General features: G+C 35.9%; 3 protein-coding genes and 1 pseudogene across 6 annotated transcripts; all 4 read left to right on the top strand.

Moving 5' to 3' along the window:
• Positions 1-9,224: 9,224 nt before the first annotated feature.
• On the top strand, positions 9,225-10,272 carry LOC115962586 (DEAD-box ATP-dependent RNA helicase 45-like). 2 transcript variants are annotated; one of them, XM_031081445.1, is made up of 2 exons: positions 9,225-9,318; positions 9,598-10,272. In XM_031081445.1, exon 2 carries the CDS (start codon positions 9,604-9,606, stop codon positions 10,186-10,188), a length of 585 nt encoding a protein of 194 aa, XP_030937305.1. In that variant the 5' UTR covers positions 9,225-9,318; positions 9,598-9,603; the 3' UTR covers positions 10,189-10,272. The 2 variants fall into 2 exon arrangements, with proteins under 2 accessions (XP_030937305.1, XP_030937306.1); XM_031081446.1 differs by having other exon boundaries at positions 9,229-9,318; positions 9,602-10,272.
• Positions 10,273-16,539: 6,267 nt separating this feature from the next.
• On the top strand, positions 16,540-21,026 carry LOC115964935 (annotated as a pseudogene).
• Positions 21,027-53,650: 32,624 nt separating this feature from the next.
• Positions 53,651-60,538, top strand: LOC115963898 (uncharacterized GPI-anchored protein At1g61900). 2 transcript variants are annotated; one of them, XM_031083132.1, is made up of 8 exons: positions 53,651-54,159; positions 55,133-55,270; positions 56,330-57,184; positions 57,781-58,026; positions 58,140-58,151; positions 58,595-58,735; positions 58,874-58,921; positions 60,345-60,538. In XM_031083132.1, the coding sequence occupies exons 2-8, from the start codon at positions 55,237-55,239 to the stop codon at positions 60,416-60,418; spliced, it is 1,410 nt and encodes a 469-aa protein (XP_030938992.1). In that variant the 5' UTR covers positions 53,651-54,159; positions 55,133-55,236; the 3' UTR covers positions 60,419-60,538. The 2 variants fall into 2 exon arrangements, with proteins under 2 accessions (XP_030938992.1, XP_030938991.1); XM_031083131.1 differs by having other exon boundaries at positions 58,592-58,735.
• Positions 60,539-64,125: 3,587 nt separating this feature from the next.
• On the top strand, positions 64,126-70,289 carry LOC115962832. 2 transcript variants are annotated; one of them, XM_031081706.1, is made up of 8 exons: positions 64,126-64,157; positions 64,188-64,326; positions 64,809-64,880; positions 64,982-65,015; positions 65,904-67,704; positions 69,074-69,167; positions 69,666-69,809; positions 69,960-70,289. In XM_031081706.1, exons 2-7 carry the CDS (start codon positions 64,238-64,240, stop codon positions 69,700-69,702), a joined length of 2,127 nt encoding a protein of 708 aa, XP_030937566.1. In that variant the 5' UTR covers positions 64,126-64,157; positions 64,188-64,237; the 3' UTR covers positions 69,703-69,809; positions 69,960-70,289. The 2 variants fall into 2 exon arrangements, with proteins under 2 accessions (XP_030937566.1, XP_030937565.1); XM_031081705.1 differs by lacking the exon at positions 64,126-64,157 and having other exon boundaries at positions 64,182-64,326.
• The last annotated feature ends 1,800 nt before the right edge of the window (positions 70,290-72,089 follow it).

The raw sequence follows: 72,089 nt of genomic DNA, 5'->3' as shown, positions 1-72,089 counted from the left end.
AAAAATTGATATTGGAAGAATGATGACTTTTTAAAGATTATGAAAATTCAGGAATTAAAGTTCCAAAATTTTGTAATTAAAAACCAAAAAAAAATTGATTAATGAAAATTTGTTGAGAATAAAAATTTATACTAATAATTAGAAAAAATATATTAATTAATGTTGCAAACCAATACACAATACTATGCATACTTTACATAAATAAGTATTAAGTGATAATATTCAAAATATAAATATAAAAAGAGAAAAGAAAAAGGGAACAACATGAATAAATCCAATTAAAAAAAAATTTCATTTTGTTTTAAAAAAATTATATAAAAAATCCTATTAACTTAATAGTGGTGTATTTAAATGATTCAAAAAAATAATAATAAAGCATATACTTTTGTGCCTAATCACATCTAGCAAATAATAAAGCATTCAAAATATTGAAAGGCAATTTAAATTCATGTGTGCTTGCATGAGATACGTACTTATCCACCGTTGCTGAAAAAAAACACAAAAATAAAGAATAGAAATACATACCTGTAATACTTTGGATGATAGGTTTGATAAAAACTTTTACTATAGATTTAATAGACATCAAATTACCTAAGTAATAAGGAAAAAAAAAAAAAGGAGAGTTAGATTTCTAAACAACATAGAAATTATAAAAAAAATGAGAATTATTAATAACAATGGGAGAGAGCAAAGAAGAAGAAATTGTTATGCCTAAGAATATATAAGAATACACGAAAAAACAGTAATAATAAAAAATACAAAAATATTTTGATAATATAATTAAATTTAATAACAAGTAAAGTGAAAAAAAAGAATTAATTCAAAATTTAAGATTAAAAAATAAATTGTACTTGTACACTTAAAAGAAATTTAATTTTTATTTCTTATTTTGATATTTAAATAATTTGTTTTAGTGTTGATTTTATTCAAATGATTATAAGTTATATCAACCCTAAACCAACATATGTATCCATATGTAACATTCTAAATGAATAATAAATAAAAACATAATACTCTAACTTAATGTAACATTCTAATTTACTTATAAATAAATATTGCACCCTAACTTAAAGTAATATTTGTAATTGTATTGTGTTTAGCCTTTAAAAGCACATATATTATTTATTTTTTTATCATAAAAAAAACACAGATATTAATATTACACATGAAAAAATAATGAATTCAATAATTGAAACGGTTGAAAACAAAATTAAGCGAAAACCTCAATTCATTTACAATTTTTTTTAAAAAAAAAATTCAAGCACCTAATCTGAATTTTTTTAAATAAAAAGTTGTCATCTATATCAATTAACATAGGCCTTCATATATAATTTGGCCAAATAAATACTCACATTCTCTAGTTTCAAACTCAATTCTTGAACTTTCTTCTCAGCTTCATTTACCCGAGATTAAGGCCTTCGTCCCTTTTCAGTTTGTCAGCCTGTATAAAATATGACAGATCATATAGCAGCCATGGTTTTCAACAGTGTAAATTGTTTGCTTGCCTATATCTTACCTGCTTCTTTAATTCACCTGCACGCGCATGAGCCTCTCCGATCCGCTCCTCAACATCTATCGTTCCTTTTTTTTGAAAATAAAAATATATATACAATAAGTAATAACATAGAAATCTTGTTGACACAGAGTTAAGTTATTGGTTTTGGGAAGTCCAATGCTAAATGCTAATGCCTCAGTTGGAGAGAAGCAACCTCACTCTGCAACGACGCGATGCTATCTAATTTTTCTTGAATGACTTTTTCCTTCGCCGCTATAATCTCTTCCTTTGATATCAATTCTTTGGATTTCTCATCAACTTACGTGAAGCAATATATATACATATATATATATATATATATATATATATTTTTTAGAGATAAAAATGAATTAGAGTCTTAATCTTTTGAATTAGAGATAAGAATAAATTAGAGTCCTGATTAATCTAATATTAATCTGCAGTTTTTTTTAAACATGAATTAGAGTCCTGATAGTATACTATTCATTTTTAGTTCTTTAAAAATCTAAAATTTTAATAAAATTTCTGCAATTCAGTGAAGCTATGTGGCACAACCACGGCGTCTAAGCCCAACTTTTATTATATATAATATGATATATATGAATAAAATTGTACTTTATCAATTTTAACCAAAAAAAAAATTGTAATTTATTCCCTCATCAATATTATTGATATTTTTAAAAATTAAAAAAAAATATATTAGGCCAAGCCCAAATAACACCCCCAAAACAAAAACAAACACAAACAAGAGTACAAGACGACAAAAAAAAAAAAAAAAAAAATTCCTTAGCCGATTCCAACTAGCCTAAGATGTAGGAGCAGCAGAACACTCACAAATCTCACAACACGCAACAAGACACATAATAAAAGTGAAAAAAAGAAAAGAAAACCTAACTTACTAAATACTAGGACCTGGGAGTGGGCGGGGTTGGGCAACGACAGCGGAACCAAACCAGACCAGAGTAGAAGCAGAGTAGCAGACCAGATCAGCACCACGCCGCCACCACTAGTCCACCACAGCACCACCCAAATTTGGTATTTATATCTAATCTCTCTTTTTTTAGATGATAATGGTTTATCCCTCTCATATATGAATCTCTAGAGACTAGTGCTTGGTTGATTTGATGATATGAGTTGTGAAAATAGAAAGAGAGGCAACGAGGTAGAGATGAGATTGAGAGCTCCACACTCTCCGAAAATAGAACAGAGAAACTGAGAAAGAGAGCTTCTGACTCCACCTTTCTCTTTCTCTTTCTCTTTTTTTTTTTTTTTTTTTTGGATAAGTCTTTCTTTCTCTTTTTAATATAGCTAAAAGTAATGATTTTTTTTTAATAGATAATAAATGTGAGTATCGAGTCTTGTTTACTCTTGTATTGTTTGATAGATAATAGCTTCTACCATGTCCTATGTGATGTTGTTTTTGTCCATTAGTGACTACTTTCTTTTAAAAAATTACAGAGATTTTATTTTGTTTGGTAAATAATTAATGAGATTATTTGTAATTCTAAAATGGATTGGTTAAAGCATTAGCATTGAGAAATGCTAATGCTATTCTATTTTACAATTCTAAAAACTCACTTTATCATTATACCATCCTATTTTACAATTACTCCACATCCCAAATTTCTATTTTCCTCTTTTACTAATTAAAATAATATATTTACAAAATGAAATAATATATATCAAAATTATATCTTTTCTCTCTCATCTCTCTCCTCTCTCTCATTTTCAGCTCTCTTCCATTTTCGGCTCTCTTCCAGATAAACCCCAGAAACCTCACAGCAACCCACACAACAACCCAGAAACCTCAGCCCCGAAACCCATGGCCACCACCATCACCACGACAACCCCCCCACCTTCACCACCACGAACCCACATATGACCCATAATAAAAACCCCACCCCCTTCCACCACCACCACCATCACGGCAACCCCCAACACCACCACCATGAACCCACAAAAAAAAATCCATCCCAAAATCAAATCAAACCAATAGCAAATTCCAAATCCACAAGATGACCCACCAAAAAAAAAATCAAGTCAAAATTTACACAAACCCAGCTACAAACCAATCTCGCCACTGCAAACCACACCGGAAATACCTAAAAATCGCCGCTGCAAACCAAACATACCCAGAAATTGCCACCATACCACGCCGATCTGACTTCCCAGTCTCACCTCCACGCCGGACCCACGACCCACGCCAGAAAAGCCCACCGTGAGAGAGAGACGTGATGAGAAGCCGTTGTGGTGAGAGAGCCGTTGGGGAGAGAGGAGTGAAAAGAGAAACAAACGGAGAGAGAGAGTCAGAAAATGTGGAATAGAAAAATAATTTAACTTTTAGAATTGTGCTACAGTACTATTCTACCTTTAGAATTGTACTGTAGCACAATTCTAAATATTTTTGCAATACTTCCTTATGGCATTCTCTAATGCAGTGGTTATTTGATGCATTTATGCTAAAATGTTCTTAGATATGGCATTAGCATCTTCTGATGCTAATGCTCTTAGTCGTTGAGTGCAAGATGCTAATGCTCTTAGTCGTTGAGTGCTTATGTTGTGTGCATAGTGCTTGTGTGTATTTGTTTGGAGTTTCATATAATCTTTTTTTGTTTGTATTTTTGCCCTCTCTAACTTCAAGTCCTAACTCCATTTCTAAATGACATGCATAATATTAATAGTTCATGAATGTTCATTTAATTATATTTTACCATGATTTAAGCTTGAGTTCAATATTCAACAAGATTATATATTCAAGTTTGGTTTTTTTTTCTTTTTCTTTTTTAAAACAAGTTTGTGTTTGTTCATGAACTACATAATTAATTTATTCATTTCACTCCCATATATAGTAAGCATTATAACCAAATTCTTTACCCCTTACAAATATATGCGAAAAATTAATAATTAAGTTTAGTTAATTAGCTAGATAGAATAATTTATGTTTATGAACATATAAAAATTATATGTTCCCTTTGTAAAAAAAAGTATTTTGAGGCTAACTATAACAAGGCAAGCTTAATTGTGAAAGTTGTTGTATGAGTTGTTGTGTGTGATGATTGAATAATGAGCAGAAAGAATACACACAAAAGTTTATGTGATGCGGCCTAACGGCCTACGTCCACAATTAGCAAGTCCTTAACGGTTATATATTATCTTAAGCATTTATGTTACAATAAATCCAACGTCCGTAAGGTTTATATACTAGAACATACTTGAATAACTATAGGTTAACCATATACTAACCTAAGGTTAATATGTTTGTTTTACAAATTCATGAGTCTACAATTGATTTGAGCCACTTGAGTCATAATATGTCTACCAATGATCAATGATTTGCGCATAGCGTTTCATGGGAAATAGGGCTAAAAATAACCCCGAAGAATTATTTGGTAAACGTAGAAATCATTGTCAGAGCCCGCACGAAAATTAGACCATACTAATAACTGTCAGCTCAGTCCCAGCCCAGGCCCTAATTTTTCATAATGCAATTAAGGGTGAGTTTGGTTCAGTTTTTTGTAAAAGTGCATAATAAAAAAGTGGAGTTTTCAAAAAGTGCATAATTGAAAAAGTGCATTTTCAAAAAGTTGAGTGTTTGGTAAAAACTGTTAAAAAGTGTTTTTTGAAAAAGTTGAGTGTTTGACTAGCATTTATAAAAGTGGCAGTTTGAGGGATAAATTACCAAAAAGGACAATGTATATATGAAAGCATCTCCAGTAGGTTAGACAAATTTTTGTGCTGTTTGGACAATCAACAGTGACATTTATCTTTTGCCTATTCACTTTTTTAATTTTTATTTTGTAATCAAATTTATTCTTTTTTAATATTTATTTTTCTTTTTCTATTCATTCTCAACAATTATATTTTTCAACAAAAAGTGTTACATGCACAATATTTTTTGCAATACTTTCACAAGAATCATAACAAAATCTTATATGAAAAGTTGTTACTAGTTCTAATTTGAACTCATTACTGAAATTATATTTTTACTCATCAATATTAGCTAATTACTTAAAATTTATTGTGAAAATATTGTAGTAATATTTTAAACTGTGATTTCTAATACTTTGCCTTTTTTTTCCTCCATACGTTTCCTTTTCCTTTTTTTTTTTCTCTTGTATTTTATCCACCACACACGTGTACATTATTTTGTCCACATCCTCTCCTTTTTCCCCCACACCTCCACTTTCCAGAAGGCTCTCATTCTTTCATTCTTTCCTCTTTCCTTTTTCCTTTTCCATTTGTTTCCAGAAGGCTCTCTCAATTCCAAAGCTCTCCGACTCTCTCAATTTCTTCTCTCTCTTTCTTTTTTTTTTTTTCTTTTTTTTCCACTTGATTTCCAAAAGCTCTCCACTTCCGCTTCTTGACTTATATGAAGCAAATTGCTCGTGGACCTGAACTGAAAATTGAGAAGCCTCACGACCTGAACTGAACACTGTGGGTTCGGTCTTTCTTCGTCTTCCTCTTCTTCTTCCTCTTCTTCTTCTTTCTTTCTGTCTTTCTATGTGTTTATGGTTGTTTGGCCGTGGGTTTGTGCTATTTGATTTCTGTATTTTTGGATTGTGGTTTGTGTTTTGGGTAATGATTTTTCTGTGTGTTCTTTGGGTTGATTTCTCATGGGTATGGGTTGGTTATGATTTCTCTGTTCTTTGGGTTGATTTCTCACGGAGAGGGCAGAGCAGAGAGACTTATGGAGAGGGCAGAGCAAAGCAGAGAGAAGAGATGGAGGTATCGTGCAAAGGGAGAGCAGAGATGAGAGATGAGGGGCGTGAGAGAACTGAATAATTGATGGGTATTTCCGTAATTCTAATATTGCAACGGTAACCCACCCAAAACGCGCATTGCGCGTTTTCATTTATGGACCCTTAGGAGTCCATAAAAATTTCCGCGTTTCTCCTTATTTTTGGTCTATGCCCAAAACGCAACTTTTATCAAAAAGTTGCGTTTTGGGCTTAACCAAACGCATATTTTGGTTTGGCATTTTTCAAAAGGCCCTTTTTGGGCTCAAAATGTGGAAACAAACAAGCACTAAGTCTCCTGTTTTGTTTGACAACAAAAAAACCATGTCATATACCTTGGTAAACTAGTAATGGAAGACATTAACTTTTAACCTACCCTTCAAAGAAATAAATGGGTGGCATGAATATATAAAAAACTCATCCCCTCCCATTAAATGCTCTCATTTTTAAGTGGAGTTAAGACGTATGGTATTTAAATATCAAATAAATATCACTTGTTTCAAATCTAGTTAAAAATATGAGAGAATTGGAGGATTCAATTAAAAAAGATTCTAATATCATTATGAATGGTGAAAAAAAAAAAGTGGTATATGAGTGATTTTGCACCACTCTTTTATTTTTTTGGGGAAAAAGTATTGCAACTCCTAGAGAGATAATCGTACTCCATACACATACAAGCATATTTTTTTTAGTCTTTAATAAACAAGAAAATTTTAAAATAAAATAAAAAAATCATTCAACAATTGTCCACCACTCATCAATTTTCATCAAATTATGGCAAATGGTGTAGTACTAAAAGAACTGCATGTGACCTTGGAAATCTGTTAATAGAAAACAATGCATCTTGATTAATGAATAATGCAACTAACACATTGTCAGGACGTTTTTGTGACAAGGGCAAAAAATGCAAGATTAGCCCAAATCTGCCCTTGGATTTTTTAGAAATTTTTATTTGTGGAAAATCAAGCCCAAAATTCTGAATGTATAATAAACAAAAGGTTAATGGTGCTTTAACAAGAGACAAATCAAAATGTCATAACTAAAATACAAGAAAATGTAGAAAAAATACACAAGTTCAAAACTTCAACCCACAATTAGCAAGAAGAGAAAATTGAGAGAGGTTGTGAGGAAGAGAGGGAAGGTTCACCTGCTTCCATATTTCCACTCCTAAACTTCAAAATTGTAAGAATGTTGGCTAGTTGAATGAGTTTTTACTTTAAAGTTTCAGCTATGTGGGTAAAACGTGATTAGTCCCTTTTGAATCTGATTGGGCCTTTTGTATTGAGTTTGGGATGCTCTAAATGACTACTTTTTTGTCAATAAAAGAGGCTTTGAACCCCAAAGTCTCAATCAAAGAGGTTATGGAGATTTGCCTTAACTAGGTAAAAGGTTGGCTTCCCTTTTGCATAATTTGGGAAATAAAGTGGCCTAAATTCATGGGTTGATATTTCCTAGACATGGCAAGCCCTTGGAGTCTGCATTTGATTGTTATAGCAAACAAGGCTAGTCACTTAGGTTCAGCTATGTGTTTTAGGCAAAAAAGTGTAAAGCAGAAAAGTTGGGCCTCAATCAATCAGAGCATAAAAGCTCTTTTGGGATGGAAATTTTGGGTAAAAGACCTCCTCCATGAGCTTGGGGTGCTACTAGTGTCCCTTGCCCACTTTGTAGTATGCATGCTGGGCTCATGCAAAAGGACTAAAAAAACCCGATCCATACTCTCCAAACCACACTTCCTCAATTTTCTCAATATGTAACATGAGCTTAGGCCATGTTTAAAAGAATAAAATATAATATACACATGAATTAAGCCCACAACGAGATCAAGCTCGATTGAATCAAAATGTGTCACGAAAATGGCTATCAACACACATTTGAAGTGTTTCACATGCAAAAATCCTTGGCCTTTGTAAAACTTCTTAAAAGGATTTTTTTTTTTTTTTTGAATATTTTGCGATTGCCAAAAATAACTAAAATCATGACTTTAATCACAATTTCAAACTTGATAACGTGACTACAATAACAATTTAACACTATCCATTGTAATTTTTTTTTTTTTGGCTAAAATGCAAATTTCACTCTTTAAATTTGACTAAAATTTATTTTAGTTTTTTAACTTCACTTTTATACAATTAAATTCTTTAAATTTAAATTTATTCAATTCAAACTTTTCGTCCAATTTCATTAAAAATTTGCAGTTAAGTATGCAATTAACTAAAGAAATAAAATTCCCACATAAAATTCTAAAAAATATTTTTCTTAATTTTATAATATTTTTTCATGCGAGAAAAATATTTTTTATGGGAAAATTTTAAGGAAATTGGACAAAAGACTTAAATTGAATAAATTTGAAACTTGGAGAACTTAATTGGACTTAGAATGTGCAATTTTCATTGCAGTTTTTTTTTTTTTTTTTTTCAACTCCACCCATTGTAATTTTGATCTATCTTATCTTTTTAAATGTAATAAACCCTTTTTTTAAGAAGAAAAACTACGTACATTTATTAAAAAGAAATCAGCCAAAGTCGGCTAAAAATACACCAACAAAGCGTGGAGAAATATCCTTCATCCACACCGAAAAACCACTAACATGCCTCACATATTTAACTAGATTATGAGTTACAAAATTACCTAATTTGTATGTATGAGAGAAGGAGATAGAACAAAAGGCATTCATAGAAACCCAAAAAAAAAAAAAAAAAAAAAAAAAAAAAAAAAAACATTTCACATAACTTTCACAAGAAATTATAAGTGGTAGGTTGTAATTAGTGATATAAGTGGGTAAAAAAGTAATTTAAGTTGTAAATTTAAATTAGAACTAATAACATTTTACAATCTATAATTTGTTGTAAAAATATTGTTAAAAAAAAAAAATCCAATATAAGAAAAAAGAATAAGCTCTTCCGAAACTCTTGGGCGGTTCCGTAACACAATTTTCGGCCCTAATAAGCCGCTTATATATTCGGGCAAAACAGAAGGTTAGGGTTTCGACTCTCGAAACGTGTATCTGGATCCAACATCCATCTTCGCCACGAATTTGTTTTCCGCTAATTCCTGCAAAACTTTTATCTGGTAATTCTATTTTTCCACTTTTGAAAGATTGTTAGCTTTCAGTTTTCGTCTTATTCATTGTTTGCGTTCACTTATTTTTCTCTTTTATTCAGGTCTCTTACAAACCCGATCGCTCATATTTGTATTGCATAAGGTTTTTTAAGAACTTGTAGTCACTCATAGTATGACCTTTTGATCACGCACGTAGTTTGTGAATGAATTCTTATCTGCTAGGGTTTCAAAGCTCTTTTTTTTATTGATTGTATTATATTTTTTTGTTTGTTTGTGAATTCATACTAGAAAGCAATGGATGAGAGCAAGCAAAAAGAAAGAGATAGGGAAAACAAGAAGAGGGAACGCGAGAGAGAAGAGAAGCAGCACGGCAGGAGAGACGACAATGATGAAAAGAACCCTAGAATGATTCCGATAAGAAAGGAAAATAACCTGACCCGTGAAGACGCCGAGTTAAAGGATGAGGAGGAGCAGCGGAGATTGGGCGAGGAGATACAAAAGCGGAGGAGGAGAGCGCAGGAGTTGCTGGAATACTTCATGAGAAAAAATGAAGAAGCTAAATTGGCCATGAATTGTGGTTATGGAGTTGAGGAGCTGGAGATAAATGATTTCCCCCAGAATGCTCGATGGAGGCTTACCCGGAAGGAAACTTTGGCCCCGATTTCGGAGTGGACTGGAGCTGCTATTAGTACCAGGGGCCAGTATTTCGCACCTGGTCGGATCCCAGGACCTGGAGAACGCAAGCTTTACTTGTTCATTGAAGGCCCTAATGAACAATCTGTTAAGAGAGCTAAGTCAGAATTAAAACGAGTTTTGGAAGACATCATGAAGCAGGCATTACAAAATGAATCCCATTCAGGTAGATACCAAGTCTTATAAGTGGAAGAATTTGATTTCAATTCATACCTGCAGCTATTATCGGCATAACATTATTACCTGCTAATTCTGTTGGATTTCAGTTGAGACCCCAACTTTGGTTATTATATGTTTCTTGGTTAATTTATTTGTTGGATAAATTTCTGTTAACTATAGTTTTTTACTTACACAAGGGGAAGAGTTGCCATTTTGAGCTAGCTCTTTTTTCTTTATAGGTAAAAATAATTTTATTGAAACGAGACTACCTAGTGAAAATGGTCATGAAGTAGCCTAAAGAATTACATATGGAAAACTATCTACACATGGATTGAGTCTATGAAAGAATGAATAGAGTTATTATCTCTAAGATCGGACACAAAGGACCTCTCATAAAGAGAACTAATGAAGGATGCTTGCAATTGTGTTGATCTATGCTCCACGTCTTCAAAGGTATGTTGATTTCTTTCCTTTACTCTGCCACTCACACACTAAATCAAAAACCTTCTCCGGTAGTATCCACTAAACCCCAAACATCGTGAATATCAAACTCCACAACTTAGAGGCCACACTACAATGAATCAAGAGGTTATTTATGGTCTCCCCACTACAACGGCACATGCAACACCAACTTACTATTGAGTAACCTCTCTTAATGAGGTTCTCTTAGATAAGAATTTCCCCCTCGCTGCTGTCCCCACACACACCCAAAAAAAAAAAAAAAAACCCTTCCTAGGCGCCTTGGTTCTCCCAATGGCTTTCCAAGGGAAGGAAATAGATTGTGAGCCCCATAAAAACTCATAAAATGATCAAACAGTGAAATCTTCACTACTCTTTAATTTCCATCTCATCCTATCACTCCCCTCCCTAGTGAGATATGAGAATATAGTAGATGGAGAAATGAAGCCACAATCAATCTCCCAATCATTAAAATTTCTTATTGGCTTGGAAGTTATGGCATTTAGAAATAAATAAATAAACCTTTACTACTGGCTTGGGGATGGTTTATATTCTTTTGGTGTACTTTTGTTTTGTGAGTAGTGCAAGAATAAGCTCTTACAAATTATTACTTCCCATGGCAAAACACAGTAAATAAAAAGCACAAAAGTTCGAAGTAGAGTAGTTTGCTCTAGCCATAAGCTTAATGAGCACACCCACAACGTAACAGATTCTCAACATAAAACATCGTTATGTGTATCTGCTATATCAGTTAACTTTGTTAAGGTGCATTTGGATTAACGTTTTGCTAATCCCCTAAAAGGGGCAAAAATATAGCTGTATGTAGAAAAAAAGTATGGCTTTAAAAAATTGTGTACAAACAAATAAGCTAATAATCTAAAAGAAAAAAAGCCAATCCAAACAATTGTTAATATGATTCCAACCCAAAACTGACGCCACATGAGTGGTTGACAATTTTATCTGCAACTGATTGAGTGCTATTTCCATGGGAGACTTCTATGTTATTAAACAAAAAACATGGTCCTTTAGGTTCTTCAGGTTTCTTGTATTAAAAAGAAGAAGGCTCTGATTTCAGAGATCATATTCATTTTCTTTCCTACTGCTATCCAACTATCAAGAAATTTGAAATTTATACTATAGTTGTTATCTGCTTGGGAACTCATTCATCTATTATCGACCATTTATGGGATTGGTCCATGCATGTCCACATAATACTTTACTCTTTGTCATGTGGTTGCAGTTGTTTTCTGGCTTGACTTACATGCATCAATTTTCAACAAGATAATTATAAAATTATGGATGTCGTCATGTTATCTACACTTTTATTATCCTTATAATATATGTATCCAGTCACATAGAATGAAATATAGCTGCATATTTTCATAGAGGATGATTACATCCATCTAATATTCTTTATTTACTCATTCATTTGTTGCCCATTAGATTAGATCATGAATCTAAAGAAGAAGAAAAATTGGAAATCAGAGAAGGAATAAAATATTCAAATTTCAATCAGATGTAGTCTTCAACATGTAGTATATAGAGGATAATGAAGAGACCTTACTTAATTTCTTTAGGTGGAAAAGTATTTTATTTCTATTGCTATGGCATTGTATTGCTGTCTATAATGTCAATGTATAAGCAACTATGGTATATGTATGAGAAACTGGAACCAACTGATACATGGATAACCAAGCAACTCAGACTGAGAATGTACAAGTAGTAATTTGGCAATAGTAAAATGTTGATGTTTCAGTAATTTAAGAACTAAGGCAAGAAAACAAATTCTTCACCAGGATTCATTGGTATATTTTGTTTTTCTCATGTTACTTTTCTCCTCTGCAAAAATCACTTAGTCTTACATTTTCCTTTGCCTGTCATGCACTTAATTAAGGCTCCCTTCTGTAGCAAAAGGTCATTTTTAATTTTTTGCTACAAACTTGTAATTTGAAGATCTTATTGCTAGAATAGTTCATCTTTTGGCTGTAATACAAAAACAATACAATGGCTTTCTTGATTTTTATTTCTTGACATTGACATCTTGGGTAAGTTTGTAAGATCTGACTCCTATAGAGTTGAGAGGACTAGAAATTACGTGGAGTGTTACTTACAACCCAAAATGGAGGATAATCGTGGGGTGAAACTAAGGAACCACAGTAAGGGTTCCGATCAAGTAGTAATTTTAGTGGATTGAGCTCTTTGAATACAATTTCGCAAGATTAAAATGACATAGTTCCTGGGGTTCTGATCAACTAGGAGGGTTGATCAAAGGCATTCCAAAGATTAAATTAATTTTTGTGTTTCTAAGCCTGGAATAATAATATAGGAAGAATTTGCTGCTTCTATGAGGATACATCTCTGTTTTTGAATTGTGATCAGTCCTATGGAATTTATCCAATACTCCAGGGCTATAGTTGGGGATCTGCCACTTTGCATTAAAATTAAAAGGAGTAGAATTTGGTCAAGGTATTAAATGCCCATTTGACGGGTTAAAAATGTTTTTCCATGCTTATATTGAATTCTAAAGGAGCTCAGTAACCGAGCTATGGGAGCTTTCAATTGGTCCGAGGATGGGTACTCCCCCAAGTCTAGAGACTGGTTTCTCTTGTTTGAAGAACGCCTCTGAGTATGTGGCAGGAATAGGCTTTAAAAGGTCCTAGGCTTACCCCTTTAATAATTTACATTGATTAAGTTAAATATTACTATAAATCTAAAGCTATTTCTAATGTCACAACATTTAAAATTTAAATGATAATGAAACTACGTACATTGTTAAATGGTACTTAAATACAAGAAATAAAATCATATTCCTGAAATTAAAAAGCTTCACCCTCATAAGTTACTTACATCATATGCATGATACCTAAAAGGGGTTTGCTCTGTGCTCTCCCATCTGGGAGGACAGGAGATCATCAAGGGCTTGGTTCCTTTATAGGGGTAATCATACAGACCAACCCAAAGGGTTGTAAACGGTTTCAATTGGTTGGGTCGATCAAAATCAAGTGCAGAGGATATAGTTTATTCAAATGGTCAGTCAGGTTTATGTGCATAATAAAATTTTGCTCGAAAACCTGATCATCCAACCGATATTATACCCACATATCTCCTTATATTTTAGAGGTGTTGCATTTTGATTTGGTGCTTGGAAATTTATCTTGATCCATATGTAACTTTCCCATCTTCCCTTATCAAATAAGGCTTATCTTTTCTTTTTTCTTTTTTACTTGTCTCTTAATTCTTTCTTTCCCTAGACCATCAAATAAATAAATGGGTATCATGAATAATTTGGGAAACATGAACAAACCAAATTGGGTAATGTGTCCATGTTGAACACAGATACCACGCCAACATAGTCTCCCACTCTCTCATTTTTTTTTTTTTTTTTTTTTTTTTTTTTTTTTTTTTTGTGGCTAGGGACTAGGGAGTGACTAGTGAGTCATGATTAGTGATTTTTGCTTCTATATTTGTTTGTTTGTTGTTTTATTTATGGTAAGTTGTAATATACAAATATAACTATATATATCGGGCAGGATCATTTACTTGTATTATTTCAATTTATTAAATTGAATTATTTGAACTCTTATTTTTTACTTTAAACATCATTTAATGGGTATAAATATACTACTTTTGCAATCTATTATTTGCTTGTTGATACTTATCTTCAAATTTTAAGATATATTAGACCGACAAATATATAATATGTGCTTAAAAATAAATATTTGATTAATATATTAATTGCTGTATCGCCGTGTGTCCTGTTAATATCAGTGCTTTATAGCTAATAATACACCCAACATACTCGGAAAAATGAAAAGGCATTATACCACTCACAAAAATGCATGTTTTGTCAAGATTGATTAGGCTTCCAAGCACAAGGTTTATTTTCCACAACATAAGAAATATTTATGGGGTTGACCAGACATGATTAGAAGGATATAAGCAAGAACAAATGGAAAAGAAAATTTCCATAGCTGTTATTAACATGTTGAATAACTCTATTCCTTGATAATGTTTGAATTAGTTGATTAACCATCAATTGAAATGATGAGTTCCTATTAAAAAAAAAAAATTTGAGCAAAGCTATATCAGTTAATTTTTTTTTTTTTTTTATATAATATATATATATATGTATACTATTTGAATTTCAGATTGTCCAATGGATTTTAGTTAGCTCAACTGGTAAAGTCTCCGATAGTTGAATAAGAAATCTTAGATCCAATTTCCGTTTACATCAAAAATTAATTGATATCTTGGTCTGATGATAAAGAACTACTATTAGGAGCGGAAATCATAGATTGAAACTCTTTTTAAAAAAAATAAAAAAATAAAATAAAAGTTTCAAATTGCCCAAATATACATCACTATTCAATTTGGTTAAATTGTGAAACTTAATAATTTTTCGTGCATGACATGGTTAACGTCCAATTCACTATTAAAAGCAGCCAATCTTGTAAAAATATTAGTATATATTTGACCACTTGCTCTGAAATGCAAACAGAGTGATTTGCCAGATGAACAACATCAGACATCCTATGAGACATTGAAAAAATAACGGTTTTTTGGCATCCGACTTCACTTCAAAGTTAAACTCAAATAGGTAGAATGATAATTTTTAAACCATAAATAGGCAAAGTGAAATTGAACCAAACTGCTAATGAGTAATTTGTAATTATTCCTATATTATCATTTTTTTTTTTTCCTGATGAATCCTTATATATTATTTTACTATAAAATGGATTATTTATAGAGTAAACTATGTATTTGATCCTTAACGTTTACATCGTTTGTCAATTTGGTTCATGACCTTTCAAACGTGTCAATTTGGTCCATAACCTTTTGGTATTATGTAAAAAGGGGTCCCAATACCATTAAGTGATGGGTGGAAAATGATGATGTGACTAACGGTTAAAATAAAATAATATTTTTTATGCCACATATATTGCCACGTTAGTATAATTTTTTTTATAAATATAAAAAGTTAAGGTTAATTTTCTAAATTGAAATTATATTTTTCATTCATTTCATTTTTTTTTTCTTAGGAACCAAATAGGGGTTAAAACCCAAAATTGAAAGCTCAACTTCCTTTTCTTCCCTTATTTTCCTCGAAACCAAACAAGAAAAAACCAACTTTGAAGGTTAGGAAGCTTTTATTTTTTAGAACCAGAGTTTTCAATGTTTAAACATTGAAAATTATTGTTTGGAATTACATACCAAATAGGCCTTGAGCCTCTCTTACATCCCTGCTCTAGTGATAACTAAACCCTTAAAAAAATATTACTATTAAAACTAATTAAGGTGACATTTTGGAAGAAGTAAAACCCTGACAATCTAACAAAGCAGGTCTAGATCTTCACAAAGAAGCAAATCTAGTTTTATCAAAACTACGACTAATATCATCACAAAGAATCAATCTAAACAGATTATCAAAAAAAATAAATAAATAATCAATCCGAACTAAAGCATATTTACACTATTACTCCAAACTATTCTCTCTATACTTTTTTTTTTTTTTTTTTACCATTGCCAAATTTTGTTCTTGATGAAATCATGTTTATCCTTATTTATCCTTTTCTTTTTTTTGATAGAGATTTTTTGTTTAATTTTTCTATAAAAGTTCAATTTTGAGCCTCAAACAGGATGGATCGGAGTATATTCTGGTTGAAACAAGGTTTTTGTTGATTTTTATATATGTTAAGAGAGGCTTCCTGTGCTTTAAAGTTGTTTTTTATTTTTGGTTACTAGGAAAATAAGGGCAGAAGAAGAAGCTAAGCTTTCAATTTTGGGTATTTAACCCTTATTTGATTTCCAAAAAAGCAAAGCAAAATGAAATGAATGAAAAAGATACTTTCAATTCTAAAAATTAACCTTAACTTTTTTCTTCTTTTTTTTGGGGGGGGGGGGGGTTAACATTATGTTAACATGGCAATACACGTGGTATAAAAATATTATTTTATTTTGACCGCTAGTCACATTATTATTTTCCATTCATCACTTAACGGTAAAGACCTTTTTGACACAAAACTAAAATTTAGAGATCAAATTACCACATTTAAAAGTTTAGTGATCAAATTGAGAAATGATGTAAAGATTAGGGACCGTATATATAGTTTATCTTTATTTATATTATTAATAAATTAAAAATAATAATTTGTTATCTAATAAACTCATTTACAAACATATATATATATTCCAATCTTAATTCTTTAAGTATATACAAATACATTTTAAACAAAGACACACACACCCCAAATCAAGTCCCTCAATTTTATTCACCATTGCACTAAAACTGACTGAATGTATAAGGCCATTGAATCGCACCGATGGGGTGGTCAATTTGGGTGTGAGCTTAAATTTTTGGGCAAAAACAAAACAGTTTTTTTTTTTTTTTTTTTTTTTTCAGGAATTCTATTTTATTAGAATTATATTTTAAACTTAAAATAAAATGGAAAAAATAAAATAAAACAAAGTAGAAAATTCCTCACATTATCATCACTAAGAAAAGTATAAGAACAAGGCGTCACTAATTAAGAAGGCTATTTAGGCCCTAAATTTTATTATGCAATGAATTTTACCTATTAAGTTTGATTATGCCAAATTATTTAGTTAGGTTTTAATCACTAAGAAAATATAAGCATAAGTAGTCACCAATTGCAAATCAACCAATCACAATAAATATAAGACACTTCTTCTATGAAAATAAAATAATAAAAATACAAGACACACGATATGGTGACAAAGTGAAAAACTGATAAATATTTGTCTGAGGGAAAACCACTACATAGGAAACCTTCTCCAAATAAGCAATTTACTATAGTAAGAGAAGTCTTACAACCACTTTAGAACCTTTGAATTCTTCAACAAGGGACGGAACCAAGATTCGAACCTGGGGAGGCCAAAGCTTAAAACCAAAAAAATAAAAATTAATCAGAGAGCATGCACACAACATTTGCCGTATACAGTTTGTTTATTCCATGTTTTACCCTCTCTCATCCTTTAATTTGTGTTGGCCTTACTACACTACAAAAAAGGGGGTCTATAGCCGCGTTTCAAAAACACGGCTATAGACCCCAAAAACGCGGCTAGCAATAGCCCCTCGCGAGTCTATAGCCGCATTTTTATAACTGCGGCTATAAGCTGTGGACATATAGCTACGTTTTTAGAAACGCAGCTACAGACCCGCTTTGCACTTGTGTGTTAAGTACAATTAATTAAAGGCTTTGGACCTATTGGTGAAATCCTTGATTGACGATGGGGATTTTCTCAATTTCAAAACCTCTAATGATGGCAACACTATCTTGCATTTAGCTGTGATACAAAAACAAATTGAGGTAGCTTTTTATTTATTTCTTGAATATAAATGCAAAAATAAATTAAGTAAAAATAATTTTACCCCCACTCATGAGCACCCATAGGTCCATAACTAAATCACGTAAATTTGCATATTGTGTATTTATTTGATTTTTTTTTTTTGTATTTTAAATATTTATAGTATCTACAAAATTAATTATTTACTATTGGATAAGCCAATTTGTGCCAATTGTGATTAACTATCTTTGTTTGAATTTGTCAAATGTTTTGAGTATGTAAGATATTAATTAAAATTATGAAAAATATTTATAATCTACTCTAATGATTTTTCAGTGAAAAATATATCCAAGAGTTGCAAGGATTTCAACTTTAAATTAGCTATAGTTAATTAATTTATGGTCTAATTATAGTGATATTAGCTTCCAATAACTATATATAGTTAATTAGAGAAGAACTTTTTTTATGAATTTATAATTCTATTAATATTAGTCTTATAATTGAGATTTGGTTTCTATTTTTTTTTTTTTTTTTTTAAGGAATTGACCTCCTAGTTTTTTCTTTGGTTTTTCAGACGATATTCCTCTTATATTTGATTCCAAAGGATATATTGTATCAAGTTTAGAATACCGCCGTTTTTGGTGCAAGCAGGATTTTAAAATCCCACATTGACTTGCTTCTGGTTAATAACCATTTTCTGCATTTGTTGTATATATCACAATTTCTTTTTTGCTAATAGAGAAATTCTCTATCTAAGTAGCATTGATCTTTACGTTATGGTTCTTAAAAACAAATATTTTCAAAATTATAACACTTTAAGCTTTAATTTGCAGATAGTAAAATACTTACTTTCGGTGACTAAAGTGAAAAAAGAAGTAGATTCCCAGAACAACAAGGATTTTATAACCTTAAAAATGTTTCAGAATTGTCCAAAAGATTTCAATAGCTTTACCATTCGCAACATGTTATTGGATGCCGGTGCTAGGGTTGAAAGAGTGAATAATCCAAGTGAATCAGCAAAAACAACACAATCAAGGAAGAAATGGTGGAAGAATTTGTTGAAACACTTGAAATACCGAGGTAATTGGGTAGAAGAGAATCGTGGCTATATAATGGTAGTGGCTACTGTGATTACAACTCTCACTTTCCAACAGGCAGCTAGCCCCCCAAGCGGTGTTTGGTCACAAAGTGGAAATGTTACTTTTTATACTGGTCATAACATCAAAGTTGATGCTGGAATGTCAGTTATAGGTTCTATCAATCCATTGTACTACTTCTATTTCATAATATTCAACGCTATCTCTTTTATTGCATCGGTCATTGTCACCTTCTTACTAATTACACTACAACAAAAAATGTTTATTATAACAAAAAAAATTGTTGCAATAACATCAAAGTCATTGCAATAGTTTATGCGAAGTGTTGTAATAAAATTTGAGGTAATAAGTTTGTGCTACAAAAAAAATTTGTTGCAATAAACCTTAAATATTTTAATGAAAATTTTGATGTAATTATGTATTTGCTATTGCAATAAACAATTTATTACTTTGAATATCTTGTAGCAATAGACTATTATTTCATGAATTTTATTACAATAGATTGTAAAGAATTGACAAAAATAATTGGGGTTCAAATTATTGCAACGGTATATTTATTGTAATAGTAAAATTTTTCATATTTTTTCTTACAATAGATTGTAAAATAATTGGAATTAGATCATTGTAATAATATATTCATTGCAGCTTCATATTTGTCATTGCAATAGATTGTAAAATAATTGTTATTTTAGTTATTGCAATTTTAAATTTGTTGCAATAAGCCATCTCTTTGAAATTTCAATCTATTATAATATATCGCAAAATATATAATTGGTATCAAGTTATTACAATGGTTTCTTCAATTTAAGTTATTGCAAAAAATTTTCTAAATTCAATTTAGTATTAAAATCTCTATTGCAACTGAAAATTATAAATTATTACAACTAATTATTATTAATGTAATAATTTACTGTTTTTAAGTTACTATTGCAATGACTTTTAATTTTTAGATGTGATATTATGTCTAATACCACTATACTAATTTTGTTGTATTAACACTTGATATAATAGACTTATTTTGGTATAGTGTTAATGGATTCCCAGTCAAGAATAAGATTTGTATGGGCCTCTTGACAATAGCTCTATGTATCACTCTCGCATTCCTGGTAATTACCTATATAACTGCAATCTACATGGTGACCCCGTTCTCACTATACTATTTGAAATATAAGGAGGTCTTTAGTATACAAATATGGGTTCTGGGTAGTTTGGTTGTGGTGATTTCTTTGGTTTTTTTGCTTCACTTAATCCGTTTTCTTGTTTGGTTGGGAAGGAGGATAAAAAAATCCATCCCTGCATGGGTAGAGGCCATTCACAAACTCAATTGTTGAGAGTCTTGAGACTGTCACATTGTTGTTTCTAATAATGGTTGAAAAGAAAGTGGCATAGCAGGTTGTGTGGTCTTATGGAGCATCAATGTAGATAAGTACAACAATATATTGGCTTCTCCTCAAGTTTTTATTTTCTTCTTTTTGCTTGTATTTTTTTTTTTTTTTTTGGTATGCGCTTCATCGAATAAAAAATCAAATATCATTATCTGTATTTGGTTATAATTTACGACGGGTATTCGTAATGAAGTTAAGATATTAATTTGTCTAAATGGCTTATGCTTGATAGCATTCCGCCTCCTTTGTGGATGGGTTAACTGAAATTTCTTGGGGAAACTACAACTAATATTATCACAAAGAATCAATCTAAACAGATTATCAAAAAAAAAAAAATTTGAATCAATCCGAACTAAAGCATATTTACACTATTACTCCAAATTATTCTCTCTATACTTTTTTTTTTTTACCATTGCCAAATTTTGTTCTTGATGAAATCACGTTTGTCCTTATTTATCATTTTCTTTGTTTTGATAGAGATTTTTTGTTTTATGTTTTCTGTAAAAGTTCAATTTTGAGCCTCAAACAGGATGGATCAGACTATATTTTGGTTGAAAAAAGGTTTTTGTTCATTTTTGTTGATTTTTATATCTGTTAAAAGAGGCTTCCCATGCTTTAAAGTTGTTTTTTATTTTTGGTTGCTGGGAAAATAAAGGCAAAAGAAGAAGTTGAGCTTTCAATTCTGGGTTTTTAACCCCTATTTGATTCCCAAGAAAGCAAAGCAAAATGAAATGAATGAAAAAGATACTTTCAATTCTGAAAATTAACATTAACTTCTTTTTTCTTTTTCTTTTTGTAAGTTTATGTTAACATGGCAATACACTTGGCATAAAAATATTATTTTATTTTGACCGTTAGCCACATTATTATTTTCCATTCATCACTTAACGACAAAGTCCTTTTGATACAAAACTAAAAAATTAGGGACCAAATTAACACATTTAAAAGGTCAGGGATCGGATTGATAAATGATGTAAAGGTCAGGGACCAAATATATAGTTTATCTTTATTTATATTATTAATAAATTAAAAATAATAATTAATAAACTTGTTTACAAACTTACATATTCCAATCTTAATTTTTAAGTATATACAAATACATTTTAAACAAATACACACACACCAATCAAGTCCCTCAATTTTATTCACCTTTGCACCAAAACTAATTGAATGTATAAGGCCATTGAAAAGCACCGATGGGGGTGGTCAATTTGGGTGTGAGCTTAAATTTTTTTTTTTTTTGGTCATTTGGATACAATAGAAGGAAAAGCTAAGGAATTGCAAAATTTCCAGGACACTACCTGGCAATACTTGCCCCATTAATATCAACCTCCATAATCACACCTAAGTCCCCAGGCAGATCTTCATACAAAATAAAATCAAGAATCTGATTGGCACCCATTCTAGCAAGATTGTCCGCACACCTATTGGCCTCGCGATAACAGTGTTTGATTCTAACATGAGGAATTCGGGAAATAAGAAACCTGCAGTCCTCTATCAGAGGGAAAATGGCATTGTTTGAGTACAGGGGATTAGCTAACATGTCCACTACTGCCTTAGCATCCAACTCCACTTCAACCATAGCCAAATTACGATCAACACAAAGCATCAAACTGTCACGAATGGCCCATAGTTCAGCCAATAAGCTCGTCGAAATGCCAATCTTCCTAGAAAATCCAGCCACCCATCTCCCAGACCAGTCACGAATAACACCACCTCCACCAGCACTTCCTGGGTTCCCCAAAGACGACCCATCAGTAGTTTAATGGTAATCCCGAGATATTTGCCTAAATTTGGAGTTGAGGCAAAGCCCAGCACACCAAAAAGCACCTCCCTACTATCTCTGTCCACATTTGGAGAAAAAAAGACCCGAGACTTTGCTTCACTAATTGTTTGGCCAGTTCTACTACAAAATGTATCAAGAGCATCTCTTATAGCCACACAATTGCCATGATCAACCTTGGCAAATAACACCACATCACCTGCAAACATAAGGTGGGAGAAGAACAAATCTCCCTGTGAGATTTCACTGGGTTCCAAAGCTTCTGGCTGCACTTCTCCTCTATCAGATGACCAAGATACTCCATGCATAAAATGAAAAGATATGGAGACAATGGGTCCCCCTGTCTAATTCCTCTCGATGGGAAGAAGGGGTCCAAACTTCCACCATTAAAAAGAACAGAGGATGAAAACGAGCACACACAACTCATAATAAGCTCAATTAATTCTTAGGGCAGATTAATCTCCAAAAGCCTCTCTCGGATAAAACTCCATTCTAGCTTATCATAGGCTTTTTCAAGATCTAATTTAATTGCCATGTACCCCATTGCACCCTTTTTTCTGCTAATTGAGTGGATTAATTCTTGGACAATGATAGCATTATCTATTCCTTTCCTGCCAGGAACAAACGCCGATTGGAGAGGGGAGACAAGCTTCTCTAAATAAGGTCTTAGGCGGCCTACAATAATCTTCATGACAATTTTATAAACTGTGTTACCTAGTGAAAATGGTCACGAAGTAGCCTAAAGAATTACAAATGGAAAACTATCTACACATGGATTGAATCTATGAAAGAATGAATAGAGTTACTATCTATGAGATCCAACACAAAGGACCTCTCATAAGGAGAACTAACGAAGGATGCTTGCAATTATGTTGATTTGCGCTCCACATCTTCAAAGGTACGTTGATTTCTTTCCCTTACTCTGCCACTCACACACTAAATCAAGAACCTTCTCTGCCCTAGTAGTACCCACTAAACCCCAAACATCGTGAATATCAAACTCCACAACTCAAGAGGCCACACTACAATGAATCAAGAGGTTATTTATTGTCTCCCCACTACAACGGCACATACAACACCAACTCACTATTGAGTAAATCCTCTTGATGAGGTTCTCGCAGATGAGAATTTTCTCCTAACTGTTGTCCACACACACACACACACACACACACACACACACACACACACAAAAAAAAAAAAAAAAAAAAAAAAAAAAAAAAAAAACCTTCCTAGGAGCCTTTGTTCTCCCAAATCCCAATGGCTTTCCAAGGGAAGGAAATAGATTGTGAGCCCCATAAAAACTCATAAAATGATCGAATAGTGAAATCTTCACTACTCTTTAACTTCCATCTCATCCTATCACTCCCCTCCCTAGTGAGATATAAGAATCTAGTAGATGGAAAAATGAAGCCGCTGTCAATCTCCCAATCATTAAAATTTCTTATTGGCTAGGAAGTTATGGCATTAAAAATTAAAATTAAAATTAAAAAAATAATTAAATAAAAAAAAATAATTAAAAAAAAAAACTTTAGTACTGGCTTGGGGATGGTTTATATTCTTTTGGTGTGCTTTTGTTTTGAGTAGTGCTAGAATAAGCTCTTACAAATTATCACTTCCCATGGCAAATCAAAGTAAATAAAAAGCACAAAAGTTCGAAGTAGAGTAGTTTGCTCTAGCCATGAGCTGAATGAGCACACCCACAACGTAACAGATTCTCAACAAAAACAACGTTATGTGTATCTGCTATATCAGTTGACTTTTTTTAGGTCCGTTTGGATTAACGTGATGCTAATCCCCTAAAAGGGGCAAAAGTATAGCCGTATGTAGAAAAAAAAAGTAAGGCTTTAAAACATTGTGTACAAACAAATAAGCTAATAATCTAAAAGAAAAAAAGCCTATCCAAACAATATATGGTTAATATGATTCCAACCCAAAACTGACGCCACATGAGTGGTTGACAATTTTATCTGCAACTGATTGAGTGCTATTTCCATGGAAGACTTCTATGTTATTAAACAAAAAACATGGTCCTTTAGATTCTTCAAGTTTCTTGTATTGAAAAGAAGAAGGCTCTGGTTTCAGAGATTGATGATGCCGAAAATAGTACCACCAGTGAGTCACACATTCCTCGTACGATCGCAAATGGCACCTGCACAACGAAAAGGAATAACCTAGCAGAGAGTACCGGTGTGGTACCGGCCAAACACCCTCCGAAGGTCAAGTTAGAACTATTCTCACTGCTCTAGAGTGCTAGAGAGGGTAAATTATGCGTACCTTAGTTTGTGAGGGTGCTTGGGTTTTTATACTAGTAGAAGGTTGACCTCTTTACCTTGGAGTAGAAGTCCTTTCCTTATAGGAGTCCTTTGAGCGTATTTTACGGGATCTTTTCCTTATGGGGATCCTTTGAATATTATCTAGCGTGGGAAGCAAGTAAACTTGTGCCCGGTCCGTCAGCTTCAATTTACCTCCCTTACCTTTGTTATGCCGTCAGCCTTGGAGCCGTCAACCATGGAGTCAGCCGACCCTATGACCGTCAGCATGAGCACCGTCTGTTACGCCTAAAGGAAATGTATTAAACCGTCGGTTTTATGTCCGTGTGGTTAGGCTCTCCTTTTATCCTCATCAGTTGCCCCCTACTCTACATGTTCGACGCCTAAGACCGTCAGCATGTGGAGTTAGAATGAGAAGATGATTAGAGAAAAACCAAATATGAATGACTCCTCGATCTTCGAGCTATTAAATGCAAGGTCACGTGGCACTCAGTCGTTGGCCTCGTTTCTGGGCACGGGCGTCGCCTCGTCTTCCGTGCGTTTTCTCTCTTGTATAAATACCACGCCCCTTGCCTCATTTCACCATTTCAACCTTGCTGATTTTTCAAGAGAGAATCCGTCACCCTTACTTCCAATTTGATCCGTCAGCTGTCATCAATACCGTCACTCTCAAGGTCGTTCCATCCATTCAAGATCTGCTTCACCTGTAAGTTCTTCTTTCCTTCTCTTTGCTTTTTTCTTTCTTTTTTATTTTTGCCTGAAAAAACAAAGTCAGTCTAGGAACTTAGAGTATATCCGTCACTTGTAGGTAGTCAGATGTCAAGTGACGCGTCGAGTGATCAGTCGTCAGTCCGCGATGGAGCGGGCTACGACGAATTCTTTGGCTCAGGTCAAGAGTCCGACGGCTTTTCTGAATCGTCAGGAAAGGAAACGTCAGCCCAGTCCCCTAGTATTGATGTAGAAGACCATGTTGAGGAAGTTAGGGATAAAGTGTTAAGTAAGGTTGAGGTCGAGGGGAGAGACGAGGAAATTGTTGTTGACGGGAACGGGGATGAAGGCGACGAGGAGTCGGATAGTGACGGGAGTAGGGATGAAGGTGACGAGGTTAGTAGTGACGGAAATGGGGATGAAGGTGATGAAGAGTCCTGTGATGGAACTTCAGGGAGTTCTGGAGGTAACCGTCCCTTCATCCTCCCGGAGGAGTGGGCCGTCAATAAATTCCTTCCAAAGATGAGCAACAGAGTTTTTAACGAGTTGCGTACCCGTTTCCAAATCCCAGACCACATTCCTATCCGTCTCCCTAGAAAAAACGAGAGGTGTTATACAGGGAGGACTGCTGATGTGGGGATGTACGATGCCATGTTTGCTGCAGGCCTTAGATTACCACTGACGGCTTTACACCGTTGGCTGGCGGATTTCTTGGGATTGTCCGTCAGCCAAATTGCTCCGAATGCCTGGAGGATTTTTATTGGTGCTGAGATCCTTTGGGGTCGCTTCAGTGGGGGGAACCGTCACTTTTTGCTAGACGAGTTCTTTTATTGCTACAGACCCCAGCATAAAGTATCTGCCAAGGGGACCTACCATTTTGCTCCACGTGAGAAGAGCTTAAGATTAGTGTCTGATATGCCAGACTCCAATAGAAATTGGAAGAATAGATTTTTCTTTGTTAAAGGGACGGACTGGGTGTGCCGGCCAGATGAGTGGGATACACTGCCCGGCGGTTATTTTGATAACACTTGGGCCTATATTAGGGAGTCAGGTTGCCCCCTTGTCTTTCTTCCTACCGTCTCTTTTCATTTATCAGGGAGTTTTCTTAAGACCGTCTCCTTTAACACCGTCTATTCCCTTTTATTTCAGCTAGCGCTCGCCCAGAGATATCTGACGAACAAAGGGAATTCATCCGTCGGATACTTGGCATACCGCTTGAGCAACGGAAGTGTAGGGACTTGATCACCCTAGACACTCTCCATTTGTATTGTGGGGGTCCAGAGCCGACGGTTGAAGCTCGGAGGTTGGAAGAATTTTCTCGTAAACGTAAGTCGATGCCTTACATGACTCGTCGGTTTATTTCTTTCGTCGGCTATCACTGATCCGTCAGTTTATTTTATGTAGAGATGGAAACTGCGAAGCAAAGAGTGAGGGCCGCTGCTGCCCGTAAGAAGGAGGAGGAGAAAGCCAAGGGAAAAGAAGGAGCGTCAACCCCTCATTCCTCTTTGAAGACTTCAGTTAAGAGGAAGGCTGACGGAAAGGACGATCCTCCTTCTAAGAAGGTAGCCGTCAGTGCAGGGGATGTGCCTTCCACGAAGTCGCCTCCCAAGTCTAGTCATGGTGCTGGGAAAGGAATGATGACCTCTTCCGGTCCCGTCATTGGGGGACCCCGTTGCTTGCTGACCCACAAGGATTATGCTGTTGAGGGGGTAGAATCTCTCATAAAACAGACGGATCTGGATCCTTGTGCTCAGCTAGGGACGGAAGACCTGGGGGCGTCAGCTTTCTTTGACATAGCACGGGTATGCTTTTACTTCGATCAATTTAATGTTTGCCTTGCTTTGTGGCTGACGGTTGTACTTCATTCAGGCCTTGGTTCGTGTAAAAGCACTTCAAGACCGGTGCGTGGCCAAAGAAGGCGTCGTTTCTCGGGTTATGAGGCATAACGCCAATCTGATGGATCAGCAAACGCAATATAAGGAGGCCGTCCGTCTCTTAAACTCAGATCTGAAGGATGTAAAGGAGAAGTTGGGAGAGGCTGAGGGTCAGCAGAAGAAGCTTGAGGAGGAGGTTTCATCCTTACGTGCACAAGTAGAGACGGCTGGGACTAACGCGGTCCAAAAATTCAAGACAACCCAGTCATTTATTGATTCCTGCGCTAATTATTATGGCACAGGTTTCGACGATTGTCTGAAGCAAGTAGCGTCAGCTTATCCAGAGTTGGATCTATCCGGAATTACCATGGATGCCTCCGTGCCGATGACTCCTGCTCGTGAAACTGTTGCTGACAAAGGTGACGGACCCCTTAATTTGGACTCTTTGCTTAATGATGCCGGAGTTATTTTGGCCCAGCCAGCCGTCACTATCCCTGCCGAGTCTTCAGATGCGGCACAAATTGCCAAGGATAAAGCTGACGGGGTCTCCAAGGATGTTCCTGCCACTTAACCCTGACTTTTCTATTGTAATTTTTGAACAATGTTTTTAAATGCCCTTTCGTTTATTGGGCTTTTTACTTGTAACTCTATCTGCCCCTTTTTATGGCACTTGGAATCCGTTGCTTTGAACATGTATACTGATTCTAATTTCTTATGGCCCCATTTATTTGACGAGATCATTACCTTTTGATTTTTTAGCCCCTTTTTTTGTCATTTCTACGGGCTTGTTGGTTTGAGAACCACGTTTGTAAGTAGGGTCTTACTTTTTTGTTAGACCGTCATCTATTGGACCATCTACCTTATAGGTCCGTTAGTTCTAGGACCTGATCCATATGATGATATTTTCATCTATTGGATCGTCAGCTTTTTAGCCTTCATTAGTCCCTTAGCCTTGATGTCTTTGACATCCTTTTTGGCCCGTCAACTTTTTAAGCCTTGGTGTATTTAACACCTTCATTAGTCCTTAGTTTTTTAGGACCTCGTCCATATGATGACTGTTTCGTCTTTTGGACCGTCGGGTTTTTAGATTTCCCGGACCGTCGGCCTTAGCCTTGATGTCTTTGACATCTTTTTGGCCCGTCAGCTTTTTAAGCCTTGGTGTATTTAACACCTTCATTAGTCCTTAGTTTTTTAGGACCTCGTCTATATGATGATTGTTTCATCTTTTGGGCCGTCGGCTTTTTAGATTTCCCGGACCGTCGGCCTTAGTCTTGATGTCTTTGACATCTTTTTAGTCCGTATGTTATGGACTTGGCGGTTTTGGCCGCGAACTTAGTAGACCGTAGAAAAAATACACTCCAGTAATTTCCGAAAAACTCTTCTTATTGCCATGCATTCAAATAAAAGTAATTAAAATCAAATCCTGCCCCTTGGGCTAAAAAGAAGAATTGTTGCAAAAGATTAAAGTAAATGATAGTTCTGAGGAGTGAGACTAAAGTCTTGCTGGAATGTAAAATAAAATAAGAAAAAATTGAACTTCGTGCTGTCGCTCCTACTGGTAGTATTTTCGTAGGTGCTCGGTGTTCCACGGGTGCGGCAGTTTCTTTCCTTCCAACGTCTCTAGATGGTATGTGCCTTTCCTTTGCCACGACGTGACTCTGTAGGGTCCTTCCCAATTGGGGCCGAGTTTCCCTTGGGTAGGGTCCCTAGCGGCGCCCATGACCTTTCTAAGAACAAGGTCTCCAACCTGGAAGTCCCTGTGTCGAACCCGGGAGTTGTAATGTTTAGCCATACGGTCCTGGTACCGAGCTAGCCTTTGTTCTGCTATTGCCCAGATTTCGTCTATTAGGTCCAGCTGTAGTCGCATAGCCTCGTCATTTTTGTTTTCGTCGTGGTTGTGCACCCTGTAGCTTGTGAGCCCAACTTCTACTGGAATGACCGCTTCGCCTCCATACGTCAGTCGGAATGGTGTTTCTCCTGTGGGTGTCCTTGTTGTCGTCCTGTAAGCCCATAATATGCTTGGCAATTCATCGGGTCATATACCCTTTGCCCCCTCGAGCCGAGTCTTGATAATCTTGAGCAAGGATCGGTTCGTTACTTTGACTTGGCCATTAGCCTGAGGGTGGGCGGGGGAGGAATAGTGGTTCTTTATTCCTAGTTGTGAGCAGAAATCTCGAAAAGGGTCGTTGTCGAATTGCCGTCCGTTGTCCGAGACGAAGACTCTAGGAATGCCAAACCTGCATATGATGCATCTCCAAACAAAGCTTCGTACGTTTTTCTCCATGATTGTGGCCAAAGCTTCAGCTTCCACCCATTTTGTGAAATAGTCGATGCCCACCACCAGGAACTTTAGCTGCCGTGCTGCTGCAGGGAAGGACCCCATAATATCTAAGCCCCACTGTGCGAACGGCCATGGGGCCGTCATTGGGGTCAGCTCTTCGGTTGGTTGCCTAATAATGTTGCTGAACATTTGGCACTTGTCGCAGGCCCTGACATAGGCTTCGGCGTCCTTCTGCATGGTGGGCCAATAGTACCCTGCTCGCACAAGCTTGTGTACCAACGATCTGGACCCTGAGTGGTTTCCGCAGATTCCTTCATGCACCTCTCTCATGACGTAGTCTGCCTCTTCCATACCCAAGCATCTTAAATATGGTCGGGAGAAACCTCTTTTGTAAAGGACGAACCTCGCTGCCTGGACCTTAAGTCTCCTTGCGGCTTCCTTCTCGTCTGGTAAGACCCCGTTTTTCAAGTATGAAACTAACGACATCGTCCAGCTTCTGTCAGAGCATATTTCCTGCATGTTGCTGAGGTTTATTAGCGGAGAAAGTTGTATGAAGGAGAGTACATTACCAGGGATGACCATTTGTTCTGCTGAGGCGGCTTTCGCGAGGCGGTCGGCTCGCTCGTTTTCTTCTCTAGGAATTTGGACAACTTTAGCTTCTAGGTCATCCACTCTCACCTTTACTTCACCAAGGTACTTCTTCATCTTTTCGCCCTTGCACTCATAGTCTCCATTTATTTGGTTAGTGACGACCTGTGAATCGCAGTAGATGACTACCTTCGCGGCTCCTGCCGCTTTGGCGAGGTCGAGCCCTGCTATTAGAGCCTCATACTCTGATTCATTGTTGGTGGCAGGGAAGTCGAGACGGACCATACATTCAATGGTGTCTCCTTCGGGCGATAATAGCACAATGCCGGCCCCTGCGGCTTGTCTGTTAGATGACCCGTCCGTATATATACTCCATTGAGGGGACTCTGCTGCCCCCTTGTCTTCATCATGAGTGAACTCAGCTATAAAGTCGGCGACGACCTGTCCCTTGATGGCAGTCCGTGGGCGGTATTGAATATCAAATTCGCTCAGTTCTATAGCCCATAATGCCAATCGTCCCGCGGCTTCGGGACTGCTCATTGCTCGCCTTAAAGGCTTGTCAGTCAGGACGTTCACCGTATGGGCTTGGAAGTACGGTTTGAGTTTGCGGGCTGCCGTAACCAATGCAAAGGCAAGTTTTTCCATGGGCGGGTATCTTTCTTCGGCCCCATGAAGCGCTCGGCTTGTGTAGTACACGGGCTTTTGCACTTTCTCTTCTTCTCTGATCAAGGCTGCGCTAACTGCCGCGGGGGAGACGGCTAGATAGAGAAAAAGCTCCTCTCCCGGCTGCGACGGGCTTAGTAATGGTAGGGAGGAAAGGTAAGCCTTCAATTCTTCGAACGCTTGCTGGCATTCGTCAGTCCACTCGAAGGATTTCTTCAATGTTCGGAAGAAGGGTAAACACTTGTCCGTGGCCCTTGACACGAACCTGTTTAGTGCCGCTATCTTTCCATTGAGGCTTTGCACCTCCTTCACATTTCTTGGTGGTGCCATATCCAGGATGGCCTGGATCTTGTCCGGATTTGCTTCGATGCCCCTCTGAGACACCATGAATCCTAAGAATTTTCCTGCCGTTACCCCAAAGGCACACTTTCCTGGATTGAGCTTCATATTGTAGGAGCGAAGTGTGTCGAATGTTTCTTTGAGATGTTTCTTTGAGATCTCCCTAGATGATCTTCCTCCCTTCGGCTCTTCACCAACATGTCGTCCACATAGACTTGGACATTCCTCCCAATCTGCTGCGCGAACATTTTGTTCATGAGTCTCTGGTACGTTGCGCCTGCGTTCTTCAGGCCGAAGGGCATCACCTTGTAACAGAAGAGGCCTTGGCTGGTTACGAACGACGTTTTCTCTTGGTCGGCTTCATGCATTCGGATTTGGTTGTACCCCGAGAAGGCGTCCATGAAGCTCAGCAGCTGGTGTCGAGCCGTAGAGTCTACTAGGATATCGACCCTCGGGAGGGGGTAGCTATCCTTGGGGCAGGCCTTATTGAGATCGGTGAAGTCCACGCACATCCGCCATTTCCCGCACGCCTTCCTGACCATCACCACATTTGCTAGCCAGTCGGGATAGTATACTTCTCTAATAAAACTTGCTTCCCGTAACTTTCTGACTTCTTCTGCTATGGCTCGGTCTCGCTCGGGGGCAAACACTCTCTTCTTCTGTCTGATAGGTGGGAAGGCGGGCGATACGTTCAACCTATGCACCATGACTGAAGGATCTATTCCCGGCATATCTTCATGATCCCACGCGAATACGTCTCGATTGCGTCTGAGGAAGGCTATGAGCTCCTGACGGATCATGGTGTTAGCGAGCGTTCCAATTTTGGTCGTTCGACTAGGATCGGAACTGTCAAGGGGTATCTCTTCCAACTTCTCGACCGGCTCTGTTACCGTCCGGCGCTCTTCTATGCTTAAAGCCTGAACCTGATCCTCCATTTCCATCATGGCTATGTAGCATTCGCGTGCGGCCATCTGACTCCCGCGCAGTTCGCCTACTCCGTAATCAGTCGGGAACTTGATCATTAGGTGATAGGTGGAAGTTACTGCCTTCCATGAGTTGAGCGTGGGTCGCCCGAGGATAGCGTTGTAGGCTGATGAGCAATCGACCACCAAGAATGTCACGTCCCTGGCTATTTGTTGAGGGTAATCGCCTACAATGACGGATAATGTGACTGTGCCCAATGGGAATACCCGGCTCCCGCCGAAGCCAACAAGCGGGGCGTTGGTTGGGATCAACCGCTCTCTCTCGATCCTCATCTGCTGGAACGCTGTATAGTATAAAATATCCGCTGAACTGCCATTGTCGACCAGCACCCGGTGCATGTTGTAGTCCCCCACACGCAGGCTGACGACGAGCGCATCATCATGTGGATGGTGAAGGCGTCGCACGTCTTCCTCTGAGAATCCGATTATGGGACCTTCTCTCCGTGCTATCTTTGGCACGATTCCCGTCAGCTGAACATTTTGTACCATCCGAAGATAGGTCTTGCGGGCTTTCTTGGATGACCCGGCGGCAGCCGTTCCTCCTACGATCATCCTGATATCCCCGATCGGAGGCCTCGGTCGCTCATTGTCTCGCCGGGGGTGTTGGTCTTGTGCGGGGGGATCCGCTTTCTCTTTGCTAACGAATCTCTGCAGCTTTCCTTGTCTGATAAGGGCCTCAATTTGCTGCTTGAGGTCATAGCAATCAGCCGTGTCGTGGCCGTGGTCGCGGTGGAAACGGCAATACTTATCCCTGGAACGTTTGTTGGGGTCGCTTTTCAGTTTTCCTGGGAACGTCAGAGCCTCTTTGTCCTTGATTTGCATAAGGACTTGATCTACCGGGGCTGTTAGCGGAGTGAAGCTCGTGAACCTTCCCCCCATGGGTCTAGGGCGCCTTTCTTCCCTCCGGTCTCCTGTTCTTGTCTTCTTTCGGCCTTGGTCCTGCCGATTGTCTTCCTGCCGTTCTCTTTTCCTTGGCTTCTCTTCCCGAGCCAACAGCGCATCTTCAGCGTTCATATACTTTGTGGCGCGGTAAAGCACTTCCGACATGGTCTTAGGGTCGTTTTTGTATAGGGAAAACAAAAACTTTCCCTTCTTCAAGCCATTCGTGAATGCCGCAACAAGGATCTTATCGTCGGCTTCGTCGACTGAGAGTGCCTCTTTGTTGAAGCGGGAGATGTAAGCCCTTAAAGTTTCATCTTCTCGCTGTTTCATGCTCATCAAGCACGCTGTAGACTTCTTGTATCGATGGCCTCCAATGAAGTGTGCGGTAAACTGAGCGCTGAGCTCTTTGAAGGTGCTGATGGAGTTTGATGTCAGTCGGCTAAACCAAATTCTCGCTGCGCCCTTCAGTGTTGTAGGGAAGGCCCTACACATGATGGCGTCCGCTACTCCTTAAAGGTGCATTAGGGTCTTGAAGGTCTCCAGGTGGTCCAGCGGGTCCTTGACCCCGTCATAACTGTCTATCTGTGGCATGCGGAACTTACTTGGTAAAGGGTAGGAGTTGACGGTGGCGGTGAATGGCGAGTCAGTTCGGTTGACAAGGTCGTCCAGGTCGCTTGATACTCGTCCCTTGAGAGCATTCATCATAACCTCCATTTGTTCCTTCATGGCCTGCATCTCCGCGATAACAAGTGGCGGAGCAGTTTCTGCGAGGGAGGGGATGCTCGTGTTCTGCCGTTCTGGTTTGCTCGGGGCGTTGCTGGCCTGGGGCCCTTCCTGATTTCTCCTGTCGGCGCTGGTTCCTTCTTGATCTGCTCCTTGGTTGTTGGGGGCTGCATTCTTCTGTTTCAGTTGCTCTTCTAGGTCGTGGTTTTGTTTGGTGAGGCGCTCTACGGCAGCGGCGAGTGTCCTCACCTGTCTTTCAAGAGCAGTCGTAGGGGCTTCTTCTTCTTGAACTTCGTTGGTAGTCGCCATTGAGCGAGTGAGTACCATGTAACTCTTTTGTCTAGGAAGCGAGAATGTGCTACGTTTCCCACAGACGGCGCCAACTGATGATGCCGAAAATAGTACCACCAGTGAGTCACACGTTCCTTGTACGATCGCAAATGGCACCTGCACAACGAAAAGGAATAACCTAGCAGAGAGTACCGGTGTGGTACCGGCCAAACACCCTCCGAAGGTCAAGTTAGAACTATTCTCACTGCTCTAGAATGCTAGAGAGGGTAAATTATGCGTACCTTAGTTTGTGAGGGTGCTTGGGTTTTTATACTAGTAGAAGGTTGACCTCTTTACCTTGGAGTAGAAGTCCTTTCCTTATAGGAGTCCTTTCCTTATAGGAGTCCTTTTGAGCGTATTTTACGAGATCTTTTCCTTATGGGGATCCTTTGAATATTATCTAGCGTGGGAAGCAAGTAAACTTGTGCCCGGTCCATCAGCTTCAATTTACCTCCCTTACCTTTGTTATGCCGTCAGCCTTGGAGCCGTCAACCATGGAGTCAGCCGACCCTATGACCGTCAGCATAAGCACCGTCTGTTACGCCCAAAGGAAATGTATTAAACCGTCGGTTTTATGTCCGTGTGGTTAGGCTCTCCTTTTATCCTCATCAGAGATCATATTCATGTTCTTTCCTGCTACTATCCAACTATCAAGAAATTTGATATATATACTATAGTTGTTATCTGCTTGGGAACTCATTCATCTATTATCGACCATTTATGGGATTGGTCCATGCATGTCCACATAATACTTTACTGTTAGTTATGTGATTGCAGTTGTTTTAGGCTTGATTTACATGCATCAATTTTCAACAAGATAATTATAAAATTATGGATGTTGTCATGTTATCTTCACTTTTATTATCCGTATAATATATGTATCCAGTCACATAGAATGAAATATAGCTGCATATTTTCATAGAGGATGATTACATCCATCTAATTTTGTTTATTTACTCATTCAATTATTGCCCATTAGATTAGATCATGAATCTAAAGAAGAAGAAAAATTGGAAATCAGAGAAGGAATAAAATATTCAAATTTCAATCAGATGTAGTCTTCAATATGTAGTATTCAGAGGATAATGAAGAGACCTTACTTAACCACTTTAGGTGGCAAAGTATTTTTTTTCTATTGCTATGGCATTGTATTGCTGTCTATAATGTCAATGCATAAGCAATTATGATATACTTTTGGATGGTTTATGTATGAGAAGCTGGAACCAACTGATACATGGATAACCAAGCAACTCAGACTGAGAATGTACAAGTAGTAATTTGGCAATAGTAAAATGTTGATGTTTCAGTAATTTAAGAACTAAAGCAAGAAAACAAATTCTTCACCAGTAGGATTCATTAGTATATTTTGTTTTTCTCATGTTACTTTTCTCCTCTGTAAAAATTACTCAGTCTTAACATCTTCCTTTGCCTGTCATGCACTTAAGGCTCCCTTCTGTAGCAAAAGTTCATTTTTTAATTTTTTGCTACAAAATTGTAATTTGAAGATCTTATTGCTAGAATAGTTCAACTTTTGGCGGTAATACAAAAACAATACAATGGCTTTCTTGATTTTTATTTCTTGACATTAACATCTTGGGTAAGTTTGTAAGATCTGACTCCATAGAGTTGAGAGGACTAGAAATTACGTGGAGTATTACTTACAACCCAAAATGGAGGATAATCGTGGGATGAAACTTAGGAACCACAGTAAGTGTTCCGATCGAGTAGTAATTTTAGTGGATTGAGCTCTTTGAATCCAATTTCGCAAGATTAAAATGACATACTTCCTAGGGTACTTCTGATCAACTAGGAGGGTTGATCAAAGGCATTCCAAAGATTAAATTAATTTTTGTGTTTCTAAGCTTGGAATAATAATATAGGAAGAATTTGCTGCTTCTATGAGGATACATCTCTCTTTTTGAATTGTGGTGATTAATCCTAAGGAATTTGTCCAAGACTCCAAGGCTATAGTTGGGGATCTGCCACTTTGCATTAAAATTAGAAGGAGCAGAATTTGGTCAAGGTATTAAATGCCCATTTGACGGGTTAAAAATGTTTTTCCATGCTTATATTGAAGTCTAAAGGAGCTCAGTAACCGATCGAGCTATGGGAGCTTTCAATTGGTCCGAGGATGGGTACTCCCCCAAGTCTAGAGACTGGTTTCTCTTGTTTGAAGACCGCCTGTGAGTATGTGGCAGGAATAGGCTTTAAAAGGTCCTAGGCTTACCCCTTTAATAATTTACATTGATTAAGTTACTTATCAAAAAAAAAAATACATTGCTTAAGTTAAATATTACTATAAATCTAAAGTTATTTCGAATGTCACAACATTTAAAATTTAAATGATAATGAAACTATGTACATTGTTAAATAGTACTTAAATACAAGAAATAAAATCATATTCCTGAAATTAAAAAGCTTCACCCTCATAAATTACTTACACCATATGCATGATACCTAAAAGGGATTTGCTCTGTGCTCTCCCATTTGGGAGGGCAGGAGATCCTCAAGGGCTTTGTCCCTTTATAGGGGTAATCATACAGACCAACCCAAAGGGTTGTAAACGGTTTCAATTGGTTGGGTTGATCAAAATCAAGTGCAGAGGTTATATTTATTCAAATGGTCAGTCACGTTTGTGTATAATAAAATTTTGCTCGAAAACCTGATCATCCAACCGATATTATACCCACATATCTCCTTATATTTTAGAGGTGTTGCATTTTGATTTGGTGCTTGGAATTTTTTCTTGATCCATCCATCTGTACCTTTCCCATCTTCCCTTATCAAATAAGGCTTATCTTTTCTTTTTCTTTTTTTTACTTGTCTCTTAATCCTTTATTTCCCTAGACTATCAAATAAATAAATGGGTATCATGAATAATTTGGGAAACATGAACACGCCAAATTGGGTAATAGGGCCATTTAGTTAGGTGTTTTGGGAGCTTAAAAATGTGTTTTTAAAACTTAAAACTCTGTTTCGCAGTAATAACTCTTCGTATAGTTTATTAGTATTATTATTATTATTATAAATGTATCCATGTTGAACGCAAATACCACGCCAACACGTTTGCATGCTTGTTCCGTACGTGTCTGGAAAAAAAATTTAATGGGGACACAACCCCTGAGCACGGTTACAACACAACTATATGTCCCAAAAAATTAGCATAAAAATGCTTGAACTTGGTGCGATCTCCCTCTCTCGTGTTCTCTTTAGCACTGAGATAGTCTCACTCTCTCTCATTGTTTCCCTTCTTCTTCTTTTTTTTTTCTTGGCTAGGGAGTGATTAGTGATTTTTGCTTCTATATTTGTTTGTTTGTTGTTTTATTTCAATTCATTAAATTGAATTATTTGAACTCTTTTTTTTATTTACTTTAAACATCATTTAATGGGTATAAATATTAAATATTTAAATATACTATTTTTGCAATCTATTATTTGCTTGTTGATACTTTTCTTTAAATTTTAAGATAAAGTCCTCCCCCCCCCAATTTTTAAGATAAAGTAGGCCAACAAATATATGATATATGCTTTGTAAGGACGCGTTTCGTGGCGGACCGTAACAGTGTCGGGTTCGCGCGTGAAAAGGCCCCTAACAATATCATTTGTAGAGCGTGGGTTTGGAAGGCTAGGCCTTGGTTGACAGACGGTGGGCTTTTCGTGGTATTCATACAAGTTTCGGTTTTCCTTCACCCCTGGAGTCTTTCTCCTGGAGGTGGGCTGGGAGGCTCTGGTTTCTGGCCATTTTTCCCAACCCCCCTTCTTAGGTTACTTCTTTTTCCTTTTATATTCGCCTGCGTTCATTGTCCTTCGTCCACGTATAGGGTCAATCTTTCCAAAATTGATACTTGTCCCATCAGCCCATATTCAAAGTTGTTGGGGGTGGTTGTAAAAGCTAAAGACTGCGGCTCTGTCAGGTTCAGAGCATTAAATGATAATAACAGCAGCTTTCCCCGGATATTTTAGATCTTTTTTCCGAGTTTCAGTTTTATACCATTTTTACCCTTCTTTACGAGGGGGAACTTTGGGTCTGCCGAGGACTGAACTACCCTCGGCGGTACCCAAAGTCTATTTTGTTGAACTTGGGCCATAATCCTCCTCGGCTTGGCCCATAAATCATTTACGCCCTACATTAGCCCCTCAAAACCCGGCTGTCCAACCTCTGGGCTGGACAGGGGGGTTTTGGTGACGCCAAACCTCTTCCTGTGGCCCAATCCATTCGGCCTTTTAAACACGCTGGCGGTTCCTCATATGCCCAAGAGGTTCACCGGTCTACGAGATAGTTTTTAATTTCGCGCTTGAGGCGTTCTTATCGCTTGGGGTATCCAAAACGAGCTTTGAATAATCGCTATTTACGAGACTACTTTAATTCGACGGTTTACTTTGATGGGGTGGAGAAGTGGAACCGGCGTGTTTGGGTTTGCTGATTCCTTTGGAGATCTGAACCTATTAAATGCCCCCCGCTCCGCCCTCTGTATAAGTAGGACAGGAGGAGGTTATTGTTTTTACCAAAAATCCCTTTTCATCCCCCTGCGACTCTGGAATACTTAGCCTCCCTTAGGATTCGGTTTACTCGCTGGTTTATACACTTAATCGTAAAATACTTTACCATAACAACAAGGGATGCAAAAGCCCCACCCCTCCCAAAAACGCCACGTTCCGATAAAGCTTATCATGGCTCGATCGGGACAAGGATGGCGAAGACTCAAAATCAACCTCATCCTTCTTTCAGTCAAAATCCGAAGCAGGGACTCGTCACGTCAAACTTTCGACGTGACTGAGTCGAGAACACCCAAGATCGTTACCATCCGGCTCCTCACGAGCGTACCTAATATGGCACCGGCGTGTTAGGAGTCAGGGCTGAGGCAGGGGCTAAGTGCTTCTGTTTCTCCCTCTTTTGCTCCTATAGTCTTCCCAGCACCAGTTCCGCCCTGATGCTGTTTCTTTTCTATCTTTTGTTCCTCTTTTGTCTCTTCATTTCTCTCTCCTCTTCTCCTCCTTCTTTACTCATGTCTTCCATCTTCTTTATTCATCCCCTCCATCTTCGTCATTGATTTCTTCCTTACTATTTCCTTCTTCTTCATTCATTTTCTTTTTTAAAGTGAGTCCCTCTCTTAGTATGAGCAGCAATGAGGCAGAGATTGGAGAAACTTTGAAGACGAGTTTAAAAGACGCTTGACAGTTTACTTTTCTGTACTACAGATGTAATGGTTGCTTAGGCAGTTCACATTTTGTATAGGCTCGTTTGAGCCCCTTTTTGTATGTTGTAGCAATTTTTCATATTAATAAAGGTTGTTGTCTACCTTATTTCGCATATTTTGTTCCTATGTCTTTTTTTTTTTAGATCTACAAATGCTGCTTGACGATTATATAGCATCTAAATCAATGACGTCTAAGACCAAAAGACTTGATAATAAAAAGACGCCCATAACTTTAATAGAAATGCTTGGCCTAATAAGAAGAAGAGTAATACTTACCCCATGCTAGCCGAGGTGAAAAACGAAGGCTTGATGCCGTGTGAGAATAACCGTCCGAGGACATATCCCCACCAAATGAATAGCCCTTCTTATACGACTAAATGCTGAGGCGTCCCACCCCTTCCTTACCCCTTTATTGGCCTTAACCTTTTATGGTGTTTAAGCCGTAGACGAAGTGACTTGACGTTTTTATCAAGTAGCCCTCTTACGAAATTCAAACCTTTACTTACCCAAGTATTTGGTTTCCTCATTGGCTTGGGTCCGAGGACCATACAAGACCTTGGTTCTGTCCAAAACCTGTAATTTTTATAATTCTTCGTACTTGGTTTCCCCATAGGCTTGAGTCCGAGGACCATGCAAGGCCTTGGTTCTGTCCAAAAACTTGTAATTTTTATAATTCTTCGTACTTGGTTTCCCCATAGGCTTGAGTCCGAGGACCATGCAAGGCCTTGGTTCTGTCCAAAAACTTGTAATTTTTATAATTCTTCGTACTTGGTTTCCCCATAGGCTTGAGTCCGAGGACCATGCAAGGCCTTGGTTCTGTCCCTGGGCCCATATGCTGGATGGGCCTGGGCCGCTGATTTACTGGGCCCACAAATTAAGAGGTGTTACCATAACCTTTGATCACGCGGTACCTTTTGGCGTCCCAATGTTCGAGGTGCACCTTCTCGAGACTCCTTTAATCTCAGGGTTGCAGACGACGTTGGAAATCGAGCCAGAGACGTTTTGTCTGTAGCGTTCCTTGGGACGCTGCGCGAATTAAATGCCACCGGTTTACTTCTGGGTATAAATGGGATAGGGGATCACCTCACTTGCACATGAACTCTCCCTTTCCCTTCAGAACTATATTTCTTCGATATCCGCGATCCCTCTCCCTAGTGCCACTGCCCCAAAGCAAGATGTTTGAGGCTTGGATAGGGATGAAAGGTCTCCGCGCGCTTCAGAGGCACCGAATCCTCAAGGTGATATGGTATGGACAAGGATGGCACAGATTCAAGCCAGTCCTCCGTCTTGATAGAGGGAAGATGGTATTCCTCCCTCTTTTAGTCAAAATCCGAAGCAGGTTCTGGTCATGCCAGATTTTTGGTATGTCAGAAAAAGGAATTTCCACCATCAGCACTGTCTACTTTGTGGCAGGCAGATTTTTGCGGGGGCTTCCCAACTTCCGGCTCCCTGCACCTTTTCTGTAGATGGTGTTAGCCTGAGGTCAGGTTCTTTTGCTGCCTGAGTTACGGGCGTGCAAAAGCATGGAGGAATGGTTTCCTTAGACAATAACTCGGCGCAGTAGCCAACCTCTCCTCTGAGCTGTCCCCACGGCCTTATCTCCACTCGCTTGTATTTTCCTTTACTTATGTAGTCAGCTTTAGTGTAAGCTTGTTTCAGCTTTTCATTGTACACTGTACTGTTCCTTTGTCTTAATAAAATATGTGTCTATTTCTCCATACATATCTTTCTTCTCCGTAACAACTACTTTATGCATGAATATTAAATGCAAGCTTGCCCTTAAGGATATTCCAGGCAGAAAAAATGCTTTAACACAGGTTCCTACTAATTTAAACTCACAAATATTATCAAGTATAACAATGGTAACTTTCAATAAATTAAATTCTTGGAACCAACCGGGATAAGCGCTGAGTGCTACGCGATGCATGCTAGACCGATGTCCGAGAACGATAATCTCTAAATAATTCGTCTGAAAGGGTAGCTAAGCAGCGAGGGACTTTGGTTGTGCTTTTGGGGTAATATGTTGCGCCGTATCGCATCAACCCCTTTGATACTGGGGATCCGAGGGTAGACCGAGGAATCCGCGCAATCAAGGTATTAACCCGTCTGCTAACGCGGAGTTCTCTTCGGAGGGATTTCGAGGTTTGCGGGCCATAGTTTTTTTTTTTTTCTTTAAATAGTTGGTTCCTCATCCAAGTAGTTGGTTTCCCCTGAGGCTTGAGTCCGAGGACCATGCAATGCCTTGGTTCTGTCCAAAACCTAGTTTTCCATCATCCAGGTAGTTGGTTTCCCCTGAGGCTTGGGTCCGTGGACCATGCAATGCCTTGGTTCTGTCCAAAACCTAGTTTTCCATCATCCAGGTAGTTGGTTTCCCCTGAGGCTTGGGTCCGAGGACCATGCAATGCCTTGGTTCTGTCCAAAACCTAGTTTTCCACATCCAGGTAGTTGGTTTCCCCAGAGGCTTGGGTCCGGTGGACCATGCAATGCCTTGGTTCTGTCCAAAACCTAGTTTTCCATCATCCAGGTAGTTGGTTTCCCCTGAGGCTTGGGTCTGTGGACCATGCAATGCCTTGGTTCTGTCCAAAACCTAGTTTTCCACATCCAGGTAGTTGGTTTCCCCAGAGGCTTGGGTCCGTGGACCATACAATGCCTTGGTTCTATCCAAAACCTAGTTTTCCATCATCCAGGTAGTTGGTTTCCCCTGAGGCTTGGGTCCGTGGACCATACAATGCCTTGGTTCTGTCCAAAACCTAGTTTTCCACATCCAGGTAGTTGGTTTCCCCAGAGGCTTGGTCGTGGACCATGCAATGCCTTGGTTCTGTCCAAAACCTAGTTTTCCACATCCAGGTAGTTGGTTTCCCCAGAGGCTTGGGTCCGTGGACCATCCAATGCCTTGGTTCTGTCCAAAACCTAGTTTTCCACATCCAGGTAGTTGGTTTCCCCTGAGGCTTGGGTCCGAGGACCATGCAATGCCTTGGTTCTGTCCAAAACCTAGTTTTCCACATCCAGTAGTTGGTTTCCCCAGAGGCTTGGGTCCGTGGACCATGCAATGCCTTGGTTCTGTCCAAAACCTAGTTTTCATCATCCAGGTAGTTGGTTTCCCCTGAGGCTTGGGTCCGAGGACCATGCAATGCCTTGGTTCTGTCCAAAACCTAGTTTTCCATCCAGGTAGTTGGTTTCCCCTGAGGCTTGGGTCTGAGGACCATACAATGCCTTGGTTCTGTCCAAAACCTAGTTTTCTCTTTGTGCGGGATCTTGGCCTTAGGGGAGTTAGCTCCTCAGCCAAGCCCCTAGAGTTTATCCATACAGTTAACGTTACAAAGTGCCTAGTTTGCTCTTTATGGGGGACCTTGGCCTTAAGGGAGTTAGCTTCTCAACCAAGCCCCTAATCAAGAAACGTAGTTCCTAACGGAACTTTATACTAGAATTTTATAACTAACGGTTAGATATAACGAAGAAACTCTACCGACCCACTTCCTATACCAACACACAAGCCTTTCCCACAGACGGCGCCAATTGTAAGGACGCGTTTCGTGGCGGACCGTAACAGTGTCGGGTTCGCGCGTGAAAAGGCCCCTAACAATATCATTTGTAGAGCGTGGGTTTGGAAGGCTAGGCCTTGGTTGACAGGCGGTGGGCTTTTCGTGGTATTCATACAAGTTTCGGTTTTCCTTCACCCCTGGAGTCTTTCTCCTGGAGGTGGGCTGGGAGGCTCTGGTTTCTGGCCATTTTTCCCAACCCCCCTTCTTAGGTTACTTCTTTTTCCTTTTATATTCGCCTGCGTTCATTGTCCTTCGTCCACGTATAGGGTCAATCTTTCCAAAATTGATACTTGTCCCATCAGCCCATATTCAAAGTTGTTGGGGTTGGTTGTAAAAGCTAAAGACTGCGGCTCTGTCAGGTTCAGAGCATTAAATGATAATAACAGCAGCTTTCCCCGGATATTTTAGATCTTTTTTCCGAGTTTCAGTTTTATACCATTTTTACCCTTCTTTACGAGGGGGAACTTTGGGTCTGCCGAGGACTGAACTACCCTCGGCGGTACCCAAAGTCTATTTTGTTGAACTTGGGCCATAATCCTCCTCGGCTTGGCCCATAATCCTCCTCGGCTTGGCCCATAAATCATTTACGCCCTACATTGCTTAAAAATAAATATTGATTGATATAGTAATTGTTGTATTGCCATGTTCTGTTAATATCAATGCTTCATAGGCATAGCGGCCAAAATTGGATTTTACCCCTTTCAGCCAAACTTTCCAGCAAAATGCTCCCTATCTGAAATTATTTGGGGATATATCCTTATTTTGAAACTCGATTTTTAGAAAATCGAGTTTCAATGAAAAACTTGATTTGGCAAAAAGCGAGTTGTTGGAAAAAACTTGCATGGAACTCAGTTTGTTTGTTTGTTTGTTTGTTTTTTATTTTTTATTTTTTTTTATTTTTTTTTTTGATTGCCTATAACTCAATTTTTGCCAAATTGATTTTTTCATTGAAACTCGATTGTTAGAAAATTGAGTTTAAAACAAGGCCATATTCCTAAATAGTTTCAGACATATGGCGTTTTACTGGAAAGTTTGGCTAAAAAGAGTATATCTCCATTTTGGCCTAGACATAGCTAATAATACACCCAACATTCTCATAAAAAGGAAAGGCATAAGAAAATGGGAAAATTATTAGATACTCTCGAAGTACCATAAATGCATACTTCTTCCTCTCACATAAATAGTGAGTTCCACTAATTAAATTCACGGTGGAACCCACCATTCATGTGAGAAGAGGGAGTATGCATTTATGGTACTCTGAGAGTACACAATAATTTCCCAAGAAAATGCATGTTTTGTCAAGATTGATTAGGCTACCAAGCACAAGGTTAATTTTCCACAGCGTAAGAAATATTTATGGGGTTGACCAGACATGATTAGAAGGATAAGCAAGAACAAACGGAAAAGAAATTTTCCATATCTGTTATTAGCATGTTGAATAACTCTATTCCTTGATAATGTTTGAACTTTTTTTTTTTTTTTTTTTGAGAATTATGTTTGAATTAGTTGATTAACCATCAATTAAAATGATGAGTTCCTATGAAAAAAAAAAAACTGAGCAAACCTATATCATTTATATATATATATATATATATATACTATTTCAGTTTCAGATTGCCAAAATATACATCACTATTCAATTTGGTTTTTTTTTTTTTGGTGGAAAAGTGGGAGATTTTATTTAAACAAACACAGAGTTCATACAACACTTACAACTATGCTGGGGTTACATATCCGAATTTCCCCCAAGCCAGACAAGTCCCTCACATATGGTACATAGACAAAATTGGGACATTCACTATAAATAGTCATCCTACTACGGAGATGGGTCCCCCGCTTAGCTAGCGCATCTGCACATCCATTTGCTTCACGGAACTTGTGATGCATGTGCACCTCCCATTCCTGCTCCAAAAGGTTCCTGCAATCACAGATCAAGGGCAATATATTAGTGGGATAATTTAAATTTGAACTTGTTAGCCAGTTTAGGACCACTTTGGAGTCTAATTCCAAATGAAGGCGCTTTACTCCCATATTCCATGCCATTACCAGTCCTTGTCTCACTGCCTCCAACTCAGCTATATTGTTTGTCGCAATGCCCACATGCATAGAAAATCCTGCAATCCATTGGCCCTGGTGATCTCGAAGAACACCCCCTGCGCCAGCCAGACCTAGGTTGTCTAGGGCACTGCCATCAGTGTTGAGTTTAAGAAAGGGGTAGGGAGGGGTCTGCCAGGTGATGCTTTGAGGTATCAAATCCAAGGGTCGCTTGGTGATACCGGCAAGGAAATAAAATTCGATCGCCACTTGAACAGCGGAATAAACTAGGCTATGCTGGGATCGGGATTTGTTTGAAAATATTCTTTCATTCCTTGCTAACCAAAGTTTCCAACAAGTGAAGGGAAAGTAGACCTGCCAAGGGGGGTGGTGGGGTAAGGAGGTTCTATTTACCGTAGCATTATTTCGCAACCAGTCTTGAAGCGGCCACTGGAAGAAAGACAAGGGCAGAATACCTGGGAATTGGTGCCAAACCTCTTTTGCCCAAGGGCAGTCCCGGAGAATGTGAATAGTCGTTTCAGGAGAGTGGCATCTGGGACAGCGGGTATCCGTATTTGAACGACCAAATGAGAGGTAAGTTTTGGTGGGGAGGCGGTCTCGCATAGCCTTCCACAGAAAGAGTTGGATCTTTTTGGGACAGGGGGACATCCATATCCATTGCCAAAGGGCTTTGTTCCAAGGAACCTGATGGCGTTGAAAAAGGAATTTAGACGCAGATTTGACGGAACACGTGCCCTTATTGTGGGGCCATAGAAAAGAGTCAGTAAGGCTAGCAACGCGGGCTACCGGAATGCCTTGAATAAGATCCTGGAGTTGGGTAGGGAGGGGAAGATTTAGAGAGCCAAACGACCACCCCTGGTTTGCCCAAAGAGAATTAACACTTAATAATTTTTCGTGCATGACATGGTTAACGTCCAATTCACTATTAAAAGCAGCCAATTCTTGTAAAAATATTAGTATATATTTGACCACTTGCTCTGAAATGCAAACAGTGTGAAAATATCAGATCCCTTGCTCTAAAATGCGATGAAAGTCTCGCATCTTATAGTGTTACAGGACAGTACAAAACCATATAACTCTTAAAAATAACAATATTATCATACCGTCAAGAACAAATGCACGTTTTTGTCAAGATTGATTATAGTTTCCACACGCAAAAATCAATTTTCCACACCACACGAAATATATTTATGGGGGTGACAAGAGTTACCTAGAAACATAAGCAATTACCAAATGGCAAAAGACAGAATAGCTTCCATGACTTTCATTGCCACTGTCAGTTCTGTTATATTCATTGTCACTCTCATTAGTTCGCTCCCAATCCAGATTTATGGGAAGACAAGATTTCTACCATCACCGAAATCTCCCCAACCAGCCCGTATAGTTCACCATAGATATTCAGGACGGCCTGGTTATTCTAAGCCCTATTCTGGAATTGCTTCGAAATCACCACCACCTCCTCCTTCGTAGTACAGATCAGCCTTGCCAACAACTTCTTATGAGAAATCTGTGGCACCACCACCAGGCCAATAAATTTGTACTACTACACCTTTTTTTTCGTTTCATTTAATTGTCCTTAAATGAAACTGTGAGTCTAATATATTTACAGCAATTTTTTGTGTGTTTTTGGATAATTCAATAGTTAGGAGAGGGGAGTATGTATCTTAAATATTTCCATTGGAAATACTAGTGCTAGCTAGTTGAACAATGAATGTAATTTTGAATTTTAAAAACTAATAAATGAAAAACTGGATTACTTTTTGTAATTGATGTCATGTTAGTTTGTAAAACTTATGTAGTAAAATTTATAATATCCTTATCATCACTATTTTTCTATGGAAAATGTTATAAGTACTACAAATTTTAATATATAAAACTTACAGAATTGATGTGATAATGTATGCGATTAGTGGACTTTAACCTCCAAATAAATTAAAGTTTGAAATGAGTTTTGGTGACTCATGACACATTAATTTAAAGATCTATACACTAAAATGGTAATATCCCTAGCATTACTATTTTGCTTATAACTAATAATTCATAAATGGATGGTGTGGCAATTGCTTGCTATTGATATGGCACAAAGTGACATGACAGCTTGTTCTGCGGTCTATGGATGGTGTGGCACTTGCTTTCTATCGATATGGCACAAAGTGACATGACAGCTTGTTATGTGGTCTATGGGTGTATGAAGTCATATAAGGTGGCCAAGGAGCATAATGAAGCCAAGGGTGACCATAGACCAAGCAAATAATTAAAAGTTCAAGATTATTCATTTAATTTTATTCTGAACACGAGTCGAGCTTGAGCTCAATACTAAACAAGATTACATGTTAAAACTTTGTTCATTTTTTTCCTCAGTTGAACAAACTCGAGCCTATCCAAAGACTACTTAATTTACTTATTATCATTTCCTATATTCAGTGAAATTACGTCTAAAATTATTTATGCCCTTTACAAATATATATATATATATATATATATTTATATGTTAATAATTAATACTTAATTTTTGTTAATTATATGTAATGATTTCGTTTATAAACTTATAAAAATTACAATCACCAACTTTGTATTGTTAAAAATTATTTATAATTTTACTATAAAATGGATAATATATATTATCAATAATTACAATTCGATATCTTATAAACTTGGTTACAAATGTATATAATCCAACCTTAAGTATAATAAATATATTTTAATCAAATGTGCAGATAAACAAAAGCAAAAATATCATTTTGGCCCTTGGTAATGGTTAATTTGGTTCCTGTTATTTTCAACTTGCAATCAGTTTGGTCCCTAATATTATCAACTCACTAACGGAAAATGACAACTATAACTACGAGTTGAAAATAATAGGAAACAAATTGACTCAATTCACTTACGGTTTTTTTGTTTGTTTATTTTTTATTTGTTGAAATGTACAAATATAACCTTATTGTGCTAGTCATTCACTTGTTTTGTTTCAATTTATTTATTATGTAAGAGCGTAATACAATAACCTATGTTACAGTGAACCCTAATATGAGTATATATAGGCGACTAAACTCCAGATTACTAGTACAAGTAGAAGTGGGTTTCGGCCTATTACACTGGGCTAATATGTCTAATATATCTCTAATATATCTCTGACAATTGTCAATGTCACTTCTTTTACGTCCTTTCTTACTCTCATTTGTTCTCTCCCAAAGGCCTTAGCAATAAAAGATCACTTATTATCACCGCCGCCCGTTCTTGCCACTCGTAACCATTTTTTTCTATGATTTCCTCGATTTGATAATCCTTCCATACCATCAACTCCTACTTCATCATCACCACCACTGGGCTAAGAAATTTATATTACACTTTTTGGCTTCATTTCTACAAAATTTGCGCATGATCTTTACTCAATTAATGCAGGATTAAAAGCCCATATGCATGAATAAAGAAGAGTACTCAACTGCTCATCTTCATCCTCTAAATCTATCAAGAGTGACGTGGAAATCCGATAATGTAATCAAAAGAACGCTTTCTGTTGGAAATTATGTATGCTTTCTGTTTGTCTCAAAAAAAAAATTTAGATAGTATTGTAATGCCAACAATGAAAAGTAGAGAAAAAGTTATAGTGGCTCGTATGAAATTATTTGTACTTTGTACCCACCACTTTTCTTTTTTGTTTTTTATTTATTTTTGGTAAAAGGTATGATCATTTTCAAAGAGAGAATTGTACACATATGCAAGCATATTTTCATCAGTTTTTGGATAAACAAGAATAGAATTTTTTTTATTTTAAAAATACCATTCAACAATTGTCCACCACTCATCACTTCACCAAATTGTGGTAAATGTTGTGGTTGTGTAACTACAATATAAAACCATATGACCTTAGAAAGCGTTTCCATCCAACTTGTCAAAGAGATAACTTTTTTTATCTAGATAGTTATAATATGTTGCTAACCCTATAAGTTGAACATTTTTCACTTTAAACCTCCAAATACTTCGTGTATGGAAATGTGTCAATTAAAGTACAAAATTTTTATTGTGTATTATGATTCATGAACAATGCACCCCAGATCCCACACATTTGGAAAAGGAAAAAAAAGTGTCTTAAACGCAAAAATATTTGGCTTGTTTACAACTTAAATTTTTTTTTTTTTTTTGGTAAAATTATAATTTTATTCAACTTTTTTTTTTTTTTGAAGTCTAATAAACCAATAAAAACAAGGTCTAAGCTCTACCAAACTATCACAACCAACGGCAAAAACAAAGTAGCTTCCATACGTGACTCATTGTCACAGCCAGTAAACGAAAAAGACAGTATCCTACACGCAAAAAAGCAAGTTTTGTCAAGATTAAACCACACGCAACGTTAAGATTTTCCACATCACACAGACTCACAGAGATATATATTTATGGGTTCCACAGCAGTTAGAAGGATAAGCAATTACACCAATATGGCAAAAGAAAGCGTAGCATCCATGACTTTCTTTGCCACTGCCTGTTCGTTTATAGTGATTGTTAGTCTCATTAGTTTGCTCCCAGAGGCCTTAGCAAGAAAACCACTATCACCGCCACCACCTCCCAAAGATTTCTCTGGTATCCACAACATTTATGCTATATCACCATCACCATCACCATCACCACAACCAACACTGCCTTCTTCTAAATTGACATTAACACCAACATCATCATCACCACCACCTACTAAGTTGGCCTCACCACCAACTTACGATGAATCCACATCACCACCATGAGGCCAATAAATTTAAGGTAAATTTTAAATGCAATTTCTTATATGCAATACATTTTATTCTCTAATCATGTTCAAATACATGTATGTAAAGACCAATACAAACTATACCATACAAATAATATAATCTTTTTTAAGTAAAAATCAAGTATTTGAATTTAATTAAGAAACTAATATACTACATCTAAGGAATTGTACCTAAATTTATACTACACCCTTTTGACCTTTATAAATTGGCCCCTTAAGAGCGCTCATACCGGACATTGCATAATAGAAAAAGTTGTCAATTTTACACAACTCGTTGCTCAAAAACTACACACATCAGTTAATCTATAACACTATACATATATATTATTGCTAACATAACCATGTATTACTTGGTTATTGTAACTTTCTATTTTATTATTTTAATATTTTTTTCTCTCTCTTCTCTAATTCTTGTCAGAAGTCTCTCTTCTCTTTACTCTCTTTAATGTTAAAAAAAATAAATAAATAAAAGCAAGAGAGAGTGTGTGCTGGTAGGTGAAATGATAAAAATAAATAAATAAATAAATATTTAAATAAAGTATAGTGTATAATAGGTAATCGGATGTTAATGTTTTTGCAAAATGTTTGTACAAAAATAGATAAAGTAAGTTTTTAAGTTAAAATAGACAAAAGATTTTAGAAATACTAATGTGAATGTTCTAATGAAACCGTTAGTCTAATATATTTTTGTATACAATAATTGTCATTTATGAAACAAGAAAACAATGTTATTGAACCACAAAACTCTTGACTTGTTAGCTCTTTCCATGTAAAGCCAATATACTCCTCCAATGATTTACTAAAACACAAGTTACCGAATGCCACAATTAACATATATTTTACAACAGTATTTGCTCTTAAATTACTTCTATGCAGGAATAAAAGCTGATCTGCATGTGTAAAGAAGAGTGTTCATCCTCTAGAAGATAAAGTCTCTCAAGAGTTACATGGCAATGCGATAATGTAATAAAAAAATATGTATCAAGTGAGAAGAAAGGAAATTAAATATGCTTTCTGTTGTAGTGATATGATGTTCAATGATTTGCTCTGTATTTCTTAATTTTTCTTTTTAGATAGAGTGAGGAACATATTTTTTGATCGGTTATATATGTTAGTGGTTTGGTTTGTCAAATTCTAAAATCCAAGATATGTTAAAATAGTCAAAGGTTCCTTGTAATTCAATTGTATTTTCTAGTCACATTTATAAGAAGAGCTAATATTTCACATTTGAATTCTCCTCTGTCACTTGTTATACGAATTGAGTGATAAAATATTTTAATTAAAAAAAATAGGTATAAAATTTATGATTTGCACAGTGCTTCATGGGTAAGGATAAAGGGAGGGGAAAACAAAATTCTCAATCTCAAGAACTACTTTCCCTTCATTTGGGTTTAGTAGAAGAATTATCTGATAAAGCTGTAGAGATCCTTGTGAAGGCCCATAAGAAATTAGATCGAGCAAAGAGCCAAGACTTGTCAGCTCAGTCCTAACCCATCAGGCCTAATATCCCATATTCCCAACCCAGGCCCTAAGTTTCTAGGGCTTATGTGGGCTGCAATATCCCATATTCTTCTTTTTCAGTATTGTTTAATTATTTTTACGTGCATAAGCACGAGTTTCAACTTAGTTTATTTTTATGAAAATATATATAAGTTTTTAAGATTTTGTATTTCCTAGTACTATGAGCGAAGACACTAATTAGACTCAGGAAGTTAATTTTTAGGGCAAGGAAATCCAACTGATAGGATGCATGGTCTATCACTTTTTCGAAGGACTACATAGCAAACTATCAATGCAAGTGAAGAAAAACTTTACTATGGTTGAGACCATGTATGGGCGAGCTTTTTATTTTTTATTTTTTTTGAGAAACAACAGCAGCAGCAGCTTCTTCTTCTTGATGTATGTTTTTTTTTTTTTTTTTTTTTAACAAGGAATTTGATAGTCATACAATGTATATGTTCTTGACAAGATTATGATCGTGTGTAATACTTCTTAGTCTTGTATTTGAAAAATCATTAACATGTTAATGTTTTATTAGATGCTGTAAATAATACGGTGTTTTATCAGATCCTTAAAGGGTTTTTTTTTTAATAGGATCCTTGTAGAATTTAATTTATTACAAACTTCTTAAAATACCCTTAATTAATGCAACATTAAAATGGAAATTGAATAGTAAATTTAAAATAACAAAGTTCAAACATTTAAGAATGTAAAATCAACAAACTTATCTCTTACATTTTAAGCGCATGCATGTTTTGTATCAAATAACTTCTATCTCTCTTATTTCCCACTAATAACTCCTCTTTGTTGCTAATAACATTCTTCTTGCTCCTCTTCTCAACATCCTATATTGACAATAAATAAAAACCTCTTACATACTTTTATAATTATATATTTTTTAGAAAAAATTTTATATTGATTTGTAATTGAAGTTTTTTCTTTTTTCTTTTTTTTCAAATGAATGGGAAAATATTATTACAAATTCCAGGGGGCAAAATACAAAAAGAAGGGGCAATGCCTAGCTAAACGGCAGAGCCTCCTCACTTATTACAAGAGAAGTGGTCATGCCCAAAATCAAAAGATCCTTAATAAGAATTTGCTAGAGATTAACGAGCCAATGAATGAGCTGCTTTATTCGCATCATGTTGACCCAAGCAACATCTAAATCAACAAATCTAGCGATTAAGGCTTTTCATCAACAACAAAATTAACAAATTTTCATGAGATTGAAGAACTTTGGGCTCTTAACGCGTCCATGCAAGACTTTGAGTCTTCTTCTATGATCACTTTTTTGAAAGTTTGCTTGGGAAACTAGTTGTAATGACCATAGGATGGCCTTGGCTTTAGCTTGGACAGAAGTGATGGTATACACTCTCTTGGATACAACAAAGAACAACAACCCTTTTTAATCTCTGGCCACCACTGCAATAGTAGAACTCACTTTACCAATGGCTATATGCCTATATCACAGTTGAGCTTGATTTAATACTGATGTGGTTTAGACCATCTTCCTTCTCTCCTTCTCGGGGGCCTGAGGGACATGATCTTTTAATAGACAAGTGCTAAAGGAAAATCTTATATACACTTTACAAACTTGCTCATAAGATAAGACTCTAGCTTCAAATAAGGTTTTATTTCCACTTATAATTAGTAAATCCTTTGAACATTTCAATGAATTTTTTTTATTCTACTTCTTCTTCTTCTTCCTTTTTTAAATATATTTTTTAATTTTTAACTTAGAAGTTACAGCAGATCCTATTTTAATCTTAATTGCATAATCTTTTGCTCAATTGTGTCATAAATAAACCAAGCTATTTATAAATAGCTCTAACTTGGTTCAGGAAAAAGCTTGTTTATATTTACTTGTTTAGAAAATTGCTAAGTTCAAGCCTACAGTTTAGACTCGATTATTAAACAAGTCAAACTCAAACATAATAATATGTTCGTAAACATGGGATCTCAATTTAACTATATATAATATTATATTTTTATACATATACTTGTCTAAAATTATATTTATACAAACTTAAATTATATTGTATAAGCTTTTCAATAGGTTCATATGATATTAAATTATTATTTATAGTATATCGATGATATAAATAGTCTATTTGTAGTAAAAATTTATAGAATTATAAATAAATAAAACATTTGAATCATAGTTTCACAATATATAAGAAAAGAATAAGTTAATCAAATTACTTATGAATAAGTTTGAACTTGTTTAACAAGAAAATAAGTTAAACATAAAATCCTGTTTGATAGTGAGTTAAGTAATTCAAAAGTTGTAAAAAGTTGGGTAAATGACAAAAATAGTAGCATGAAAGATGAAAACCCTAGTTAGTCACGGGGTGTTGGAATTCTAACACTCAAGATCTTTCTTTTTCTCCCATGCCCACAATTCTAATAATCAAAGCTTTATATTGCTTTTACATTTTGTAAACTTCAATTAGTTAAATCACCCATTCACCCCACCTCATCACCTCACTGCCCATTGAAAACAATAAAAAGGGGGCAGCCAACCATATTGGTCACCTTGGATACCCAAAAACCAAGTTTAACCCAAATTACAATAATACCCTTACATCAATACCCCCAGATTCCGGGTCAACCCAACAAACAAAAAAAGGTTCAAGAAGACATAAGAGCTCAGCTCATACTACATACTAAACTTCATACGTATACCCTTCCATTTCGGGTACAATCCAAAAAAGGCCAAAAAGTCTTAAAAAGTAGTATTTTTTATAGCCTTCCTCAATGACTAATTGACCATATGAGAGACTCACTCTCACACACATTTCACTTTATCCACCACACTCCACCACAAAAAAACAGACACACATACCCTTCTCAGTCAAAAAACACACAGTCCCAGATTACCTACCGTCCTTTGTTTCTTTGGATTACAACAAAGACAATAACAATAAACCCTTCACCAAAAAAACCCAAAAAAACAAAACAAAAGCTGAGACTCAGACACATAGAGAGAGAGAGAGAGAGTGAGACACTTTCACACTTGTTATGGTTTTATAGAGAGACTTGTCTGAGTGAAACCCAGTTCCAATTTTTTGGGTTTTCTTTTATCCTATCATTTATTTTATTTTTTAATTTTTTTACCCATTTTTCCCCAACATCTGATCCACCCCAGGTTTTATTTTAATTTAATTTCAATTAAATTAAATTAAAAATGTGTGCTTTCTCTGATTCCTGATCCCAACCCTAAACCCCTTTTTGATTTTAGCCCCTTATTTCTTTATGGCTCCAAAATCTTCAGGTAAATCTTTCTGTTGTTAAAATTGTTTACTTTTTTCTTGCTTAGATATGTCTGATTTTCTGTTTGGTAGCTCAGAAAGTGTGGAAAATATAATGGGTATGTGTGTTAATTTGAGTAGCTGGTATTTTTTTGTTTGGTCTTGTCTGGTTAGAAATTTTTTTTTTTTAAACTATTATTTCCTTTGGTAGGTCTGATTTTCTGTTTGGTAGATGAGAAACTGTGGTAGAGGAAAATGTTATGATAATTTCAGTGTTGGACTTTTTTTAATTAAAAAAAGTATGAACTTTTCTAATTTCCAGTTAGTGAAGCCCAATGTTGAGGCTTTAAAAGAAAAGGGAAAAAAAAAAAAATTGCTTAGATATGTTTGCTGATTTTCATTTTGGTTGTTGAGTGAGTGTGAGAAAGGAAAAGGTTATGTTAATAACAGAGTAATACTTGTTATTTTCATATTTTTTGTACTTTTTTTTTTTGTTGAACTGCTTTTTTCCCCCAGTCTTTTGAAGGATCATAACAAAGTGAAAATTTTGAGATTCCTATATTTTCTTTTGATTTTCCTAAATTTTCCTGACTAACAAAAGCACAAGCACATGCATCTTGCTTTAGGGTTCTGTGAGTTTTAAGCTTAATTAGTTTTTCTTACTTCATTGCCTGCAAAGTGAAAACTTGGATCGTAATTCAATATCCTTTCTTGATGTTTGACATAGAAAGAACTCACTTAGCCTTAGTATTGGGTGTTTGTTTTGATGTGTTTTGAGTTCTGTATATGATTAGCTTAGCTTATGTGATGATTAGAGGTTATTATTTGACAAAAAATGAAATTGTACACAACTTAGAATTGAAGTAGCTTCTTATATGGCTGTCTTCTCTCAAAAGGCTTAAGAATATTCCTTGTCTGCGGGATATTTATCATTATGTATTGATTGCATTTTTGATGATGTGGGACTTCATTTTTCTGACAATGAGCCTAATCCAGGTGGTACAGGTGTTGCTACAATGTTGTGAGCTATTTTTGACATATAACCGGCTGAGTTGGAGTTTTCTGTCAAATATCAATGGTTGCAAAGGGCTAGTGGAAGTATGGACTGTTTCCAGACTGTTAGTCATCTAAAGGGTAAGTTTTTCAATATACCTCAATTGGTGATGACTATTTTGCCTAGGCATAAGAAAACATCTATACCAAAGTTTACCTCTTTGAAATAAAATTTTATTGTTACTTGTCTAGACTTGCTCTGTGGTGCTAGTTCATTACTGTAATGCTGCAATGACCATGAGATTTCGGTGTACCTTAGGTTAATTTTTTACTTATATTTTTTTCCTGAAAACTTTGCTTGAGCCTGTGATATTTGAGCATGGTGTTTTGTAGTATCATGTTGAAAGAATTATGGATTTGCAGTTTATGCCTCAACTCCCCGTTTCTTTTTAATTTCATGTTATTTGACCATTAGCTCTAGCTCTACTTCTTCTCAAAAAAAAAAAAAAAAAAGCACTAGCTCTAAGTGGCGCTTCCTCCTCATAAGATAGGGGTAGAGGATGAGGTTATGGGTTCAAAACCTATTGGGCATGTAACTTATCAATTAAATAATTTTTTTCCTGTGTGAACTTCTTCTTCTTCTTCTTCTTCTTCTTCTTCTTCTTCTTCTTCATACAAAAATAATTTAATTTTCAAAAAGAAAAAATTCCTTGCATTGGTGAGGTTCCATGTCACCAAAAAAAAAAAAAAAAAAAAAAAAAAACTGAACTATTTGAGAGTTGTAGTCTGAGCTTTCCATATGTAGTGAGTGAACTTTCTAAGTATTAATTCTTATCTCCCCAAAAATCTGGAATTTGCCATATGCTCCCCATATCTTGTGATGAATGATCATGTTCCTTTCGACAATTTGAGGGTGGGGGGGAATACATGCTCACACTTGTGTGCTTACACAAACACACACACACGTAGGCAATATTATGCCATAGTCAAAGGAGTTTCTGCTTTGCCGATTTATACTTGTAACCAAATGAATGGCATCCCAGTTCTCTCTCTCTCTCTCTCTCTCCCTCTCTCTCTCTTGCATGAGCATGGATTTGTGCATGCATTTGTTCATTTTCCATATGGTTCATGTATTATTCTTTCCTGAAAGAAATAACATAACATATGTCACTGCTGAAGGCAAACTTATATATTTTGCAGGTTCTCTGTGCCATCAGTTATTATTATTCATCATTTGGTTATCCAGTTTTCAAGAATTGGTGGCAGTGAAGACACTGCTTGAGCCTATCAACGTTTCTTCCATGTCTGAGCTAGCTAGTTCACCTAGTAGTGGACTGTTTGATCCCATAGAAATATCACCTTCTGTCATTCCCCACTACCCAAATCCTGTTGAACCTTTGCCACCAATGTACCCTGTCTTTCCAAACAGATATGAGCCAAATATAACAGGAAAATGTCCTGTAAATTTCTCTCTTATGTCAAGTCTCATGGACAAAACAGCATCTGATTGTGCTGATCCTTTGGCGGCCCTTTTACGAAATGTAATATGTTGTCCACAGTTAAGTAGTTTTCTCCACCTCTTCCAGGGTTTCTACAGCAATAACTCTGATAAGTTGGTTGTCCAAGATGCTGTTGCTAATTATTGTTTTACAGATATCATTAGTATCTTAGCTAGTAGAGGGGCAGATGGTAACGTACCTACAATTTGCTCCGTTAAATCATCGAATCTTACAGGTGGGTCTTGTCCAGTGAAGGATGTTGTTACCTTTGAGAAAACAGTGAATACAAGCAAATTACTGGAGGCCTGCAGCACTGTTGATCCTCTTAAAGAGTGTTGTAGACCTGTTTGCCAGCCTGCAATTATGGAGGCTACTCTTAAGATTTCAGGAAGACAATTGATGATGAATGAGAATAAAAATATGGTAGGGGAGCTTAATCATAGTGATCCTCTTGCTGATTGTAAAGGAGTGGTTTATTCCTATCTTTCAAGGAAACTTCCGTTGGATGACGTAAATAATGCACTTCGAATATTCTCTACCTGCAAAGTTAACAAAGGTACATAAAAGAGTTTCAGTATTTCATGAATTTTTGCAGTGCCTGTTTAATAGTATGCTAGCAACATTTGATTCTGAAAATGGCTTATTTATAAGAATCTGATTTTGTCTTCCTCTTAAATGATTTTTTGCAGAATTTGGTATTGGCTTTCATTTGATCTTAATCACTATGTTTTTATTATCTAATATTGAACAGTTGCCAATGGAACTGCATGCGTATATATGTGTGTGCATGTGCGTGTCTGGGACTCTGGCTTTTAACATAAGATTTAAAACTTAAGATTTTTTGTTCTAGAGCAAAACCAAAAAAGTCTTGATAAGCTGCCCAGCTATCAGAAAGAAACATGATCTGTGTTTTGTTTTTTTTTTTTTTTAGTGGGGGGATAAGAAAACATGATTAAACTCATTTTAAGTATCTACATAAACACTTGATTTTGAGTTTGGCTAACCATTTTTGTCATTCTTAGGTGTACGTTTTGATATAATTCAAAATGTGCTGTTTCTTCTTGTGGTTTGTTATATATACTGGTTCACTTTTACTTATGTTCTACAAGTTTTTAATCATTTAACTAAATGAAGTAAACATTGCCTCTGCAGTTTGTCCTTTAAGTTTTACGCAGCCTTCGGAAGTAATTGAAGCATGTCGTAATGTAGCTGCTCCCAGTCCTTCCTGCTGTAGCTCGTTAAATACTTATATTGCTGGGATACAAAAGCAAATGTTGATTACAAATAGACAAGCTATAATCTGTGCAACAGTGTTTGGGTCCATGTTACGGAAAGGTGGGATTATGACAAATATTTATGAGCTTTGTGACGTTGACTTGAAAGATTTTAGTATGCAAGGTACACAGTGATGAATTGTTGATCTTCTAGTTTTGTGCACTTGATTATCCCTCTATTTTATCTGACATAGTACTTTCTTTCTGTTTTGTGGAACAATGTGTGCCCTGGAGCAGTATTTGGACAAGGTTTGCTACTATTTTTAATTCCTTTCTTCTACCATCGCCCTTATTATTTTTATGGACATAGTACCAATTCATTCCTGTTTACTTATGAAAAAATGAACAGTGTTAATTTTCTAGATGCAGTTGAACACCTGATGCCCAAATCAGAAAGTTGGGAATAGGGTTATTTAGTATTTGTTACCTAACAATTATCTTGGGTTTTCATTAAAGGACTTATATTCTTGTTGCAATGTCTAAATGTTAAGAATAGGTTGAATGATATTAACCACCATTTGAAGTAGTTCGAGAAAAATTCCAGTGCACTATAGAGTTTTAGGTTGGGTTTTCAGTTTCCATTTAACAAACAGTGATGAAAGTAGTCGTGTATAAAAGAGTCAGCATGCATAGAAGTTCTAAAGAAAATGAGTGATGTAATAATTGATCATTTTGGTTTTTATTAACAGCAGGGTGTCTACTTCGAAGCTTGCCTGATGATGTGTTATTTGACAACACAACAGGCGTCGGCCTTGAATGTGACTTGACTGACAACACTGCAGCACCGTGGCCTTCGTCATCCTCAATGTCGTCCATGTCTTTTTGTGCACCTGGTAACTGATTGGAACAGCCTGATTCTTATCCATTTTATTTCTTCATAGTTCTAAGAGATCGATATAATTGACAGTGATTAGCATAATTCCAGTTTCTTTTAGTGTCCATATCCTTATTGCTGTTTTTGAATTCTGCAGAGATGTCATTGCCTGCACTACCAACATCACAGACTTTAAAAAATCCTGGTGTGTACCATTGCTTTGTGCAATTTCTAGCTCTTGTGAATTTCCTGTCATTTGTTCCACTCGTGTAAGCCTTAAACAAGGCCATATAAAGGAGCAGAGAAAAAAAATATGTGCATAAAATAAATAAAAGAAGGCTGGCCTCTTCAACAAAAAGTCAATGTGATAAAAATAAACCTTGGCTTTTAAGAGAAAGGTGGAGTCCTCTGTCCAAAAACATTTCAGCCAGCCCACACACACACACACACACACATTTATATGGGTAAAATATAGTTGACACCTCTGAGGTTTAGGCTTAATGCCAGCCTGGTCCAAGACTTTTTAAAACTAACCAACTTGGTCCCTAATTATTGTGAGAAAGAAGAGAAAAATGAGTAGCAGTTAAGGAGCGAAGTTGGGTTTAGGGACCAAGTTGGTCAGTTTTGAAAAGCCTTGGACTTGACTAGTATTAGCCTAAACCTCAGAGGTATTGACTGTATTTTACACTATATTATATGTGTGTGTACAAACACACACACATATACGTGAATATATATATATATTTATTTTATTTTATTTCTTGAGAAAAAGCCCAAAGAAATATTTCTGATGAAAGATGGTTGATGGTTTTTGAATATGATTGTAATTGTTGGTGTTTAACATGGTAGACGTCAGAATTAACAGTAATTCATATAAAGCACAAAATTATATATGTAGGGAAATAACGTCATTTGCATTAATATTTTTTGATCATTTGTCTTGTATTACAATAAAAATGATGCTACAAGGCAATTTATTTACACACATTTAAGTGTCACAAAAAGCAAAAGCATATCAATTTGATGAGGCAACTAGTCTTGGTAATATTTTTATTTTTTTTTTGAAAAGATTTAAGTTCCAAATTATACATATTGAAACGTCTTTTACAATAAAACATCATTTAATAATTTTTTTCAAGATCAATATTTTGCCAAGCCATCTTTTTGATTATATGACCTACATGTGCACATCAATACTTGTCAAATATCAATGTAACTGAAAATTAAGAACTATTTAATCAAGAAAATTTTCATAATTAAGATTTTAAACTTACATAAATTTATAGAACAGATGAGTTCTGGGCTTAATTGTAAATGACATCAGGTCTACTGTTTATTTAGCATGCATGAGAAGTATATGGAAGATGGGTAATCTAGTGGTAGTCAACAAAATATTTAGTCTCTTGTGAGTGTTACACTAGGTAACATGTACCCAGTATGTACCTAAACGTTCTTCCTAGGTATTTATTGTGGTCTGCATTCTGTATGGTTGGTGAGACAACATGATAGAAAATGACTTGCTGTTAAAATTACCTCAGGCTGAATTAAGCGATTTAGAGTTTCAATAGCTCCCCCTTTTTTCCCCCATAGATAACATTTCTGACTTATAATTATGATGCTATGTGCAGGCTGTCGAAGTGGTGAGTTAGAAATGCTGGTACCCATTTTTTCATTTTTTGTTTTCACTACATTGTTGTTCTGAGAAGCTTTAGCTTGGGGTTGAGCTGGTTTGAGTTAGGGGTTTTTGGAAATTGATTTTGTGTGGATTTTGCATGTATATTTTGAATAGCCTCCATGTATAGCAGCCTCTCTCTTCTCTCTCTCTCTCTTTCTCTCCCTCTCCCTCTCCCTCTCTCACGCATAATGCCAGGTTAAGGGACTGATAAAACTATGGTTTAAATACAATTCACTAACATATTGCAATGTTGGAGACATAGTTTTTAGAATCGGACCGGACTGGGAGGTCGGACCGTGAAAAACGGGAACCGGTATGAAAATCGGTTTTTTAAGCATAAAGAATCGGATTTTTTGTTAATTCCGTGAACTGCTAAAACCGGGGTTGGACCGTACGAACCGGTGAGAATCGTGTGGCCCAACCCCTTAGCAAATTTTTTTTTTTTACAATTTTATTCTACTTAATTAAATTATCCATCTCTTACAAGAAATAAAAAAAATTATAATTAAAATCCTTCAAAAATATTCAACTTTACTTCAAAAATTAATCATAAATTTTAATGTTTTCATGGTCATTATTATATTTTATTAACTTTCTTATTTAATTATTAAATATATGTTTGAAAATCATGAAATTTCCCTCACATATATAGATATATTGTCAATTTTGCTAGTTTTATAAATTTAATATCTATATTTAGACTTTAATTAATTATTTATTTAATTATGACGTCATAACGGTTCGATCCCGGTTCGATCTCGGTTTGACCTCAAAAACCTTGAATCTCTTCCTTTAACGGTTCAATGAACGGTCCGGGTATGAAAACCTTGGTTGGAGAAGGTTCTAGGCGATTTTATTTTTTATTTTTTATTTTTTATTCCTTGGTGGCACTTGAACAAGGGCCTTTGGAGGAACAGCTTGCAAATGGGAAAACATCATATGGGGATAACACTAAAAGTGTGAAGGTGATTAGGATGTCCATTTGTTAATCTCCTTGGGTTCTGGATGAAACTTTGGCAACAGTAGCAAGCATATGCATGTCTAAAACCCAGCCAAGAAAAATATAAAAATGGATATTGCACTTTCAATTTTTTTTTCTTTTAATCTATAATTTCACTATATCTTTAGGAAAATGTGTCCTTGATTTTGATGAATAGGAATATCATATCCAATATGTTAGATGTTAAAGGGTTTTTATTTTCCCAGATAAAAGTTGAGATGATCAAGATTTTAATAGAACCTTTATCACTAATGCTTAGCAAAAAATTAATATTCCTTCTCGCTTATACAAATTGTACGCATTTCCCCCTTTTAGATGTCTCAAAAACGTTGTGTGCATAAACAGTAATCATTCTTTTTGTATACTTTTGCTACCGTTGCAAGTTTTTTAATTTACTTTTCTACTTTGAAATAAAAGAGGAAAAAATATTAAAAATTGCATAAAGCGAAAGGAGGTGAAGATAGCAATTTTTTTTTTTTTAAAAAAAAAAAGGGGGAAAATCCCTTTTTTTTAATTATTATTATTATTATCATCATCTTTAAGACTTTTTCTTTTATTTTTTAAAAAAATCAATATATAAAAACACCTCCTAAATGATCTAATTTCAAAATTTGGAATTAGAAGCTCTGAAGTTTGAGAAATACTCAAATTGATCCTTTTTCATCTTCCTAAATTCTATTCTTATTGAAAAATATATATTTTAGAATATATTTAATAAAAGATATGTTTTTAAATTAAGATTTAATCAAATATTTATTTTTCTTATGCTCTTTTTTTTTACGAGGGAGACATTTAGATATGGAAGAACCAATTTATGTATTTCTCAAAGTTTGGGCTCTTCTATTTTCAAATTGTAGGTTTCAAACTTTCAATTAATTCAACTATTAAAAGTTTCTTATTATCAAATTGTGGAACTCAAAACTAATTGACAAAAAACAATTATCATGAACTAGCCTTTAAGCACGCGCGTGAGTGCGTGTTTAGAGGCTCTTATATTTTTTTGAGATAATGATTAATAATTTGTATCCATTATAATTTGAGATTACTAAATTTTTCAATCACAAAAAAATCTAGGGATGTGATGAGTATTATGCAGGTGAAATAATTTTTTCACCACACCCCCATGTTTTTTTGTGATTGGAAAATTTAATAATCCTAAATTATAATGAATGCAAATTATTAATCTTTATCTCCAAAAAATAGAAGAGTATCTGAGCAGGCTAGTAAAGATTGAAACTCTAACACATACAACCAATGTGGGATAAACATCCTTTTTTTTATTATTATTAGGCAAGAATTAAGTAAGATGTTGTGCATAAGTTTTGTTCTTTATTATTTAACCACAAATATTAAAAAGAAAAATGCAAGTAATAACTAATAGGAAAAGAACTACTAAAAAAATTGCAAACAGTTTGATATTCTTGTAGAGTAAAAAATAAAAATAAAACCTAATACATTAGTTAGCTTAGAAGTACACGGTTTTGACTTTTGATAAAAGATGAAACTCACTCCTACTATGCTCGAAAACAAACAAAATCACTTTCCAACAACTCAATGGCCAACAAAATCACTCTCCAACAACTCAATGGCCATGTTTCATAATAATCAAACCTCAAGATCAAGATCTCCACAGATAGAGAGTGAAAAAGTAGTGAATTTTGATAATGGGTATTTGTAAATAGATCATTGAGATCAGCGTATGAGAATCCCTCACTTCCATAAATTCAACTACAAATCCAATCTAGAATTCAATCCTATCTTCATCTCTCACTTCAATTCACATATCACCACAAACTTCATCATCTAGAACCAAAATACATTCATCTTCACCGTTTTCTTGAAAGAAAAATCACAATGTTGGATTTTGACAGAATTGCATATAATCATATGTATTGGTCACTTATTCTATATATAAATTAAAAGATGAAGAAAAATTCAAGAAATTAAAGAATTAAAAAAATTCGTAACTTTAGTGTATATGAAAAGAATTACAATTTTCTGTCTAATATTTGGGGATCACAACCCACGGAAATCACTATACATAATAATAACTCAAATGTCAATAACAAAAAGAAAGATTTGAATAGTCTACCTTTTTTTTAATTCTAAATTGATCGGGTCTCTTTTGCAGTCCTATCTTGCTTGTTATTGTTTTGATAAGTTGTTGTTGTTGTTGTTGTTTTTTTTTTTTTGGGTGAATTTGTATAAAATATGAGACGTGAGGTCTGAGACTAAAATTTAGAAGTTTTTAAATTAGTCATTTTGCATGTCTAACCCTATTATTTAAGTTTTACAAACTGGTAAATTTAAGGGTATTTTGGACATCAAAATTTAGGAATTCAAATAGAGGAAACCCCTTAAATAGTAGTATAAATGAGATATTATAGGTATCCGTATATCCTACTTCTATCTATCAAAAGGAAAATAAAACAAATTAAAGTTTTAGTCATTTTGGAGCTACGAATAACAACGCGAAATTCAGACAAAAAAAATTAACACATAGCAAATTGTTAATAGTAAAAAAAAAAAAAAAAAAAAAAAAGTAAGTGTTTGACCAATCCAGGATCAACGAAAGCTTGTTATTTTTTTTTTTTATTTTTAAAAAGCTTGCTAATTTTTTTTTGTTTAATAAGGAAAAAGAAAAAGAAAAAAAGAGTCAAATTTTGTGTGTACGTACGAAGCATTATTCAATTTAACGGCTCTAACGGCTCGGCTTCTAAAACCCTTCCTTCCTTCTCCGCCTGAATTCAAACCTAAACCCTAACCCTCTCTCTCTCTCTCTCTCTCTCTCTCTCTCTCTCTCTCTCTCTCTCTCTCTCTGTGAAACCCTAAAATCAATCACGCATATGGCCACTACGGGCTTCTACCAAACGAATATCGATTCGGTTTATTCACAGATTAAGCACGAAGAGAAGCAGATCAGACTCAATAGAAGGTCAGCTTCTTCTTCTTTTTTTTCTTTTTTTTTTTCCCTTGTTTGTGAGTGAGAAAGTTTGTATTCTTTTTTACTTTTCTAGATGTAAATTGCGGCATTTGATTTTCTTAATAATGGGTTTTACTTGTAAAGGGATTTTACAAATTGGGTGTTGAGTAAATTGATGATTTATTTATGGTACTTTATTAATTTACACCAATGCTTAATAAATTTTCTGTATTTTTTGTTTGGGCCGGGGGGGGGGGGGGTGTGAATGAGAAAGTTTATATTTATATCCTTTTTTTTTGCTATGTAAATTGAAGAATTTGAATTCCTTAGTTATGGTTTTACTTGTAAATACAGGGATTTTTGTGGTACATTATACATACTGTTGTTTATATAATTCATTACCCATTTTTCTTCTCTTTAGTTTGTGCATGATTTTATCATTCTTTTGGATCAGATAGTTCTTGTATGTGCTAAATATGTGAAATAACATGCAGATGGTTGGTGGGGCTTCCTACATCCAAATCTAACCCAAAGAAATTTGGAGGACCCAATGTCTTGAAAAATAGGTAAGTGGAAGAAATTTTCTTTATATTGCTGCCTGTTTGTTTTCTGGTCGAAGCCCAGTTTTATTTCACTATAATAAATGGTTTTGGTGTTGTCTCCTCAGGTCTTTACCCGAGTCTTTGCTTAGGGAAGATGATGTAAGTTATTCTATTTCAAAAATGGCGCTATCGTTTAATGTTTTTTTCTTTGTTTTGGGATCCTTATATATTTGCTCAGATTACTTGGTATGGATGAAGATCTGAAGCATATTATATTATTCTGTGAACTTTATGAAGATATAACATTTTATGTTCTACGTAGACTATTAATGGGCCAGTTTAATAAAATCTTGTCTATGAGACTATGAAGGTTTCTATATGCTTGCTATTTCTTTTTGTTAGTTTAGGAGTTGTTTGGTAATAGTGGTGATTAATGAAGCCTATATAAAGACCTATATGGATTGAGTATTAAAGGGTTTTAAGGTTAGCATGGATTTCTTACTTTTGTTTTAAATTGCTAGTGAAATTAAGCTAAATAGGTTGACCTTCAAAATCTTTTGTTATTATTATTAGTAAGCTACTCTTTTTGCTAAGAATTTTATTAGTAAGTTACTCATAGAGTAGGTTTTGAACTCACGACTGGGGTCTCCACCTGTTCATATTGGGGGAAACACCATTTGAACCAAAGCTCATTGGTGGCCTTCTAAATTCTGTGGGCTCATAAAAGTGAAATAGGTTAAACCTTGTAACCTCCCAGCCATTTGGTGTAATATATATGTTAATGAATATATATATATATATATATATAAAGATATTGTAGAAGAAGGATTAAATTATAAGTAGAAACATTACTTACATCAGTCATTTTGAATGTAATGAAACTACATAGGAATTAATTGAGAAGAACTCACTCATTCATTTGTAGTACCTTGGATGATATCTCTTTGTTCTCCCTGTTATCATTTAACGTTATGCATTGCACCGTTGGATATGCAATTTTTTTCTCACAGTGTTTCACTAAATTATTTTTAATAATCTTATTTTCAGATATTCTATGAGAATGTAAAAACACGTGTTGAAGAAGCCTTTGGAGCATGTAAAGTCGGAGTGCATAATGCTACTAAAGTTGATTTGGAAATGTTTGACACACGCAATTTAACAAGAATAATTTTCTCATGCCTTGATGAATTGAATAATAGAGGTCTTCACCTTCTTACTCTGATACTTACAGGAGGCTCAGTAAAGTTTGAGAAAACTCGTTGGAAGATGAAGAAGGTAATTGGAGATCATATTCCAAAAGTTCTTAAAAGCCAAAATTATAATCATAATCAAATGGAAATTTATAGGCAGTTATCCCAAATTCTTAATGATCCGCAAAATTTCCGAAAGAAATGTGTGACGTTTTTGACTCCCAGATCCCAGTTTCATCATACTGCTGTAACTAATGTCCTGCATGGATTAGAGAACTTGCCTATTGAGATCCTGATTGCAATGAACAGGAAGCTTAAAGGTTCCAAAGTAAGCATGCCTCAGTTGTCCACTCGCAAAAGTGGATGGAATCGAAATGATTTAATTATACGAGTGAGGAATACTAGTGAAAAAATGCTTTCAGAACTTGGTGTAGGGGATGAGCTACAAGAGCCATTAGCCAAAGCAATGGCAATACCAGGCTTATTGCTGAAGATAACACCAGGTTTTCAAAATTCCTCCATAACAGATTTCTATCCAGTCTCTTCAGAAATAATAACCTTGCAGAATGAGATATCGAAGGCTATTTGGTTACTAAAGACAAGGGTTAGGTTTTCAGAGTTGAAGAACTTGCAGCTTCTGCTAGACCCAAGTGCAAAAGTATCAAATCGGAGTTTACGCACAGCAATAAGGAAAATGTTAACTGTATATCTTGTTGAGTGCAGTGATATGGATACCATTCCAAAGTCGCTATTGGAAACTCTTGCTGTTATTAATAGGTATTCTCGAAGTACACTGCTTGGATGCTTCAGAAAGGAGGAAATTGGGGAGGAAATTGAATTAGAAACAGAATGCATATTGAGTGTCAGTGCCCAGACAAAGCAGATTGTGTTAGATTTGCTGCCTGACCATGAGTTTGATGAAGATTTTACTGATGCGTATATGGAGGAGCTAGAAGAAAGTGAAGATGATGACAATGATGATAATAGTAGGAGCTCTCAGAGTAGTAGGTCTCACTGTATGGATTTAGAATACCATGTTGAAAGTACCGCAGATTCGATGCCCTTTGATTACAAGTCACCTACATCTGCAACTAAGGAGAATGGATCTTTCCGTTTCCTTACACCTGGAAACTGTTTAAATGGTGCTTCTGTTGAGAGACCTGCACCTAAGGAATTTACCAGAGTGGATTCTGTTGATCCTCTTGGTATCATTTCCTCTCCATTCAGGGAATCAAGATCACTTAGCAGCACAATTAACTTTAATATGAACCAACACAACTTTGAAAGCATGAGTGAATCCAACATGCATAGAACAAAAGGAATTGATTTTTGCTCACCTTTTTCACCAAAGGAAAGGTCAGGTGAAAATTCTATTGAGAGACATGATACTGAATTTGACTCTGGAGTAGATACAGCAAACCCACCTCCTTCTGTTTCTAATTTGTCATGTGTGAATCCAAAAGCTACAAATGGCAAGCAAAGTACATGTAAGAACCAGTACCTTGCCATCCAAGAAGTTTGTGATGAAACAAGCATGGTTGCCTATAATCTCATTGGTCACTTGCTGGAGGAGTTTGCACAAGTAGAAGGCTTGGATTTGGACTGGAGAGATACTTTGTATCTCAGAGGTGATAATTCAATTGAAGAAGATTCCAAAGGTATGCGAAGTACCTTTTTTAGATTTTGGTTCTTTCCAACTGAGATCTATAAACAACTGAAACAATTTTCCAGTGGGAACAATCTCTCCATGGCAGTTATTTTTTTACTGTTGTTATTACTAATTTGCTTGCCATTACACCTACAGCATGATTTGCATATATTTAAAAGACAAAATGTGACCTAGCCTGTTGTGAGTGCTCTTCCAAGAAGTGCCAAAGAAATAAAGAAATTCCTTGAGTATATGATACATATTGCAGATTTTATGGATCTATTACATTTGAATTCTTTATTAAGACTTACTCTAATGGGGGATTCTAAAATTCAAAATTATCTGCTATGGCAAACAGGTTTCATGTTGCCCACAGAAGTTATAAGAATCCTAAGTAGATCATTTCAGCGTGGGATTTCTAAGGACAAAAAGGAACTGAACAATGTAATAATAAATATGTATATATTATTGCTTGTATAATTGAAAGGCCCTTGATTTTTGACGTGCTTCAGAAATTATTGGCATAAATGTTTAATAGTTCCAAAGTGTGGACAGTATCTTTTGTCAAATATATAGTTAAACCAATCCTGTACTGATATGTCATGTTCACATCTCTCTTGTTTCTCACCTTAATGTTGCTTTCCTAAAGCACCAAGGGAACTGGAATACCATTTCATTTGTCTAGTTCTTTTATTTATTTTTATTATAATTTATTTTTTATCACGAAAAGGATGAAACTGGAGGATGGTTGGTGGGTGGTGGGTCTTGAACCCATGACCTTGCTCTTAGAAAGGGAGGAGATGCCAATAGAGCTAGAGCTCATTGGCATTGCCACTAACTTGTGATGGGAAATTGTTGCTGGTATTATACTTTATTCCAATAAACTTTATTTAAATATGGTAATCATAGAAACAAATATATGAAAGAAAAAAGGGGCACTGGAATTGGTACAGTTTTTTGTATAAGATTCTCTATATACAAGTGACACCTATCTCTGCACAGTCCAATGAGCCTATATGCCCTGTTTTTTTAAACCTTTTCTCCTTTTGGCGCTATGCAGCTTTATCAAGGATCTTAAATTACAGTGATGGCTATAGTACATTCTAATAAAATGATTTCCTTGAACTTGTCACAATTCAATGTAATGGATTCAGTTGTTAAGCTAGCAAGTCCCCCCCATGGAAAATTTGTTCATTATTTTTCTCTGAGCCCTTGCATGACCTTAAGCACTTCATCTACAGATTTTTATATGTCGGAAGGAAGGCCAATGGTCACTGTATCTTGTCTGGTTTCAAATTGTCAGTTAATGTTTGTTCTGCTTTCCTTTTTTGCAAATAATTAACCAAATATTTTATGATGTTTCCCATTTCAATTTCCAGAGGAAGAAAAAGAGAAGCCTGCATCTAAGGCTGATAATGGAGGTTCAGTTATTGTTCGGGTAGTTGAAGAGCTAATTCCTTCCTTTCCTAAGAGGTGTGTTGCTTCTTCATTTTTGATTTGCTAAATAAATGTGGGATGTTTATTGTGTCACTGTTTATGTTAGTGCTAATATAGTTTCTTTGAATGTTTACTATTTTGTTCAAATGCCAACAATTAAACTTTTTTTTCAGCTATGTTGACTTGTCTAAGCTTTTTTTTTTTTTTTTTTTTTCAACAATTATTCATTATTCAAATCAAAAGTTGTACCGAAGTCAAGTAAACAATTATTTTGGAAAAAAATTTTCCTGCTTATTGTGCTTATTTGACTTATGTTTTAAGGCTTTACTTTTTTTAGGTATGGTTGTACCTTTGCCTAACTTAGTCTTTAAGCCAAATAAACCAATGAAAATGAGCTATTGATTACATTGTAAAGTGTCTAGTTGAACATGCTTAAATTATAAAGAAGCCATTTGTTTCATTATACTGTAGAGTCTTTAACAATATCATAATAGTTTCTTGAAATATGGGGGCTGATGTTTTTTATCACTGCAGTGGAATGGAAAGAATGAAGATATTAATGGGCTTGTGATAGCATATTTTTAGGAGTTGGTGGTACCTTTTTGAACACCCCCGAAGAGTTGTTCTGAAGTGCATTTTGCGTATGTTTACAAGCTTGCCCTGCTCCCAAACATGGAGGTGAGTACGTTGTTGAGAAAGAAGTTTATCTTCATGATCATATAAGAAAAAAAAATGACTATTATCAATTTCATTTGTGACCATACATTACCATTGATATCATACAATCTCAGTTGTAGCAGCCTAACAGATGACTTTTGCATGATACAGGCCACCCGTCTTGAGTCTTGTGGGTTGTGAGCTTTATCATGTGATTGCCAATCCTGTATAGATGAAGTTAACCATAGTTAATCTTGTGGACATTCAAACTGGCTCATTTCTAACACTGCCCGGAAAAGGAAGATGTCATAGGTGCCTCCATAAGAGCTGATATCATGATTTAAACTTTAAATCCTATTGCTGTCTTTGTATAATGAGAAATTTACGCTGTGTATCTATTCATTTATTATTTGTTCGTTTGTACATGCATAATAAATAATAATGCTCACTGGATGTACAGCCGATTTCAGTATAATTTATAGCAGTTGCTTTTGAATAATTTATTTTTTCTGTTCAACAAAATTTGTTAAACTTTAGAATCTCTTGCTTGTCATCAATGACTATGGTGATAGTGGTTTTGGATGGCAGTGGGATGATTCACTGGTGGCACTTTCACAGTTAAAATTTGTGTTTATGAATGACTGTATTTCTTGTTTTTGTTTCGATTAAAAGAACTTTATTTACTTGTTTGTTAAACATATATATATATATCAAAAAGATGGAGTATAACATTTATTGTTGCTATACACTTTTGTTAAGCTTTATTAGCGATCATGTCATCATTTTTTCTTTCCATCATTCCTTCAAAAAATATGTATATAAATATTAATGTATGCAATAATGCATTATGCCTTAATTCATTCTCAAAACTAATTATAACTTATTAATAATGATATAATCATCACTTTTTATTAGCATGTTTTTACACATTCTTGAACCTAAATGTAACTTATAATAGAAGCTACATGTAATACAAACACCTTGGGTGAAGACACCATTTATTTAATTATAGTTATACTCACCTGAAAAAAAAAAAAAAAAAAAAAAAAATCTAATTCCACTACTATTTTCATATCTATATGCTAATGTAATATTTAATGCTAGGTTGAAAGGTCCAATTCTGCTTATACTTAGAGACCATATGTCATTTTCATCAATTTCAAAAGGTAGAGATAATAAAGCTCTTCACAAATGGGTGTTTTTTTTTTTTTTTTTTTTAAATATAAAATATTACGTGCAAGTGGTTTTCCTAATATACTTTTTTTGTGGTATACCAACTTTCTCTACATGGTACTAAATTCAACTTAAATAAAATCTTCAACAAGCACATTGAATCACAAACGCACACATAATAATTTAGCAAAAAAATTAATATGATAACAAATTTGATTGATATTACTTCAAGAAAAAACCACTTCCATCACATTGAAATACATTACTTATAATAGATTATGGTTTTTATCATTTTATTATTGTAATTATTATTAATTTTTTTAGTTATGTTTACTAATTACTGCTCGGCATTAGATCCACTTCAGTCTATTTCAGTTCAGTTTGGTCTATTTGGTACATTTTTGTCAAATTTGGTCCATTTTAGTTTAATTTAGTCCATTCAGTTTGTTTGGTCTATTTCGGTCCACTTTAGACCAATTCAGTTCACGTTGATTTACTTTGGTCCACTTTGGTGTACTTATTTAAAAATGGGAAAAGACATTTTTGGGTTGAAAGTAGTATCAATTATTTAAGTAATATCAATTGTAATTGTAAGGACGCGATTTTGTAACGAACCTAAACAGTATTGGGTTCGCACGTAAAAAGGCCCAGACAATATGATTTGTAGAGCGTGGATTTGAAAGGCTAGGCCTTGGTCACCAGGCGGTGGGTTTTTCGTGGAATTCATACATGGTTCAGTTTTCTTCACCCCCAGAGTCTTTCTCCTGGAGGTGGGCTGGGAGGCTCTGGTTTTTGGCCATTTTTTCCTAGCCCTCTTTCTAGATTACTTACTTTTCCTTTTTATACCAGCCTGCGTTCACTGTCCTTCGTCCACATGTAGGGTCAAACTTTTTAAGATTGATACTTGTCCCATCAGCCCATACCCAAAGTCGTTAGGGGTGGTTGTAAAAGCCGAAGAATACGGCTCTGTCGAGTCCAGAGTATTGAATGGCAGTAAGGGCAGCATTCCCTGGATATTTTAGATTTTCTTTCAAGCTTAGTCCTATACCGTTTTTGCCCCTCTTTCTGGTGGGACTTTGGGTCTGCCGAGAATTGAACTGTCCTCGGTTGTATCCCAAGGCTATCTTG

Source organism: Quercus lobata, chromosome 10 (genome assembly GCF_001633185.2).
Source record: "Quercus lobata isolate SW786 chromosome 10, ValleyOak3.0 Primary Assembly, whole genome shotgun sequence".
NCBI lineage: Eukaryota > Viridiplantae > Streptophyta > Magnoliopsida > Fagales > Fagaceae > Quercus > Quercus lobata.
This window is presented reverse-complemented; position numbering and strand designations above follow the sequence as displayed.

Bases quoted from the DNA above. Each gene is read 5' to 3' on its own strand.
- LOC115963898 (XM_031083131.1), top strand. From the start codon at position 55,237: ATGGACTGTTTCCAGACTGTTAGTCATCTAAAGG. The intron at 55,271-56,329 runs GTAAGTTTTTCA...TATATTTTGCAG, and splicing joins GACTGTTAGTCATCTAAAGG to GTTCTCTGTGCCATCAGTTA. The intron at 58,922-60,344 runs GTGTGTACCATT...TGCTATGTGCAG, and splicing joins ACAGACTTTAAAAAATCCTG to GCTGTCGAAGTGGTGAGTTA.
- LOC115962832 (XM_031081706.1), top strand. From the start codon at position 64,238: ATGGCCACTACGGGCTTCTACCAAACGAATATCGATTCGGTTTATTCA. The intron at 64,881-64,981 runs GTAAGTGGAAGA...TTGTCTCCTCAG, and splicing joins CCCAATGTCTTGAAAAATAG to GTCTTTACCCGAGTCTTTGC. The intron at 67,705-69,073 runs GTATGCGAAGTA...TTCAATTTCCAG, and splicing joins AATTGAAGAAGATTCCAAAG to AGGAAGAAAAAGAGAAGCCT.
- LOC115962586 (XM_031081445.1), top strand. From the start codon at position 9,604: ATGGATGAGAGCAAGCAAAAAGAAAGAGATAGGGAAAACAAGAAGAGG.